Source organism: Homo sapiens, chromosome 10 (genome assembly GCF_000001405.40).
Source record: "Homo sapiens chromosome 10, GRCh38.p14 Primary Assembly".
Lineage (NCBI taxonomy): Eukaryota > Metazoa > Chordata > Mammalia > Primates > Hominidae > Homo > Homo sapiens.
In genome coordinates this window covers 42,936,829-42,989,614 of record NC_000010.11, presented here as the reverse complement: position 1 = coordinate 42,989,614, position 52,786 = coordinate 42,936,829, and the positions used below count along the sequence as shown (strand labels likewise).

The following is a 52,786-nucleotide window of genomic DNA, read 5'->3' as shown; positions in this document are numbered from 1 at the left end:
CCCCCTGGAGGAGTGAGTGTTCTCAAGGGGAGCCTTCTCCAAGTTGCCAGGCAGGGCCCAGCACCCGGACCTCCTCTTGAGACCTGGGCATGAGCCTCACCCACCCTGATCCAGGGAATGCTGGACATGAGTGGTCGTGGGGGTGGCCAGAAAGACAACCAGAACGTCAGGATTAACAGAGAAAGATCAGAAAGAGACAAAGAGAAAGGGAAAACAGGGGCCAGCAGAGAAGAAAATAGAAACAAAGAAACTGACAGAGAAGGAGGCAAAGACAAGAAGAATGAGACAGAGAGGAGGAGGTACAAGGCAGGAGCCACGGCAGAGAGAGGCATGTGGAGTGAGCTTGCATCCAGTGCAGAGGCGTGGGAGGGTGCAGGGCAGACGACATGATCAGCGGGGGCGGACGCCACCACAGCCACTTCCCAGTGTGTTGGAGGCTCTGTTCCTGTTAGGCACTGTGCATTTCTGAGGGGCTGGCCTGTGACGTGGGGTCTGTGGTTTGGACTCTCTGACCCTGTTCTGCTGCTATGCATAAAGTCAGGGCTGTAGGGGCCTTAGAGGCCAAGGCCAGAGCTCATTTCACAAAGGCAGCCATGGTGGCCAGAGAGGAAGGGGGTTCTGGACCCCCTAGATGCTAGCCCTGGACGAGGCCCAACCCAGAGACCCCAACTCCTGCCACTGCACTCACTGCCTCAGTTGTCGGCATCCCCCACCCCATCTGCAGAGCCACCCCATCTCATCCACCAGCCCATCCCTGCCCCATCTGCAAGTGGCCCCACAGAGGTCACAGGGTTCAGGCCTCTGCTCCTAGAGCTGGGCAGCCGAGGAGAACCCTGAGCAGCTGGCAGTGAGCTCAGAGTCCTGCTTCAAGATAGGACTGACTCTCCCATGGGACCCTGACACTACCCAGCAGACAGGACAGGGTCCCAGGCCAGATGCACAGCCACAGGCTCAGAGTAACTGGCAGGCTGGGCCCAGGGTGGATGGGAAGGCTCCAAGGGCAAAGCCATCTTGCTGGATGCCAGGGCTGGTGGGTGCTCTGGCAGAGCCTGCTGACTCACTGGCCTCCTCGGGTACCTGGACAAGATCCCATTAGGGAGAGCCCACGGCCTCAGTGGCAGTGGGTCCAGCTTGCTACATTGTGGGTGATGCCAGCCCCAACTCACATATCTGAGAAGGAAAGCGCTCAGCCATTGGCTGGAAGGCTGGCCCCAGCCCCCAGCATCTGGGTGACCCTGCAAGGTGAAGCAAGAATGCCCATTTGGGAGGGTGAACAAGAGGGTGCACACCGAGTACCCCAGCTTCTGCTCCATGAAAAGCAGGGTGACCAAGGGTCTCTAGGGCAGGCCTGAGCCTGGGGTGTTAGGCCCAGGGTGGCTGCAGAGCCCCAACCAAGAGCACCTCCCCAGTACTCTCTCCAGTCGATACGCTGGACTCCAGGAAAAGGGAGGATCAGCAAAACTGGGCAGCTCAGTCCCTGTGGAGAGGCAGCAGAAGCGTCCCAGGAGGAAGCGCCCAGCCATAAATGGAGAGAGGAGATTCGGTAAGACCAAGTAATGGTCCTTCAGTGGGAGAGGCAGTCAGCTGGAATTCACAGGCCAGCTTCCAGATCGATACTTCTGTGCTGATTTGCTGAAGAGGCTTTTATGAAGTTTAAGCAGAGTTCATTGTTAAATACTCTTATGTACAAAGGATGTGGGCGGCCATATTAATTCCTTTTCTTTTACAGATCAATAATTACATTGCTGATTTGCTTAAAAGGCTCAGGTCGAGGCAGGGGCGAGGACAGCCCGCCTCACTGCTCCAGGGAGCTGAAGGCTGACATGACAGAGGCTGCAGTGACAGGGGACGATGGTTGGCATGTGGCAGGCATGTGGCTAGTCCTCTGCGGCAGCCAGGTAGGGTCACCTCCAGCCCCAGGGCTTCCCTTTGAACTCAGTCCTCCCTGTCTCTGAAGCTCTTCTCTCTGAGCTGAGCAGACAGTAACGTGACTTCAGGGAGCTCTCCCAGCCTCCTCTGCTCTTCTCTACACACCCAGCCTGCAGCCCAGCTCAGAGGAGCTGGGAGAGGAGACCTCGTAGGAGCTCTGAGCAAGAGGCCTGCTAGGGGAGAAGGGAGTGGAGAGGCCCAGGTGGCCTGAGGCCAGCGCCAATACTGCTCCCAAGACAGGAACAACAGGGAGTCTGGGACTCTGTACCCCGAGAAGGTGTCACCGTCAGGCCAGTGACCAGACCCCTCACAGGGACCAAGGTGGCGGTTGTGCACAGCTCTTTTCAGCTGTGGCTGTCAGCCTTGATGCTTCCTCTTTGATATTGTGACAGGATGGAGCATGACTGGTGTGTGGGTGTGTGGTGGATCGGGCAGGGCCCCGGGTCTTCCCATGATCGCCTGTGTGCTGCTGCCTGCTAGCAATCCCTGCCTTTGTCCAGCAAGGTGCTTTCATGCCTAGGAGCTCAGGAGGCTGACACAATAGACCTCCTGTGAGGTGGGAGCTTGGCAGGTTTGGGGTGCTCATTCCTGACTGTGGAGTAGGATCATGGGCTGTGCCCACTGAAGCAGCCTGCAGGAGGCTCAGCGGGGGGATCCTGGTCACCTCATATTACCCCTGCTCAGAGGCCACCGTACACATAAAAAAAAGGAGAAACAACAGTGTGGTGAGCAGCATCAATTAATGTCTCTCATCTGGATGGTCAGGAGGTTTCCTTGCCCCGGCCAGGACATGTATCATGTGTGATGGCTGTGGAAGGAGCTACATCTGAGCTCAGTGGTGAAGAGTGCCTGTAATTGATTAATAATGTCTACCACGGACAGGGCAAGGGCAGTGGTGACTCGTGAGTCATATATTTTCAGCCTCACACAGACCATAGAGTATGTTTGGCACTAAAAGCCCCATATGGATTGAGATTTGCAGAATCTCTTGGAAAAAAAGATACATCCTGGCTGAGCAGATCCTAGGGTCTCTTGACTGACCCTGCACATGTACACAGGTGCACAGATGCTGCCAGGAGGCCATTATGAATTCTATTTTATCTAATAGCCTGGTCAGGAAATGGAAGGGTATATTACAGATCATTAAGTGGGTGAAGGAATTTGACAACCTTTGATCCGACTCAGTAAAATAGATGGCATGAATTAATTCCCTGGCTTGTGGAGAGAAGAAAAGTCATCCTTCAACAGTGGTGACAGGCAGGGAGTTCACCCCCTGTGGGACAGATTCTAGGGAAGGCATGCAGCAGCTTCCCTGGGAGTGAAGGGCTGAGATGCATGGGGTGGGGAGCAGGAACCTGAGGGCCCCAGGCTGCCCCTCCAAGCCCCTGCTCCAGCCAAGGTATCATGAGAGGCACTAGTGTGTCCCTCACTTCCCCTTGGCCAGGGGACAGCTCTCAGGGAATGTTCTCCAAGACCAGGGGACAGCCCTTGAGGGCAACATGGGCACCAGTTACCCCTGAGGGCCAGGCCTGGGTCCCTAGGACTGACCCCTGTGCTCGTGCCTCACTGACCCTGCAAGGGGGCCGGGGATGGGGGCTCAGGGCAGGAACCTCAGGTCAGGCTCACAATGTCCAGTTACAAACAAGTCCACCTGGACATCCAGTAGGTATTCAAAAGGCACTTGTCCCCATTTCCTTCCCCATAGGCCTGCCCTCGCCCCACTCCAGCTGATGATAGCCCTGCACTCCCAGTTTCTCAGGCCACAGGTCCTGGCGTCTCCCTGGGTGCTGGCTTCTCTCATTTCCTTCACCCCACGCACCAGCAGTTCCCGTGGTCCCAGAATCTGACCCCTCACCTCCTGCCCACCTGCTGCATCTCTGCAGTGGCCCATTCTGCACTTTCCTGTCCACCAGCACTGCAGCCTGTCCTCCTGTTCTCTGCCCGAGACAACAGGATTCTCCTGAGATGTAAGTCAGAACCCACTGTGCCACTGCTCCAGCCATGTGCTGCTCTCTTGGGCACCTCACTGATCCACCAGGGACCCCTAGCCAGGGCCTCGATACTGGCGTCCCCCATGCCTGGCATGATCTCCCCCAGGTGTCCACATGGCTCAGCATCACCTCGGCAAGTTCTGTCCTCAGTGGGTATGTGGGCCCTCGGGGACATAGGTTTTGTCTTTTTGTCACTGCTGTGTCCCAGTGCCCACTCTAGGCTGATTATCTGTGACCCCCATTCATATGTGAAAGCCCAAACCCCAGCGTGATGGCAGTGGGTGTGAGGGCTGTGGGAGGGAATTAGGTCATGGGCGTGGAGACTCCATGAATGGGATTAGTGCACCTATAAGGAGGGATGCAAGGGGCATGATCTCACTCCACCATGGGAAGATGTCATGAGAGGACAGCCGGCCGCAAACCAGGAAGAGAGGCCTCACCACCACTGACCCTGCTGGAACCCAGTCCAGAGGCCGGCCTCCAGAACTGTTAGAAATGACTGTTTGCTCAAGCCGGTGTAACCTATCTTGTTATGGCAGCCCACAGCAGGGCCTGACAGGCAGTGGGACCTCAATGGGTATGTGCTGAATGAATGAAGGAGAAAGCTGGGCAGGCCAGGCCCTGTGGCCCCACAGGCTGCCGGAGGCTGCACTCTCTCCAGCGTTGGAGAAGCCTCTCCCCTCCGCTCAGATGAGGAGCAGACCCAGGAGCAGGACCTTGCGTGGACGTGGCAGGTTCTGTGGCAGGCCCAGGCTCGGGGAGTGACATTGACGGGGAAGAGGTGCTCAGGCAGAATCCTCCTGAATGGGCGAGTGGCTGTCACCTAGATAGGACACGAGGGGTGGGGGGAGCCTTTCCCTCATGGGGGTGGCACTTGCCAAGGCTAAGTGTGAAGTCCCCAGGCCAGAACAGGACCCTGCAGGGGGTGCAGTATGGCTGGGCCAGGGCCGCCTGCCAGGTATGATTGGCCAGGAGATGGGTCCAAGGTAGAGGGGGCTTGTCTTGGTGGCGCGTGCCCATGCACTGGCATCCCAGAGCTCCAGCGTCTTCTGTAGGCCTTGGAAACATGGTGAAGAATTTTGTGGGAAGGTGTGGCATCATCATTTTTGCATTTACAGTTATGTTGGCAGCGGGTGCAGCACCACGAGCAGGCAGAAAGTGGGAAACTGAGTCAGCAGAGGGTGAGCAGAAGTGGGGGAGCACGGGAGCAATGTTCTGGAGGGTTTCCAGCTCCCCCTCACCAGCTGTGTGGATACGGACATCCTCCTTTTTTCTCTTATTCTCAGTGTCTTCACCTGTAAGATGGACTGATAATGGAAATGGCACCAGGGCAGGCTGATGTTATGCCAGGTGGGTGTACAGAACACCTGCCAGAGCCCGAGTTCCCCAGGCAGAACTTCTGCCCTGTCTGCCAGTGCCCAAAGGAGCCCAGTGCACAGAGCACCTCTGAGTCTGCACCTCCCCTCAAGCTCATGTCCTCAGCCTGGCTGCTAATAGCTCAGTGAGGGCAGAGCCTTGATGGGGAACAAGACCTTTCTCGAAAAACACCCTGTGCTTGGCTGAAATGCGTCCTTAGTATGCAAGGATGCTGGGTCCATTAACATCGAGTGCACCATCATACCACAGGAGTGATTGTTTCTCAAATAGAATTACTTCCTCTGATTATCCTCTAAAGAGACAGGCCAGGGGATATGGGCGTGAGGTGCTGGGAGGCCAGAGCTAAATCCAATCAGGGACCTGGCTCTTGGGAGATGGGTCTGCACTGGGGTCCGTGTGGCATGTAAGTGGGGACCCTTGGGACCCTCAACAAGGCCTCTTCTGTTGCTCCCCCAGCCCCCACTCCACAGAGAGCCTGAGCCCCAGCCAAAAAAGGCGTGGGCCAGGCAGAGCACAGGGACCATGCGTGAGGGAAGATGGCAGGCGGGCTATTTGGGGGGCCTCTGTCTCAGTGCCCTGGAGAGATTTTGCTCCAAGCAGAGCTGGGTGTCCGTGGCCTTATGACCCTGTGCCATCTGCCCTTCCTGATGGCATCATCCCAAGCAGGTTACACAGCTCTCCACGAAGGGAGTGAAGAACCATCACACCCAGCATGTCCTAAAGACCTGGGTGCATCCCTCACTGAGCCCTGGGAGTGGGCACAATGATCCCCCATCTTACAGATGAGCAGGCTGAGGCACAGAGAGCCATCCAGCTGGTGTGGCTGTGGCACTGGGTGCCTCAGAGGCCCTGCTGTGGGTGTGGCATGTGTAACGGTGGATGAGACCGAATGGAGCAGCTGGTGTGGGGCAAGGGGCACGTACACAAGCACGAGAATTGACTCAGGGTAAGTGCGTTACAGAGAGGAACTCTAGGCAGGAGTTGCTGCAGCTGGGCCAGAGGGAGGGCCCCAGGGACAAGGTCTGCATGGAGGAAGGAAGGTGACCAAAAGGAATGCAGGATAAATGCTTCTAAACAGAAGGCACAGTGCGTGCAGAGGCCCGGAGATAGGGTGAATGTAAGGAACCTGGTGAGGCGGCAAGAGCTGCATGTGGGGAGCATGTGACAGGTGAGAGAGGAGATGAGACTGTAGGGTAAGCAGGTGCCGGCCAGGGGTGTTTAGAGGAGGGAGGAGGGTGGGTTTGGCCTGGCTGCCATGGTGGATGGCAGCAAGACCAAGCTGGCAAGCAGCGGGACCCAGTGCACACTCCAGAAACTTCTGCTGCTGCGGGAAGGGGCAGGGCAGGGCTAGGAGACACGGGGGAAGTTGTCTCCAGAGAGCTGTGGAGGATGACAGCTGAGGGGATGGTGCCAGGGAGAGAGCTGGGTGAGAATGTGTCCAGGTGAGGAAGGGTCAGGTGGGGGTGCATGCAGTTGAGGAAGGAATGCAGGTGAGGGTTGCCTGCATTCTGAAGATGGGCAATAGGGCATCCTTGGGTTAGGTGGGGGATGAGGGAATGATGGTGTGGGGGTCTCGAAGGGTTTTATTTATTTATTTATTTAGAGACAAGGTCTTGCTCTGTTGCCCAGGCTGGAGTCAAGTGGCACGACCTTGGCTCACTGCAGCCTTGACCTCCTGGGCTCATGCAATCTTCCTGCCCCAGTCTCCCAAATAGCTAGGACTACCAGTGCACGCCACTATGCCTGTCTAAATTTTTTAGTTTTTATGGAGATGAGGTCTCACTTTGTTGCCTAGGCTGGCCTCAAACTCCTGAGCTCGAGTGACCCTCCCACCTCAGCCTCCTGAATAGCTGGGATTACAGGCATGAGCCACCATACCTGGCTCATTTTTTAGTTTTTTTTTTTTTTTGATAGAGATGACATCTTGCCATGTTCTCCAGAGTAGTCTCCAATTCCTGGGCTCAAGCGATCCGCCCACTTCGGTCTTCCAAAGTGCTGGGATTACAGGCATGTGCCACCATGCCCAGCTCTCAAAGGGTTTTAGACCCAAGTAGCAGGAATAAGCCAGTTTAAACAGGGAGGAGATCAGGGTTGGGTCTTGGAACAGTTCTGGCCCCCAGGGTACCAGGTGCCACAGGCCTCAAGCAGGCTTAGAGTGTGTGGTTGGCTCGTGGGTGGAGGGTGTCGCGGTCACCGGCCCATGGTGGCACTGGCCATGCAGGGGCTGGATGACAGCACATAATTGGCACGGGACAGAGTCGGGATACCCTGACTTTCCTGGTGAGGGAGAGGGGAGGCATCTGCAGAGGAGCAGGTGGGAAGGCTCCAGGCAGGGGCCATCTGCAGCAAGTGCTGGTCAGGGCCTTGCTCCCCATGGCTCAGTGGGGCCTGGGGTTTCCTCCAGGCAGCTGCACATACCCCCCTGCCCTTCCCTGCCCAGTGGATTCAAGGACATACATCCCCTTAGCCTTCTGACCCCACCAGGGCGAGGCCCTGTGCCTGCTGTCAGACCAGAACATGCTGGCCCCCTGTCTCCTTCGTCTCTGGGCTCCCCAGCACTTAGCAAATCAAGGTTGCTGGGAGCGACGGTTGCATTAAATTGAATCACCCAGGGCATGTTCTTATCTCGTTCCTGCTCAGGCTTGGCTCCTCTCGCGTCTGAACCCATAAGTCGGCATGCTGTGTTCTGTGGGGCTGAGAGGCCCAGCTCACCCGATTAGAATCACGGTCAATATCTGCTTTATTGTCCTTCCACACCAGCATGGGCCACGTGATAGATCGCCCTCCCCGCGGCTGATAAGGAGGCTCTCTGAGGTCAGACGGGCCCTTGGGCTCCCGGGCAGGAGCACCCGGCCTCCCAGCTCCAGAAGCTGCGCCTCCTCCAGCTCGCCTGCCCCCACGCTGCCCAGTGACTCTCAGGAGGAGAGGAGCTGATGTTCCTGCACCCATGGTGAGTATGGTTGGTGGAGATACTGATCTGGGGGCCTGTATGGGAATGAGGTGGCCCTGGTCACAGCACAGAATACCAGAGCATGACACTGTCTACCACCCCAGGGGGGCTTCCCAAGCAGAGCTGAGTGAATGGCACCTGGTGCCACTTGCTCTCATGTGTCACTTGTCACCTTTGGGCTCACGCCTCAGCATACCCCCCAGAATGGCCCAGCCTCCACTCACAAGTCATCCTTCCTGAGCATTGTGGGGTCAAAACCTGGATGTCCTGGGGCGCCCCCAAAGGTGTGTCCTGCCCTGGCAGGGTGAGGAAAGGTGGGTGCGCTCATGGTGGAGGGGAGAGCGGGGTGAGCCATCACGTCCCTGCTGCACGTGGTGCTGTGGCTCAGAAGACCGGGCCCCAGCACTGGCAGTTGCAGGGCCCCGCAGCCCACAAGTGCTGTAGTGTGAAGATGTACTAGTGCTGTAGTGTGAGGACGCACAACTGTTCCATGTTTTCTATTTCACTCGAGTTTGGTTTTCTGCTTCACCCCACACCCCAACCTGCTCCTGGCTGGTCAGACCTGCCCTCCTCCAGGAGCGGGGAGCCAAGTCCTCTGGCTGTTTGTCCTGCTCTTTCAGAGCCCACCCTTGCCCTGTGGCCCTGGGTGCAGACAGCAGCTGACTGGCGAGGGCCCCTGCCCCCCATGGCTCCTCAAGGCACACCCACACCACTAGCATAGCCGCAGAGGATGTTGGACCCACCATGCGGTTTCTGTCAGTCCTCAGAGTGACTCTGAGAGAAGGATGCTTTCATTCCCGTTTCACAGATGAGGAAATCAAGACTCGGAATGTCCTGGTCCCTTTCCACAAGGCCTCGCCTTATCCGCTCCCACAAAGGGCTTACCTCTTCAGGAGGATCTGGCCCCATGGTCAGAGAAGTGAGTGAATATCAGCTGTGGGGCACCCAGAGCAGTTGCCATCTTCTGCTCTGTCTAGCCTGGGAGTCCTGGAAGGAGACTGCAGCCTGAGTGCCTCCCGAGCCAGCTCCTCTCCAGGACATCACCTTGGCCCCTGGGTGTCCCAACAGACAGTCAGCACACAAAGGCAGGTGACATGCGGACGTCCCTTTACCTGGCCCCTGTGTGGGAGGGGAGGTGAGGGGCATTTATTTGACATTTACCCGGGGTCTGCCTTGGCCCGCCGCACAGCTGCCCTGTTCAGAGGCGGGGCCCCAGTACACTCCAGGGTGAATGGCTGCTGAGTCTCGCCCTCTGCTCTGTACTGGACCATTGAGCCCAGATGGCACTGGCCATGACAACCTTGGCCCAGGCACTTAGAGACACGACTCTTCCAGCCACAGGGATGGCAACAAAGAGGCAAGACCTCCCTGGAGCTCACGGAGAGGCCTGGTCTTTCCACCTCACAGCTCTGTCCTCCTGCAGAGGCCCCTCTTCCCACTCCTGTCCCCTCCTCATGCTGCTTCTCACACTGGAACAATCTTGTCCATTAGTTGTCATAGCAACTGAGGCAGGGCGAAGTCATCCTCTAGAAGGGGCCCTGTGCAAATTATGGCATTACACCAACTTATTGCCAATCTTTTTAATTAAAACATTTTGCTTTCAACTCGGCTAATGGCAGAGATCAGTAAACAGGGGGAGATTGAATTACCGATATTGAAGCTCCCCCAGCTCTTAAAAGGCTTAATTACTGGTGGGACCACAGAGAGGCAAGGAGGGGCTGCCAGCGAGCAGGTGGGCCTGACCCACCAGGGCCGCGTGAAGGTGATCAAATGGAGCTCCGGCATTAAAAAATTTTAAACTCTTGAAGGACAGAATGAGCTACTAGAATTGTGGCTACAGTTCTGTTTCCAGGAACTATGACGTCATGTTGCTGGCTGCTGAATTTCTGTTTAATTAAATTGCCTATTTGACACCTGGAGGCAGAACTGGGTGTTCATGGTGTGGCTGACTGATAAGCCAGGACTCCACTTGCCCCAGAGACCCAGCCTCTTACCCAGGAGGGGAGAAGTAGGGGGAATGCTGCCCCCACCCAGGCAGTTCACATCCTCCTGACAGGAGCCCAGGGATCCCTTCCCCTCAGGGTGTCTGGTAGCTTCACAGCAGGAGGTGCCCTCAGGTGATCCCCATTTAGGGAGGAAAACAAAGGCTCCCAAGAGATGAGTCTCGCCCAGCCAGGGTCACAAAAGGACTCGAATCCAGTCCTTGCCAAGGCTTCTTTTCGAATCATGAATTTCGCTAATTACAGTCCTCTCCTTCCTCTCTTCCAGGTTACCTGATGCCCAGGTAGGAACTGCAGCTATTTTTAAACTGAGATTTCCTACAAATTAAAATTGCTTTGAGTATGTGTGAATACATGGATGTGAGTGTATATGTAGTTGAGTGTGTTGTGTGTATAAGTGTGTATTTGTGAGTGTATATGTGTGAATGTATGTTGTATGTATAAGTGTGCATGTGTGTGATGTATGTCATGCGTATATGTGTTCATATGTGTGTATATTGTATGTGTATATGCATGAGTGTATAAGTGTGTATGTGTACATGAGTGTGCAAGTGTATGAATGTATGTTGTGTGCATAAATATGTATGTGTGTGAGTGCATGTCATGTGTATATGTGTTTTTGTGGGTTGTGGTATAAGTGTATATGTGTGAGTATATATGTGTTTGTGGGTGTGTATGTGTGAGTATGAATGTATGTCATGTGTACATGTGTGAGCGTGTAAGTGTATATGTGAGTGTGTATATGTGTGAGTGTAAGAACTGTGTGAGGTGTGTGTGGGCACGTGTGTATATTACATGGACATGAGCATAGATACTTCTAGGCTCTCTGTTCCTAAGGGTTGGGGATCAGCTAGGGTCCCTGTAACAGAGCAGAATTTGATTCCTCATGAATGAAATTGACATTACAGAAGCACCTAAACCAAATTATAGCAAAAGGCAAAGGGATAAAAGACATACCCAGAAAATACGAGACCAAAACATTAGAAAAGCTGACATGGGATTACTAACAACGGACACAGAATGAAGGCAGGAAGCACTCATGAGGATGAAGAGGGACACTACAATGCATTTACCAGTAGGACTCACTAACCATGAACTTGTGCGCACTTAATAACATAATCTTGCTGCAAAGAGAAACTGACAAATTTGCCACCTCAGTGTAAGCTTTAAAACATTTTCTTATCAGAAATGGATAGCTCAGGGCTGGGCGTAGTAGCTCACGCCTGTAATCCCAGCACTTTGGGAGGCTGAGGCAGGTTGATCACTTGAAGTCGAGACCAGCCTGACCACATGGTGAAACCCCGTCTCTACTAAAAATACAAAATTAGCTGGGAGTGGTGGCACACGCCTGTAATCCCAGCTACTCGGGAGGCTGAGGCAGGAGAATTGCTTGAACCCAGGAGACAGAGGTTGCAGTGAGCCAAGATCGCACCCATTGCACTCCAGCCTGGGCGACCAGAGCGAAATGCCATCTCAGAAAAAAAAAAAAAAAAAAAAAAAGTAATGGATGGTTCAATGAGATTAAAAAATTAGGAAAATCAGGAAGTAAAAGGAAAGGAAGTCCCACGAAATTTTAAAAAATGATATCATATAGTACACACTCTCTGACTGTGTAATAAATTGAAAATAAGCAATTAAGAAATACGTATATAAAAATATGCTTGGAAATTTACAAATATCCTCCTAAATGACTGAAATCAAGATGGAAATTTCAAATCATTCAGCATTGTAGGATAGGAAATTACAGCAAAACCTGTGGAATGTAGCTAAAGCAGTATTTACAGGAAAACATATCACCTTTCAATGTATACATTAATTAAACAACAAGAAAGACTTAAGTGTATTTAAATTGAAAAGCAAAAAGCAGGTAAAGAAGTACTAAAGAGTAGATATTAATAAAACAATTTAAAAAAACCAGGAGCATAAATAAGGCCCAAGCCTATTTCTCTTTTTTTAATGCTAACAAAATAGGTTAAGTGAAGAAAGGATTCTGCTCTGAGAATGAGAGCATCCCTGTCTCCCTTCCTCTACTAGACCTGGTCTCTGACCATGAGGCCAGGTACTCCCCTCTGGTGCTCATGGCACCTGGATGCTCTCTACGGCCCTTGCAGTTGGGCAGCCTGTGCTCTGTACAACGGCGACAGCAATCCTGCCTGCCTGTGCCCAGCATTCCTCAGCTATACGGGACAAGCAAGGAGAGTGAAGGATGACAAGTGCTTGGTCAACCACGAAGCTCTGCAAGATGTACAAGATTCAATACACAGTAGCATGTGAGAAGTTCAGTGAAGCTCAGTGCCAGTGAGCATTTGCCCAGCTCTCTATTCACTCAGCATGAATGAGCACCTACCATATGCTGTACCAGAAAATGGGAGAGGGAGGTGGAACCTGGGTTTTGCAGTCCTGCCCTCTGAAATGTGCAGAAGAGTCCTCATGGTGGGGGAGTGTTCTGCCCCACAAGATAAAGGGCTCTGTGAGTGCAGAGGCTCTTTGGACACATGGCTCAAGTGTCCCACTGTGGCCCCCAATCATATCACTTCCTTTCCTGACCCCAGAATCCACTTGGGCACTCCAGCTCTGGAGATCTGCTCAGCCACCTGCCCTCTGGGGTCTTCTGAGGAGCAGAGCCCAACACCCACAGCCACAGTACTCCTTCCCTCAGGCCACCTAATCACAAGCGCACCGTCTCTGTGCCACATGTGCAAGCTCCTCACCACGCTGTTCTCAGGCACATGGGTTTCCTCCTCACATACAATCACCCCTGTCTCATGGACGACAGAGTGAAGACTCAGAGAGGATAAATAACATGGATGGAGTCAGGGTTTTACCTGGGCATTCCAATGCCAGCATCCACCCCAGGCGCCACCCCTGCCTTCCCTGGGGGCAGCCTGGCTGTCTGCCGACCCAGATAGAAAGGCAGCCCCTGCCCCTTGGTGGGGACAGGCAGTCACCCACATGCCCCCTCAAACCTCTCCACCAGCTCTGTTTCTCGGGGCACATCCCTGCTGCCTCAATCTTACCTGCCAGGAGGAGCGGGGCTGGCAGTGATTTACAAAACAGCCCCTCCCAGAGGAGCTGGGGCTGAGGGGGGCTACATTACCCCGCATCTGTTTCTGCCTGGAGTTCTCCTGTGCTTTAGGGCCTCAGGAGGGTGGTCACAGGGACAGTCACAACCTCCATCAACCGCCCTTCAGCGGTGGCTGTCGGCAGGGAGGCTGGGCAGGCAGTCGGCGTGGGGAATCCGTCTTCCTCTCCTTGATATATGGGTAATGGAGACCCTGACCATCAAGCTGTCGGGAATTTCTCATCTGCCCGCGATGCGTCCCCAAAGGGAATGTTAATCCATAGATCCAATCCTCCACCCCATCCTTACAGGCAGCCTGGTAAAAATGGCCTCACTGCACTCCCAGGGAGGGTTGTATTCATGGAGCTGTTGTTTAAGATGGGATGGTCCTTCTTGAAAGCAGGGGTCATCAGGCTGTGGTCCACTCTGAACGAGAATCGCTACCTCTAACAGGCGAACAGGCATCCCTGGCCAGCAGGTGGCTTGCCAGCTCCCACCCACTTGGAGTCGCTGCTGTGCTCACACTGGGCCCTGCGGGTGCTGACGTGGCTTGACAGTAACTCTGCATGTGGCCCCAGGGGTGGGTGAGCCATGTGGCATCTTCCGTCCTGCCCTGCGGGTGCACCCTGGCTCAAATCCTGCTCAGGGTCCTCAGCAATGCTCCAACCTGTTTCTGCACCAGGAAAATGATGCAGAGCACCCCCTCACCCTAGGCGTGAGTCTCTCCTGCTCCTGACCCTGTAGTCTCTTCTCTGGACCTCAAAAGGACCTAGGGGCTAGCCAGTCTGTCACATGCCAGCCCTGGTGTTTCCAACCCCCTCCTAGGGTAACTGTGATGGAGCGGTAGGTTGTGTGGCTGCAGCGTGGGGCCTGGGAGGCCTGGAGAAGACTGCACCTCATCCAGGCTGAGTCGGCTCAGGCATGGTGTGGTGGCTGTCAGAGGTGCAGGGCCTCAGGGAGGAAGTGGCTCTGGAGTGCAGGGCTCCCAGGGTGATGCTGCCTGCAGGGGAGGCTGGAGGGGGTGGGCTCTCAGGGTTGGGTGACTGATGGCCCATTTGGTGGCTGAGGGCTGTGCTCAGTTCAGCTCTGGGCCTGTACTGTCAGGAAATCCCAGGGGGCTTTTCAAATTGCCTGGGGCCAGCTAGAGCAGCCTGGAGGGAGGCTGGAGCCCTGGCTGGAGAGGACACCCTCCCCTGCCACTGGGCACAGGCCTGGCCTCCTGTGGGAGGGTCCAGAGCCCTGGCAGGCAGCCCCAGCGGGGGTGCAGCATCAGCCCCTCACCCAGGCATGCAGAGCTCAGCAAGGAGGGGCTGGCACTGTGTGCAGGGCATTCTCCCCTCTCCCACTGGACCTGAGGCTCTTCTGTAACCTGGATGAGAACAGGGGTGCCTCTGGGTGAACAATCCTGACACCCTGGCCCCTTCACGAGCTCTGAGCCTCTCCCAGGTCATTCGTGGAGCCCCAGTGGACTGGCCCCAAGCTTGAGCCCCTCTGCTCCTCTCTCTCACCTCAGGCCCTCCATTTCAGCCGCAGCCTACCAGGAGCTGCTTTGGACAGCTCAGGGGTCCAGGCCTGGGGTGGGGTGAGGGCCTCCCCAACTCCACATCACTTGTGGACTCCAAAGTCGCTCTGCTGGACCCAATATCTTTCCAGGTCCCTCTGAACAGCCCAGTCTCCCTGCTGCTGCCTCCAGCCCCTTCCCCAGGGACCCAGGGGGACCTTAGCCCTCCCACTGCTGCCCTGCCTGGCTCTACCCCCTCCCTGCTGAGAAGCCCCTGCCTTTGCCAGTGACAAAGTCTCCATGAACATAGACGTGTGGTGTGTCTGTGCCAACAGAACCCCACAGACACCTAGAGTTCAGGCCACAGGGCCAGGGACTGGCCTCTCGTTAGTCAGCACCAACTTCCATGTCCCCAGCCAGCCTCCCCACCTTATCCTCAGGGCTGTAACAGGGGCATATGCCACTAGGTTTTTGGGGGAGCTGCTTCAGAGGACCCACACACTGCCTGCCAGAGTATGCTGGTCATCCCCACCCTCATGGGCCCAGGGGTCTCCAACTGCCACCCAACTCTTGTCCCCCAGGATCCAAGTGGACGGTAAGATGTTCCTCAGCACATCCCCTGCCAGGAGTACCCCCAGCTCCTTCCCCAAACTGAGGCCATTCTAGCATCCCTGCTCCTGGGGATGAAGAATGAGCCAGCACCCACCACGGCCACGGGCCCCTTCATCAGCAGAGAAACCACTGGGCTCCCAAGCCTGAATGGCACCGCGCTGGAGTCTGACAACACCAGACAGGCACAGACCCCCAGCAGCCCTCCTGGGGGACAGAGCCAGACAGGAGAGTGACTGTTGCCTTCCAACAAAGAGATGGGCACTCCTACCATGGAGTAAGAAAAGCGGAGTGGCAGTGGGGAGTGAGAGAAAAGCAGAAATGAGTAAGGAGAAAGAACCACAGAGGCAAAGAAATGGAAAAGATGCATCAGGGCCTGCTTTGCAAACTGCTGGACAGAAAATTTGGATACTTAGGTAAAAATGATGATTTTCTAGAGCTATGTAAATGACTAAAATTAACCCCTGAAGAATAAAAAACGTAAAGTTTAACAAACGTTGCAAAGGTGTTTGGCAGTTCAGTAGCCATTAACCCTGATGAGACAGAGAAGAGGGAGGTGCGTACAAGCGGACATCAGCCCAAAGGCTGCAGCCCCCACAGCCAGGGAGCATGGCAGGAGTCTGATCGTGAGCTGCTGATGTCTTGGAGACAGGGACACAGGAGAAGAGAGGAAGGGAAGATGGAGTCACACACAGGTACAGGGCTGGCCAATGAAACCCAAAGACTTGGCTGAAAATAAGAGCATTCTGCAGAGTTGCTACTAACAAAAATAACATGCAAAGATCGAGGGCTTTCCCATGCATAAACCATGACTAAATAAAGAGGTAATGGAATAAAAGATTACATTCACAAAAGCAATACATAAAATAAAAATATATAGAAGTAATCTTAACAAGTGTGTGGAATCTACATGAAGACAACTCAGAACTGCTACAGGAGGACGTTAAAAGGCTGGCACAGCGATAGTGAAATGGACTGTGTTATACAACCACAGTTAAGACGGTTTGATATTGCATAAGAAATTTACAAGGCAGAGTCCAAATATAGATGTCACAATGGAAATTTCACAGGCAATGGGGTGGCCTTAGACTAATGGGAACAATGAGGGACCATTCGATAAATAATGACGTGACTCGAGACCCCCCACAAGGAAAAAATAAGGCTACTTTTGATAAAGTTATTTGATGCCAAATCAATTCCAGACTAAAGTATTAAGCCATAAAATTACTGGAAGTAAACATGATTTTTTAAAAAAATAAAGACCTTTCTGAGCAACCCAAACCAAATGAATTTTAAAATGATCAATACGTTTGTTTACACACTGTAAGACTTTGGTATGATAAAATAAACAAACAAATAAATTGGGGGGAAATATTTGCAGCACATATGACAGCTAAGGGCCCTATTTCCTAAACGGACTAAGTGCTCTCAGGCACCAATAAGAAAAGGTACCCTAATGGAGAAATGGACAAAAATGTAAAAAAGAGTACTTGACTTCACTCATAACTAAATAAACACAAAATAGAATGACATTCTTTTTTCATTGGAAAGTGGTGATAACATCATACCCTGTTGAAAGATGTGGAAATCTTTTTGAAAACAATTTGACAAGATCCGTTTAAAAATTTCCTTGCACAGATGTTTTGGCCCAGGTTGTTTTTAGCTCATTGTTTTGGGTTGTACTACCAGAAATTTATCCTAAGAACACACTTGCAGAATTTTCCAAGTAAAATTTGAACAAGTAAAATTTCCTGGAGCGTTGTCTGCAGGGGCCAACAGCAGGGCACTGGTCAGCCATGGCCCACACACACATCCACACGTGGGCATCCATTCCATTACACCTAAAAAAAGGCGTCACAGACACAGCATGCCTCAGAAGCATGGGCAGCATCACGCTGTTTGCGCACATGCTGAATTTGCATAAGTGTTTTTCTGAGAGTATGCACAAGAAACGGTCAAGAGCAGTTATCTGGGAGAGAGGAAATATTGGGAGTAGGCTTTTACATTTCATTGTGCACATTTCATATAATTTAATACTGTTCGAGATGTATGGTGTGCAGGTATTACTTTTAATAAAAACCTAATCAACAACAGCAATAAAACAACTCGCAGGCAAAGCAAAAATAAATAAACAACACAACTTACTGCTTTAACAGAAGGTGCCAAAGGTATGGACCTATTTATCCTGAGATGTCTGTACATATTACATCATTTCGAGAGTGATGGAGTGAGTGAGCTAAGAGCAGAGAGACCGTGGCCCAGTGGTGTCCTAGTGCACTGGGGCAGACCCCTACCAGTGATGCCATGCCTTCTTTCCAGAATGTGCCTCGGAAATTCAGTGGGACTGAGTGAGTTACAGGGAAAACACCCTCACTCAAATGATCTATAAAATGGGTATTGGCCAGGCCTGGTGTCTCATGTCTATAATCCCAGCACCTTGTGAGGCTGAGACAGAAGGATTGTTTGAGGCCAGGAGTTCGAGACTAGCTTCAGCAACATAGTGAGACCCTGTCTCTACAAAAAATAAAAAAATTAGCCAGGCGTGGTGGTGCACGCCTGTGGTCCCAGCTACTGGGGAGACTGATGTGGGAGGATCACTTGAGCCCAGGAGATAGAGGCTGAAGTAAGCCTTGATCACGTGTATCAAGCAGTTAAAAAAAATTACAACGCCTTGTCCTTAATAAGTCATAATTGGCTCATGTCTCTGAGCCTCCTGTCGCAGCTGGACTTAAGCCCCTTGGCAGGGCCTCACATCCCAGCATTGGATGGGTAGGTTTGGGCTTGGTCTCTGTAATCCCTTTGAGTGAACCTGGAGGTGCCAGGCCTCTACGGGTCTAAGACTTGAGCTCAGTTAAGGAACCCATCCAGGCTGGGTGTTGAGGGACACACAGGATGTTTGGGACACAGCTGTGGGCTGGGACCCCATGAGGGAGGCCATATAGCTACTCTTTTCCATCCCTTCCCTCAACAGGCTCTGCTGAGGCCTGAGCCCAGGCATGCAGAGTCCCTCCTGCACTCTTGCCTGCAAAAGCCCCGTGGCTGATTTCCATCTGCCCCTCCACCTGCCCTGGGGCATTGTTCAGAGCAAGAGCACCCCGGGGAAGGAACGAGCTTCTACAAGACCTGGAAAGCAGCTGTGGGCCTTCCTTTGGGATGACAGGCCTGGACGGGCTGTGGCACTTCCCCTACCCCTCAATGGCCACAAGTTTCCTTCCCTCTAGGGCAGAAGCCCTGAGGAAGGGAGCTTGCTGGGGGAGGCCTGGTGCCAGCAGCACGGCTCTGGGAGCTCCTGGTGGTGGGTATGGCTGGGGCCTGACTTGGGTCTGTGCTGAGTGAGCAAAATGCCTGGGTGATGCTGGCAGCCGGGCTGCAGAGCAAGGCCTTCATTGGATTTGGGAGAGCCTCTGCCGGCCCAGGCCTGGGTGGCTGCTATTGAATTAGTCAGCTAAGCAGAGCAGGAAGGAGCTGTTCCCCTAATTGGACTTGATGGATCTCTTAGTCCTATGCAGATGCCAGACGCAAGATAGCTGCCTGACCTCTGCTATGGGGTGGACCAGGAGCTGCCCCTCCCCAGGAAGCCTCTGCAGCTGCGGGGCTGGGAGCTGAGGGCCGGACTGGGGTCGGGGCTGCAGAGGGCTGGAGGGCAGGCTCTGCCACAGCAGGATGGGGAGGAGATGTGGAGGTGGGGCGTGGGCCGAGCTGTGTCCCCGACTAACAGGGGTGAAGGCTCCTTGTCTGCGCAATTGTCCCTCGTCTAATTTCGGTGACTGAGTGCACCTTCCAATGTGCCTTCAGACCCCGATGACATCTTCAGAAGGATGGCCTCCCTCTTCACAGGCACCCAGCTCCAGAGTCTCTCTCTGCCTCCTTCCCACCCAACCCCCACCCTGCCTGCCTCGAGCACAGTTGAGGTGAAGGCCCAGGTGGGAAACAGAGGCTGGATGGAGCTCTCTGCCCCTGGGCCGGAGCCGAGGGGCTCTCCAGGGTCCTGCAGTGCCATGGAGCCACCACCCAAAGGGTGACAATTCCTTTTGTCTGGGAACCCTGCTGAGCACTAGCAGGAGGCCTCTCCAAGGGTCTCACCCACCTGCAGAGTAAGGGGTCACCCATGGTCAGCGCCTAGGTGAGGCTTATCTTCCCTTCCACAGGGAGAAAGGGGGACTTCGCAGGGTGCAAGGTGGGGGACCCCTTGGTACCTCTCCGCATCCTCCTCATCTCCTCCCCCTCAGGAGACCCTGGGCCTCCTGTGCAATCCAGCAAATGCAGAGGGCTGGAGGGACTTTCCTAGGGGTGCCGGGGGCACACCCTACCTAGTGAGAAAATGGGATCCCCCACCCCTAACCCCCAAGTGCCTTCCAGAGCAATTGAGTTCCAGTGTTAGCAAAGAAACCATAAGATGCTGAATGGGGGGGTGGAAAAGACTTTCCAATCAGGAAAGCACAGTGAAAGCAAACAAACACAGGAGGCTTCAACTCGCTTTAAAATTAAAAAGCAAAGCAATGCACAGGCACAGCTCGCAGGCAAAGTTCAAGAGCAAATAACGCCTCCCTCGGGGAACCGCTGCCACACACACTACAACTGGAGGACCACTGTCCTTCCTGTACAAAGAGCTCTTATCAATCACGAAAGAGCAGGAGAACAGGGAGACACACAGGAGGAAAAACCTGTGAACCCAGGAGACTGGCTGTGCAGCAAGGTGATTTCTGAGTTGCTGAATGTATGTTGTTTTCGTTTTGCCCTCTCTGGAAGTGAGAAGAGCCCAGAGGCAGGCCCTCCCTTAAAAGCCCAGTGCCCTGAATGGAGGATACTGGTGTCCTGGGGTGGCCAGGGAGAACATCTGAGATTCAGATGGGGCTGGGGCCTTGCAGAGCCCGGGAGGGCTGCCAGGGGCTGGGGCTGCACCTGTGACTCCAGGCGGTGGGTGCTGCAGTTAGGGGTGGGAGGGCCTTATGGCCAAGGAGGGAATGGGAACATCAAAGACTGCAAACCTGAAGGGCCCATTTTTATAGTTTCTGGTCTGCAGACCAGAGCCACAGGGTCTCAGCAGTAGCCAGGGCCAGTGGTCACTGAGCCTAGAAAGTCTCCATAAAAGATCCCAGAAAAAAGACCACAGAAAAGGTCCAAGGAAGGGATAGGGGCTTGGAATTGTCCAGAAAGAGAGAAACAAGATTGTTCTTTACATCTGTGATTGGACATTGAGAGTTACACTTGCTTTACTAGCATGGAATGCAAGTTAAAACAATAAAATATAATATTTCATTCACAATAAAGGCAAATACAATATTTAAAAAATAATTGAATACTCCACATAGAGGAAGGTTGGCCATACTTCCAGGTGGAGTAGATTTGGGGACACATTTTCTAGACAGTAATCTTAAAAATGATCATAGTCTTTGACACAAAAATTCCCCTCCTAAGAATCTGTCTTAAGGAAAAAAATCAGAGACATGCCCAAAGATGTATGAATTTGTTCACACAATTCAACTCATAATGACAAAAATTAAAGCTTAAATATATATCAGCTGTGGAATTATGACATATCCACATATGTTAAAATCATATTTTAGAAAAATATTTGATAACCCAAAGATATGATTGAGATACTGCTAAGTGAAGTGAGATACTGTTAAGTGTTTGAACACTTCAAATACACATGCACTTCATAAAAACAAAAATTTAGGACTTAAACCTAAGACCTGAAACTATGAAAATTCTAGAAGATAATATTGGAAAAACCCTTCTGGACACTGGCTTAGGCAAGGATTTCATGACAAAGAACCCAAAAGCAAATGCAATAAAAACAAAGATAAATAGCTGGGACTTAATTAACCTAAAGAGCTTTTGCATGGCAAAAGGAACAGTCAGCAGAGAAACAGACAATGCACAGAGTAGGAGAAAACCTTCACAATCTATACATCTGACAGAGGACTAATATCCAGAATCTACAGCGAACTCAAACAAATCAGTAAGAAATAAACAAACAATGCCATCAAAAAGTGGGCTAAGGACATGAATAGACAGTTCTCAAAAGAAGATACACAAATGGCCAACAAACATACGAAAAAATGCTCAACATCACTAGTGATCAGGGAAATGCAAACCAAAACCACAATGTGACACCACCTTACTCCTGCAAGAATGGCCATAACCAAAAAATCAAAAAACAGTAGATGTTGGCGTGGATGTGGTGATGAGGGAATGCTCCTACACTGCTGGTGGGAATGTAAATTAGTACAGCCACTATGGAAAACACTGTGGAAATTTCTTAAAGAACTAAAAGTAGAGCTACCATTTGATCCAGCAATCCCACTATTGGGTATCTACCAGAGGAAAATAAGTCATTATTCAAAAAAGATACTTTCACACACGTTTATAGCAGCACAGTTCACAATATCAAAATCGTGGAACCAACCCAAATGCCCATCAATCAATGAGTGCATAAGGAAACTCTGATACATATATTATATATCTATATATAAAATATATATTACATATATCTATATATTTTATATATAGATATATAATATATAACTGTATATTTATATATAAATATTTATATATATTTCATGTATATATAAATATTTATACATATTTCATATATATTTATATAGAGATATATAAATAAATATATAAATATATTTATTTATATATACATATATAAATATATTTATTTATATATACATAAATATTTATTTGTATATAGATATTTATATATCTATATATAAATATATTTCATATATAGATACATATAAATAAATATATATGAAATATATATATATTTGTATCATTCTTATGCCTTTGCATTCTCATAGCTTAGCTCCCACACATCAGTGAGAACATACGATGTTTGGTTTTCCATTCCTGAGTTACTTCACTTAGAATAATAGTCTCCAATCTCATCCAGGTCACTGCAAATGCTGTTAATTCATTCCTTTGTATGATTGAGTAGTATTCCATATATATATATGTGTATATATATATATATATATATATATATATATATACATATATATATAGAATACTACTATATGGAATACTATATATATATATATATATGCACACTACTGAGTAGTATTCCATATATATGATTATATATATATGATGGAATACTACTCAGCCATACAAAGGAATGAATTAACAGCATTTGCAGTGACCTGAATGAGATTGGAGACTATTATTCTAAGTGAAGTAACTCAGGAATGGAAAACCAAACATCGTATGTTCTCACTGATATGTGAGAGCTAAGCTATGAGAATGCAAAGGCATAAGAAGGATACAATGGACTTTGGGGACTTGAGAGGAAGAGTGGGAGGGGACGAGGGATAAAAGATTGCAAATACGGTGCAATGTATACTGCTCTGGTGATGGGTGCACCAAAATTTCACTAATCACCACTAAAGAACTTACTCATGTAACAAAATACCACCCGTACCCCAATAACTTATGGAAAAACAAATTCACGTCAAAGAAGTCAGGAGGGTGCTTGCCAAAGTGAGCAGAGGTCCAGGCGGGGTGGAGTGGCAAGGTTTGCAGATAGATTATTTTCTCGATAGCTTTTTGTGTTTTCCAAATTTTCTTCCATGAAAATATATTTATTTTGTAATCGTGTAAAATAAATGTTATTTTAAAGTTAATCACAGAATCAAACTGCTGGAGCAGGAAAGAAAGGAGCGAGAGGAAAGGCTGTTTGCTGAGGGTCGGCTCTGAGCAGGGGCCTTAGTCTTCCCAGAAACCCATAGCCTTGTGCACGGCAGCCGGGTTCTGGATTAGGAACCCCTGGGAGTTGAAATAACCAACCCAGGGAGCAGGCTGAGAGGCGGCAGAGCCCATTCTCAAGCACGCCTGTCTTCTCTATTCCGCGTGCCGATGCAAACCTTCCACTTTCAAATGAAAAAACCCTGAAAAAGCCTGAAACAGAAATGTACAGCACTGAAAGCTTACATTAGAAAAGAGGAAAAGTCTCAGATCAGTCATCGAAATTACTAACCCAAGAAACACGAGAAAGAAAAGCAAAATAAACCCAGAGCAAGGCAGAGCAAAGGAAATAATAAAGAGCAGCAGTCGATGAAACTGACAACAGGAAAACAATAGAGAAAAACAAGGAAACAAAAATCTAGTTCTTCAAAAAATAAACCTCTGGCAAGATTCACAAAGATAAAACAAGAGAAGACTCAAATCACCAATATCAGGAATAAAACAGAGATATTACAGATCTTTCAGCCATTTTAAAGACAACAAAGGAACGCTACAGTTTTACCCTCATAAATTCAACAGTGTGGAAGAAATGAACCAATTCCTCAAAAACCACAAATGGCCAAAACTCAACCAATATGAAACATGCAACTTGAATAGTCTTATAACAATTAAACACACTGAATGTGAAATTTAAAAGAAATCTTCAGGCCCAGATGGCTTCGTTGGAGAATTCTACCACACATTTATGAAGAATTAACACCTATTTTACAAAATCCGTCTTAAAAAATAGAAGAGGAAAGAACACTTTTATTAGGCTAGGCCCGATACCAAAACCAGACAAAGACAACATGTGATAATAAAAGTACAGACCAACATTTCTCATGAACTTCAGCACAAGGATTGTTGACAAAATATCAGCAAATCAAATTCAGCAACATTTAAAAGGAATTATACACCATGAGCAGTTGGGATTTATCCCAGGTATGCAGGGTTGGTTCAGAATTACAAGACCAACCAATGTAATACACCTACCAACAGGCTACAGAGGAAAAGTCATGTGATTCTATCAGTTGACGCAGGAAAAGCATTTGACAAAATCCAACACCTAGTCATGATAAAAACTCTCAGCAAACTTGGAGCAAAGGAGAATTTTCTTAACTTCATAAAGAGCATCTGTAAAAACCTATAGCTAACATACTTAATGGTAAAAGACTGAATATTTTCCTTCTACGATTTGGTACAAGGAAAAGTGTCCATTCTCACCTCTCTTATGCAGTAGACTACTGCAAGCTCTACCAACTACAATATGTCAAGAAAAAGAAATAAAAGACATGCAGATTGGAATGAAAGAAATTAACTGTCTGTATTTGCAGATGACATGACAGTCTCTGTAGAAAATCCCAAGGAATCTGCAAAAGAACTAATAAGTGAGTGTAGCAAGTTGCAGTATGTAAGATCAACACACAAAAATCAATCCATTTCTATACATTAAAAAAGAAGGTGTGAAAACAAATTAAAAATATAATATCATTTACAGTCATTTCAAAAACAATGAAATACTTCATTATAAACTTAAAAAAACATGTACAGTACTCAACATATAAGGATGTCAATTTTTCCAAAATTCTACAGGTTTAATGTAGTTACTGTCAAAATTTTAGCAAGTATTTTTGTGGATATAGACAAGCTTATTTTTCCATAAAATTTATGTGGAAACACACAGGACCTAGAACAGCAAAACCCATCTTGAGAAGGAAGAATAAGTGGAAGGAATCACTATTTGAAATTAAAGCTTACTAATCAAGACAGTAGGGTATTGGCAGATGGACAGACACACATAGATCAACGGACCCCAGAAATAGACTCACACAAATATGCCCACCTAATATTCCGCAAAAGTATGAAGCCATTCATCAGAGGAGGGACAGCTTTTCCAATAAATGATGCGGGAACAACTGGACATCACAGCAAAAATAATGAATTCACACTTTATACAAAAACTAACTCAAAATGGATTAGGTGTAAATGTAAAGCTATAAAGCTTTTTTTTCTTAATAGCAGAAAATTTTCGGGATCTAGAACTAGCCACGTTGTTAGAATTGACGTAAAAAACAATTGGACTTTCTTAAAATTAGAAGCTTTTGTTCTGTGAAAGAGCCTGTTAAGGGAATGAAAAGACAAGCTACAGACTGGGAGAAAATATTTGCAAACTATGTATCCGATGAAGGCTTTTAACATCTAGAATAAACAACTCTCAAAATGCAGTAGTAAACAAACAAGCGAATTAGGAAACTGGCAAAAGATATGAAGAGTTATTCCATATAAGAGCATACCCAGATGGCAAATAAACCCATGAAAACACGTTTGTCATCATTACTCATTAGGGAAATACAAGTTAAAATTGCATGGAGATACCATTATATACACATCAACATAGCTAAAATAAAAAACAGTGAGAACCCCACATGCTGGTAAGGATGTGGAGAAACTGCATCACCTATACATGATGCTGGTGGGAATGTAAAATGTTAAAGCCACTCCAGAAAACAGTTTCTTAGTTTCTTATAAAACTAAACATGCAACTGACATGTGACCCAGCAATTGCACTCCCAGGCATTTATCTCAGAGAAATGAAGACTTGTAGTCATACAAAAACCTGTACACAAAAGCTCATAGTAGCTTTGTTCACAGTAGCCCAAAACCGAGAGCTCTGCAAAGAGCCTTCAATGGGTGAATGGTCAAGCCATAGTGCATCCACTCCATGGAATCCTACTCAACATTAGAAAGCAATCAACTGCTGGTACATGGGACAACTTGGATGGATCTACAGGGATCTGGGCCGAGTGAAAAAAAAAGCCAATGCCGGGAGGTTACATAATGTAACGATTCCATTTATATAACAATCTTGAAATGACAAAACTGTAGAAATGGAGAAGTGGTGAGTGGCTGCCAGGGGTTATGGAGGGGCTGGGGAGGGAGGGAGGGAAGTGGGTGTGGCTGCGGATGGCCCCTGGTGGTAAGGGAATACTCTGTAACTTGACTCTACGGATGTCAGTATCCTGGCTGTGATACCGTACTGTAGTTTTGCAAGATGTTATCACTGAAGGAAATTGGGTAAAGGGTACTTCAGACCTCTCTGTATCGTTTCTTATAAGTGCATGCATGAATTGTATGCTCATTCTACAATTCTCTCAAAATAAATTTTTTTTTTTAAAAAAAGGCCCAGATAGGCGACATGACTAGGGGCCCATGGTCTGCAAACCAGGTGGCGTGGGGCTTGGAGACACCCATGGGGGTGGCGTAGCCCTCCTGGGAGTTCCACGACAACCCTGAGGCAACTTCTTCCTCATCCACCTGTGGCCAATGCATTATGGAGACCCTATGATCCCATCAGAAGGCACGTCCTGAGTCCCTCTGCCCCTTTCCAGCCCACCACCAACCAACCGCACAGCTGGCTTCTGTCCCTTCTAGTTGGATAGCCCAACCCCAGCTTCCAAGGTGCTGCCCCAGGCTGGGCGGTGGACTCCTCTTGTCTCTACAGTTCCTGTCTTCTCTCCCTCTGGTCAGCTCTGGGGGCCACTCCCTGCCTGCTTGCTTTCAGGGTGGGCAGGTGTGCCTGAGATCTTCTGGTGGGTGGAGGGGCCGGTGTCTGCCCGACACCAATGGCAAGTGCCAGCCAAGGCCCCCTCCAGGCTGTATCACCAAGGGCCCCTGGTTCTTCCTCTGCTTGCTCTGAGGCCCCACTTCCGTGCCGGGATGGGTTTTGGGGAGGTGGTCACTGTGCTGCCAGACAGGCAGGAAGGGAGCACAGAGCAGAGAGGGAGCACAGAGCAGAGAGGGAGCACAGAGCTCCCCTCCTGGCAGGGGTGAGTCCAGGCCTCCAGTGAGAGAGGGCTGGCCAGGGATGCAGCCCGGGTCGCAGTGGGCCCCTTGCCAGCAGGCTCCCTGGGCAGGAGGCCGCAGCAGCACAATGTCAGTGATCCCCAGCCTCAGAGCCTGTGAGCCAGCACACCAGCCCCTGGCCTCAGCTGCTGTCCCCAGGAAACCTCTGCTCTCCCTCCATGTGCTTTTGGACATGGAGCCTGCAGCTGGGGCAAGACAAGGACGCCACATGTGCAGAGCGTCAGCACTGGGACTCCCTGCTGCGCTCTGGACTCGACCTTGGGGACTCCTGGCCCCTCCTGATGCAGCAGCTGCGGCTGCAGTGGCCCTCCCTTCCCTCCCACCCTCTGAGGCCAAGCCTGTCCCAGGAGGAAGGACACAGAGGCCCTGACAAAGAGTGAGATCTGCCACACGGAGAGCCACGCCTGCCTGGAGCACAGGAGGCCGGGGGTGGGCAGGCTGGGACAATTCTTCAGGCTGCAGGAGACTCTCTGGTCCCAGTCACACCGCTGGGGCTGACAGGAAGCAGCCATGCTCCCACCCAAGTGGAGAGTGAGCTCTGGATTCAGGCACTCAGGCTGATCCAGTGCTGATCGGGAAATCGGGCCAGCAGAGGATGGTGCAGAGGACTCGCCTGAACTGGCCTCCTTCACCCCAGCTCCTACCAGCTGGGGTGAGAGCCTGCAGCCAGGCCCACAGTGGAGGCCGAGCCAAGGTGCAGCCTTTATGGGAGGGCCGATGGTGGTGTGTGTAACCCCTGAGGGTCCCAGGGAGCTGGAGAACTCACTCCTCTCCCAGGCACGTGGAGGTTTGGGGAAATCCTAGGAACGATGATCTGACATAAACATGATCATTATTATGAGCTGGAGGGATCATTTCCTTCCATTCCAGACAAGAAAATGGAGGCCCACAGAGAGTCAGCTGGAGCAAGCTGGACTCACGTGGGGCCCACTCCGGGCCCAGGATCCCCAGGCTATCCCATTCTCCTCGAGGTGGGGCTCCATGGGGGCTGTGTCAGGACTGCTCTGAGGTGCCCAGGCAGCAGCCATGCTAGCATCATCCTCAGAGCACAGACCATCTCTGAGTAAGTCTAGTATGGGAGAATGCTGTATTGTCAAGACGATTTTTGATTACACAATCACAAAGTGAATACTCCATGAACAGAAAGGCATGCTGGAAGGAGGCTTACGGGGCCTCAGGACAGAAGCCCTGTGCTGTGGAGCTGAGCCTGTGCGCTGTGGGCCTTGTCCCTCCTATGTGTGGGGCTGGCTGAGCCCCAAGGACAGCTGAGTGTGCTTTGGAGACAGTTAGCAACTGCTATTAGTCCTGAGAAAATTCTAGCAGTTGCTTCTCGGAGTGTCTTCTTTGGGAGAGGCCGGTGGGCAGGTGGTCAAGGGTGGCTGTTTTCCTGGCAGTGAGGCATGGCAGGAACAGGATGAGGCACTGCAGAAGCCCCACTGGCTGGTCCTGGGCTGCAGTCCCTGACCTGGTCCCGTCTGCTCCTCTGGCACCTGTGAGCACTCATGGTGCCCAAGCACATGTGGCTGCTTTCACTCCCAGTTCCCTGTCTCTATTTCTGGAGTCCCAGAGATAGAAGGCCCCCAAGTGATCTCATCAAGGCTGAGAGGGCCTCGCAGGGCAGAAAGGAGGCCCCCACTTGAACAGCTGTGGCCTGCAGTCCCCTCCGCGCCTGCTGGACTTGATGCCAGGCATGACTGCCTGCACTGGCAAGAGAGGCCCTGGCCTGAGAAGCTCCTATCCTGGCAAAAAGTGTGCCTAAGCTGGGAAGGACCCAGGTGCTGACCTGACCATCTCGCCACTGCCAAGGACAATGCTCTGGATGGCTTGCAGGTCCAGATGTCCGCCAGAGACTTCACTACTTGGCCACAGTCTCTGCTGAGGCTCAGAGGAGCCTGGGAGGAGGTAGGGGCCAGGGCTGGGCCACTTCTGACTCTGCATCAGTAGCCCTTAGTCATGCCCTTGGTATGTGACACAGGCACAGCAGGTTCGCTGCAGAACACCCACAGCTGAGCAGGCTGGCCTGTGCTAGCCCCTGCTGCCTCCTGTCCTGCCAGCAGCAAACACAGGGAAGTGCTATAGAGAGGCGTGGGGTGGGGGGTCTTAGAATTAGGGGATCCCACTGCAAGGGATCCACAGGCCCCCTGAAGGTGTATCCAACAGAAACTGTGTCTGCTGTGTGTGTTCTGTACGCCCTTGTCTAGCTTTCATCAGAATTTTTTTTGTTTTGTTTTGGAGACAGAATCTCACTCTGTAGCCTAGGCTGGAATGCAGTGGTGCAGTCATGGCTCACTGCAGCCTCAACCTCCTGGGCTCAAGTGATCCTCCTACCTCAGCATCCTGAATAGCTGGGATCATAGGCCCATGCCACCATACCTGGCTAATTTTAAAAAAAAGTTTTTGTAGAGACAGGGTCTCCCTATGTTGCCCAGGCTGGTCTCAAACTCCTAGGCTCAAGTGATCCTCCCACCTCAGCCTCCCAAAGTGCTGGAGTTATAGGTGTGAGCCACTGCAGCCGGCCTCATCAGATTCTTAAAGAGGCTCTTGACTCAAATAAAGTCAGAACTGGGGTCTGGGACACGGAGGGCTCCAGGACTCCCTGCCCCTGCAGAGGCCACTGTGGAAGTGAAGTGAACCCCACTCCAGCACCAGCAGGTCACACGTTATGTATGTTAAAGTACCTGCTACAGGTGGACTCAGGTAACAGGGGCAAGAGTTGGAAGGAAGGGACATTAGTTACCTCTCAGGATAAGACAGAACTCTCAGATCTTTCAAAATCCTAAAGACAAAACACACTTCATAATTTTAAAATTATACAATTTAAAAACTTAAAAATTGGGTTGTACTGGACACTTGGATAACATGGTGAGCTAGGTACCTGGATCAGCTCTTGCACTGAAAACCTGGACAAAATTTTATAAATAGTCTTTTAAAAACGTATTAAAGATTTAGCCAAAAGCAAGAACTTCTCAAGTCAAAACATTTGTAGAATACAGACACCCAAAAGGCAAGCCAAATTCCTGAGGGAATTTGCCAGCAACGGGAAGTTGAACTTCCAGTTTCGTGACTTCCTGGTGGGCAGAGGGCAGAAGTCAAAGCCCATGGCAGGCCCAGATTTCTGTGGGAAATCCCCACAGAGCTGAGACCCCAATCAGCTGTCTGCTCAAAGTGAGGGTCAACTGGAAATAAATCTGCCTTTCTCAAGGGTATAACAAAGAAAACCAGCCATTTTGAACCTCAGTGCCGAGAGGAAAGAGGTGAAAATCCCTGCTGAGAATTTATCAACAGAAGCCAGTGGTCTTCATGTAGATTTTTCAGCCTGAATTCATAAGATTTAGGTGGTCTGAAAACCTCAAGCTGGCAGTTCAATTTTCAACGAGACAGAGTGGTGGTGTCCCAGGTACTGGAAAGATGGAAGACAAATCGTCCCTGGAGGAACCCACAAATAATACTCCAAGGTAAAATGAAATGCTTGCAGACAAAAATAACTAACTACACATGTAAGCCAAGGAATAGAATTCAGAGCCCAGAAACAAACCCCACAATCTGTATACTTCACGTGTGCGTGATCAGTGAGGAACAGGCTGATTTTTCAATCAACGGTCCTTAGGAGACTGCAAATCCATGTGGAAAAAACTAAAACTATATCCCTACTTCATACCATTTACAAAAATCAATTCTAAGGATGAAATATCTACATGTAAAAGAAATATAAAGTTTTTAGAAGAGAATATGTACAATTATCTTCAGGACCTACAAGTGCCTCAGAAACAAAACCATAAACCATTTTGATAATGTCCTGGGGCATGCATTTTTCTAGTCTGATAAAATTAATTTTAGACAGAGATAATATTTGGATTCTTTTCTGGTCCCAGCAGGGCTCTTTTCTTGGTTCTTCCTGGTAAACTCACTGGCCTACAGTTGGCTTGTTGCCCACAGAGTGATCAGCCTGCTCTTTGCCTGCTAATAAAATCTCCACTGTTTTTGAGATAGCCCTTAGACTTGAATTTACCCACACTATTTCAAATAACCTCAGTCTTCAAGAGACACCTTTGGAGTTTGGAGCTTTGTGTTCTCCTGAGTAGCCTCTACCCCTGAGAAAAATGTCTACAACACTCCTCTTGTCACTGGGTGGGGGTGGAAGCCTCTGATCTTTTTCACTTGACTTGACTGGTGTGGAACCTATACCCTGTGAGTGAGCTGGGTGAGAGTAGTCAGCGCCTCCATGTTCTCAGCCCCCCGAACCTGGAGTAGAGCCTCCACTCATGATTCAGGAGGCAGAAGAAAGGAGCCCTAACTTCTCAGCAGCACTGTCTGGACTTTATGACACAGAGTTGGAGGGGATGATGAGACTTGGTGGCCTGCCCCTCCCAGGGTGATACAATGCATTCATTTCTGTGGCTAGTGTAAGAAAAATCACACACTTGGTGTCTTAAAACAACAGAAATTTATCTTGCCATAGTTCTGGGGGCCAGAAGTCTGCAATCAGCATCATGGGGCTGAAATTGGGGTGCTGGCAGGGCCACAGTCCCCCTGGGTGCTCTGGGGCAGGATCCATTGCTTGCCTCTTCTGCCTTCTGGTGGCTGCTCACCTCTGGTTTTCATGTTCTTTTTCCTCTTTTTCTGTCTTCCTTTTGCATTAATCAAGTATTCGTGATTACATTTTAGCTCTCTTTTTTTTTGACTCGTTAGCTATAACTCTTTGTTTGTTATTTTAGTGTTTGCTTTAAGCTTTATAGTGTGAGTCTTTAACTGATCACAATCCCTTCAAGCGATCTTGGCATCACAGGACTTTAGCATAGTCTGAGATTTTTATAGTGAGATACTTCTCCCCACCCTTATTCTATTGTTGTCAATGCTATTGGTGTCACGCTTCACTTTTACCTATCACAGACCCCACTATATATTATTTTTTGAAAGAATCAATTTTCTTTTAAAGAGACCTAAATAATAAATGTACCTGTGTAGTTCTCACCTGTAGTGATTTTCATTCCTGTTTGTAAGTGCAGATCTTCATCCAGTATCACTTTGCCTGATGGACTTCTTTTAACATTTCTTGCAGACAAGATCTGCTGATGATTTCAGCTTCTGTATGTCTGAAGAAGCCTCAACTTCACCTTCATGTTTGAAAGGCATTTTTGCTGGGTATGCAATCCTCCAATGACAGTTTTGTACAGACAGTGCTTTAATGATGTCTCTCCACTGACTTCTTGCCTGCATTGTTTCTGGTGAAAAATCTCTTATCTTCATGCTCTTTGGTCCTCTTGATGAAACGTGTCCTTGTTTTCCCGGCTGCTTTGATGATGTTTTCTTTGTTACTGGTTTTAAGCAATTTGATCATGATTGCACCTTGGTTAGTTTTCTCCTTGCTTCTTGTTCTTGCGCTTGTGGTTGGCTATGCTTGCACTAGAGTTTAAAGTGTTCATCCAGTTTGGACACTCTTCAACCACTATTTCTTCAAATATTTTTTTTCTGTTCCCACACTTCTTTGGTCACTACAATTCCAACATATATTAGGCTACTTGCGGATTTCTCCCTAGTTTGCTGATGCCCTTTACATTCATTTGTATTCCTAATTTTTTGTGTGGCTCATTTTGGGTAGTCTTTATGGCAATGTCTCTAGTCCACTAAGCTACTTTGTAATGTCTAATCTGCCGCTCATGCCATCGAGTGTACTATTTATCTCAGACATTGTAATGTTCATCTCTAGAAGTACAATTCAGGCACTTCTTAGACTTTTTGTGTCTCTCCTTAACTTATTTTTAATTTTGTGTTTTGAAATAATAGATTCACAGAAAGTTGCTGAAAAAAAATGTGGGAAAGTAGGACTAGGGTTAATGACTAGAAGCCAAGGGAAGCCCATTTTAGCTCAAAATAAGGATGTGGTTCCTGTCAGAGAAGCCTCCAGAAGGAATGGGCTGCCTGACATGTGATGAGTTTCCTTTCAACAGGGATCTAGCAGGGCCTGGATGCCTGATTGTCAGAAAGGCTGTGGTAAGATTTGTGTATTTAACACAGAACCAGCTTGGAAGGTCCCCTCAGTGAGTTACAGATCTGCTCCAGGGAACGACACCTACCAATTATTTATCAGAGATGGAAATGTGGGCCCCTGGTTGGGGGGAAGGCAGAGCCTCTCCTCGCAGACTTTGCCCCTCCCCAGATCACAAGGATGAAGTTTTCTCCTGTGGAAAACATTCTCCCAACCTCTTCTTGCCTTCAGCACCTGCTTTAGTTTGGGGTTGCAATGTGCTCAGCTTCAGAGGCTGCAATTCTGTTTGTTCCAGTCCAGTTATAGCAGCTGGGCTCTCCCTTGTCAGGCACTGGCTTCACTGGACACTCTAGCAGTTAGTAGTGGCCATGTGACCACCGTGGGCACAGTTCAGTCAAGACAAGGAGAAGCTATTGGCAAGAGGGCTTTGGCTTTCTGAAAAACGAGGGAGGAGGAAGAAGATATTTTGCTGGTGCCATCTCTTCCCTTTGTGATACGTGTGATGCTTGGGGCTGCAGCAGCCATCTTTGAAGCATGAAGGAAGGTGAGGGGACTGTAGAGACAGGAGCCAGGCTTCATGGGGTTTAACTGCAACAGGCACCTGGAGCCGCCCACCTCCTCATTCTCTGGAGGTTAGATTGTTAGTGCCTTTATTGTTTAAACCTGGGGTTAACAGATTTTGTCCCCAGGCAGGTGTGCCCTCTGCAAGCCACACTCAGTCCAAATCCCTGCCACACCACCCTGGGCCTGAGACTCAGGGCTGGATGGGGCTGCAGGGAGCCCCCACTTGCTCCATCCATGCACCTGGGCTTGCTTAGGAGAAGGCAGTGCCCATCCTGGCTGTGCCCCCACCTTTCTGTGTCCATCCAGAGGGGCCAAGCTCTCTGGGCCTGAGCCACCCACCTGGGACCAGAGAGAAGGGCCCGGAAATGTGCTCCAGGGCTCCACTGGGCCAGGAGGGAGTGGAGGCACTAAGGGTTCATCATCTACCCCAGAGATGGGATAGAAGGTGCACAGACAGGCCAGGTGGACGGGGTCCTCTCCTGAGACCAAGGCAGAGCCTCCGAAGCAGGAGATGGTGGCCCCCATTTAAGGACACCAAAAGGGAAGAGGAGAAGGGCAAGATGGTAAGTTCTTGACCCCTGTGACTAACCCACCCAGGGAGAACTGTGTGCCAGAGCAGGGTGGTTGCTTCTGTGTGCTAAAGCCTGGAAGATACAGGTGCTCCATGTCCCTGCTCATGTCTGTCCCCACCAGCCACAGGACATGTAGCCAGTCAGCCAAGCCCTATGCAGGGATGGGACCAGGTGCACGGGCCTCAGCCGCAGCAATGCTCAGTTTAGGGGCTCTAGGGCAGGGCCAGTGTCTTCTTCCAGCATCCCTTACTCCCCTGCACAGGTCAGCAGGGAGTTCTGCCTGTGCAGGGTCCCACCCAGCTCAGCACTGGTCCTTTGCAGGCCTTCCCTGATGGCTCACCAGGGTGAGGAAGCCCTTTCCAGGACCTCACCCCACGAGGTCTGTGCCTCCTCTGTGGCACTGCCCCAGCCCCCGTGAAGTCAGGCTGGCATGCATCCTGTATGCACACAGGAGCCTCCCAGGCAGCCCCAGCAGCCTCTGACCTACTGTAGGCATTGGGAGCCTGTGGGAACTGGCAATGCCAGGGACAGTCTTGATACCCCAGCTCACCTTGCCCTGGTGGGAAGCAGTGCCTGGCCAGCCCTCTGCCTCTGCATTCCAGACTCTCCAAGAAACTGAGTTGCAGCTAGGGATGGCTGGGGGTGGCCCAAGCAGGAGGCTTCCCTGGGCAACTGTGGAGGAGATATTTTTAGGTTCTGCTGTGTTTTTCATAAGAAAATATTTTTAGACCAAATTCAACCTGAGCAACATGTGGCTTCTAGCTAATTATACAATTAATCATCAGGGCTGGAATGGTGTGGGCGAGCAGGTGAGGAGCGTGCCAATGCCACTCCACCGATGGGGACACACGCAGGAAGGCCACAGCCACCGAGAGCATGGAGCACACTGCATCTGGGGCACCTGCCACCTTCCGCACTCAGGCTAGCTTGGCCCGGAGCCTCCAGGAAACCCGAGCAGTCTAGTGAGGGCTGGGGGTCTGCCCCACAGCTGCAGATCCTCCCACAGAAAAAGAAAGGTGCCCTCTCCTGGGAGGTGGGGTGCCCAGCAAAAGTCTGGGCCCTCCCGCCCCTTTTCTCTGAGGCCACCTGCACAGTGCTCCTGGCCATGTTGAAGTCACAAGGCTGGGAGCCAGTGCTTGCTTGGTAACCCCATGGGACCCAAAGGTTCAGGGGCACAGCACGCAGGTATGGGGGTCATGCCCTGTGAGAGGGGGGCTGTGATCCCTCCAGGGACCACCCCCAGTCCTGGACCCCGGTGTACCCTGATTCAGTGTCACCGTCTGTTTCCAGTTCATACAAAGGCTCATTGAGGGTGCTGACAGTTCAAGATCGTTCCTGACCAGCCCTGCTGAGCCTGTGCGTGTTGGGCGAAGCTGCACCTGGGACAAATGGTGTAGGCTCCTCACCCAGAATTCTCCCCCAAGACCCCTGCACACCTGAAATCAACCGGGTTTCCCTCCTGCATTAATCCCTACAAGGCACTCCAGAAAAGGCAGTGAGGAGACAAAACTCCTGGCCTAGCTTCAGGCTGCTTTGGCCACAGCAGAGAAATCCCCCTGAAATTGAGACGGACCCTAATCTCAGGCCTTCATAGCCCCTATAGGAACTGGATGCTGGAGCCCGGCCCAGGTCAGTACCCCTTGGGGCCCTTCTCTCCAATTTCTCTTTCTTTCATTAGACTCAGAAAGCTCAAGTCTCCGCCACCAGAGCCCCTCACGGCACCCTCTACAGCTTGCCCCATCCCTGATGGCCTCACCATCCTCTATTTTGTGCCCCTGGAAAGCCTCAAGTCATCTTTGACTCTTCCTCACCCTTAGGCCCATGGGTCCCACCAACCTTCCTCGCTGACCTGCCCACACACAGCATCCTCTCTCCATCCCTGTGCCTACAGTCTGTGGCCATTCAGGCCCTCAGGAGGCCTCCTGCCTTGGATCCCTCCTCCAGTCTTTTGAATCAGTCGGCACTCTCAGTATGTCCCCAGCATGGAGGGCCCTTCCCAGGGAAGTGACAGCCCTCCCTGGGCCTGGCAGTAAGTGAGGTCAGGGTTTCCAGGCATGACAGCTGGGGGCTGACTCCCAGGCCTAGTCCTGGTGATTGGCTGCGGGGCCGTGCCATGGGACCCTCAGTACCTCGTTTTCCCTTGATTGTGACAGAGGGACAGCAGAACCTTGCTGGAAGGGGTGCTTGAGCTTTAGGGGAGGGAACAGGAGTATTCGCCCACCCACTGCCCTCAGCCTGGCCGAGCACAGCAGGTGCTGAACAGAGCTGCAGACTAGCACCGCGACGGGTCCAGAGGGGTCTGCGGAAATGGTAGAGCAGGCCTCAGCCTGAGTGTGTGCTGTGGGCCTAGTGTGTATCTGAAATCCACAGGTTGAAGCCCTCCCCCACATGGTGATGGCATTAAGACATGGGACATTTGGGAGGTGATGAGGCCACAGGGGCGGTGCCCTGGTGAATGGGATTGGTGCCCCTACACAAGGACCTCAGAGAGCTGCTTTGCCCACCACGTGAGGACACAGGAGAAGGCACCAGGGATGAGCCAGAAGGAGAGGCCTCACCGCACAGTGGATCTGCCAGCGCCTTGCCTGGCCCTCCAGCTTTCAGAACTGTTAGACGTGTTTGTTGTTTAAGTCCCCAGTCTATGGTACTTTTTAATAGCAGCCTGGGGACTAGGACAGTTGGGGACTTCCTGCCTATAGATATTCTTCCTCCTTGTTCAAAAGAAAAACAAACAAGCAACAACAACAAAAACAAAAAAAACCGCGAGTAAACAAGACCAGACTCTCTTCTGAGTTTTAAGGGATACACATGTTAGAGCAAAACGACCCATGAGTCAAAAAGTACCTGGCAGTGCTCAACAGACGGCAGTTCCTCGCGACTGAGCTTCGGGCTGGGCGGGGCTTTCCCTCCACAGGGGTTCCCGCTGGGAGGCGCATCCCTAGCCTGGGGACAGCAGCAGGCTCTGAGAGCAAGCCCGGCTCAGGACAGGGAGGAGGGTGGTGCCTGCAGCTGGGCCTGCCCCGCCTGTGGGCCCATGTGGCTCTGCTGGTTTCTGCAGTCGGGAGGGGAGACTGGAATAGGTCATTGGTGTCGATTCTATTTTTCCCTTTTGCTTCCCTCACCTAAGAAGGGGACATTTAGACTTTTTTCAAAAGGTCTCTGTTCAGAGTGCTTCATTCAGTCGCAAGGGTGGGGGTTGCTGAGACAGAGAAGGTAGAACTGGCCGGGAGAGGGGGTGGGCCTCCTGGGATGGGGCGCAAGGCCCCAGAGTAGCTGTTAGGGTTCCACGGAGCAGGGGAAATCTCCGGCTTGCAAGGCGCGGGCCAGTGGGAGCTGGGGAAATCCGATCTCCCTGACCTGCTGCCCCGCCCCTGGCTGGTGGCCACCTCCCAGCCTGGCCTCTGTGTCCTCGGTGAGCCTCCCTCCTCCCTAAATAGTCCCAGAGCCTCCTGCCTTTGGTCGTGCCTCTGCCCAGCGCCACTCAGCCTGGAAGGCCTGGGCCACTGACCCCTCCTGGCGAATCCCTCCCCAGATCCCAGCCCGCCCTGAGACGCTGCCCTCTGATGTGCGCGGTTCCTCCGCCCGCAGTCCGAGACACCTGTCCCCTCCCCAGCCTGAGCCCGCTGAAGCCCGTGTTACCTGGGACCTGATTTCCTGCTCAGGCCACTCTCCCTGGTTCCAGGGGTCCCCCTGCCGCCCAGAGGCTGGCGGCCCCTGGCGCAGCCTGGGTGGGCCTGGCCTGGCACTGTGCCCGGCCCAACTGGGGGAGGTAGGCGCCGCCACTCACGCCCACTCGCTGACGCAGCGGTCCTCGCAGCCTGACCCAAAATAGCCTGGGCTGAGAAACCAGAGCGGTGACAAGGACGAGGCGGCCCAGCTGTTGGGAAAGCAGCATCCTCACCTCCTCCCCGCGTGTTCAAATCCAGCTGGAGCCTCATTTCCCTGGGGAGGTCTCTGTGCCGCCTCCACCCTCCACGTGTGCTCCCGAGTGTTTGCGCCCATGAGGCGGAGGGTGGGGGGAGGACGAGGGCAACGCTGCGGGTAGAACGGAACAGATGAGAGGTGCTGGCTTCAGAGTGGAAAAAGCTGAAACTTAGCTGAAGCCAAGGGGTGGTGACGGCATTAATAAGAGAAGCGAGTGACGCCCCGTGGCAGTGGGGCCCCGGGTGGCAAGAAGGGACTCAGCTGGACTCCCCCCAACCATATCAGCCCCTTCACCTGGGCCTCGGGACAGCGAGCTCACTCCCAGGACTTTGGGCTTCTGCCGTCCTGCTTGGATGAGCTCTTCCTCTAGGAGCCCGCAAGTCCCCTCTTCTCCCCTCAGCCCCTGGCAGGGTCTTCTCCTCAGGCCTCCCTAGGGCACCCCTGCTCATGGCACCCCGTCCGGGGCTCCTCCTTGGTGCTTATCTCCGGAAAAAATATGCCTGAACTTGTTTCTTATTGGTCTCCCAATCCTCAAAAATGGAAGCTTCTCCAGGACAGGACCCTGTTTGCTTTTCCAGTGCTGTGTCCCCAGCACCTGCAACAGTGCCCGGCAAACATTGGGTGCCAATAACCATTTATTGCATGAATATACGATACGGATGGCTAGAAAACGGTCGGACTCAGCTGTGAAGGGTATTTACTTAGCCAAGTGTTAAAAATAAAACATTAATTTGACCCAATATCATGATCTAACTCCATTGGAAGGAAGTGGAGAGGGAAGGATGTGTGTGTGGGGTGGGGGCGGTTGGAGGGGATGTGTAAGGGAACAGGACTGTTATTTACCCTGGGAAGAAGTCCATCATTCGGTTAACACTAAAATGGAAAAACCAAGAACCGGCAGCCTAAGCATTTTACTTAGAATCATAAAAGTAAACGTGAGAAGGAACAGCCAACAGACTCACATGGAATGCTTCTAGGGATGGGGATTAGGGCAGGGGACTGCCACTTTTCTTTATAAACCTTGTAATATGTTGAAATATTTTAGGCAATGTCTACATATTGCTTGGATGAAGTTTAACAATTAAGCAATAAAGTTGGATGCTTTATGTCATTAAATTCACAGATTGGTTTAATTTTGTTAAATCTTCTAGGCAACTTTTTTTAGTGATTTTTTTATTTAATTAAACTTTTTATTTTGAATAATTGTAAATTCACATACGGTTCTACGAAATAAAACAGAGAGATCTTGTGTACTTTTTACCTAATTTCCTCCAGAGGTAACATCTTATAAAACTATACTACAGTGTTGGCCAGGCATGGTGGCTCATGCCTGTAATCCCAGCACTTTGGGAGGTCAAGGCGGGTGGATCACCTGAGGTAGGGAGTTTGAGACCAGCCTGACCAACACGGAGAAACGCTCTTTCTACTAAAAATACAAAATTAGCTGAGCATGGTGGCGCGCGCCTGTAATCCCAGCTACTCGGGAGGCTGAGGCAGGAGAATCGCTTGAACCTGAGAGGCGGAGGTTGTGGTGAGCCGAGATCGTGCCACTGCACTCCAGCCTGGGCAACAAGTGTGAGAGTCCATTTTAAAAAAAAAAAACCACACACACACACACACACACACACACACACACACACAAACTATACTACAATGTCACAATCAGGATGCTGACATTGATACTGTGGAGAGACAGAACATCCCCTCCCCACCAGGATCCCTCACGTTTCTCTTTTATAGCCACACCCACTTCCCTCCCAGCTCCCTCAAGGAGAGGAATTCCCTGCCCCTAACCCCATCCTGCCCTTAACCCCTGGGAGCCATTAAGCTAACCTAGTCTGCATTTCTATTAAACCTTAGTTACTTTTGCACCATTTTAATGTAATGTTGTCATTTCAAGAATGTTATATAAATGGAATCATACAGTGTGTAACAATTTGGCACTGGCGATTTCACAGAGCATGATTCTCTGCAGGCTCACCCAGGTTGATGCGTGTAACAAGAGTTTGGTCCTTTTTTCCACTGAGCAGTATTCCATGGTATGGATGTACCATAGTGTGTTTAAACCATTCACCCAATAAAGGACATCTGGGGTGTTCCCAGTTTTCAACTACTATCTAAAAAAGCTGCTGTGAACTTTTATGTACAGATTTTTGAGTAAGCATAAGTCTTCATTTCTCTGATATAAATTGCCAGGAATGCAGTTACTGGGTCATATGGTAGTGGCATACTTAGTTTTTAAAGAAACTGACAAACTGTTTTCTGGAGTGCCTTTATCATTTTACATTCTTACCAGCAATGCATGAATGATCCAGTTTCTCTGTATCCTTGCCAGCATTTGCTGGTGTCACTATTTTTTTATTTTTATTTTAGCCATTCTGATAAGGGTGTAGTGGTTTTAGTTTACACATTGCTGACAGTCAGTTTTATGTGCTTATTTGCCATTTCTTTGGTAAAAGATCGCTTTACGTCTGCCTGTTTGCTAATTGGATTTTTTGTTGTTTTGTTCTGAGAATTCTTTGCATATTTTAGACTATTTCTTTGTCAGATATGTGGTTTGCAAATATTTTCTCCCAGTCTGTAGATTGTCTTTTCATCCTCTTAATAGGATCTTTTGCAGAGCAAAAGGTTTTCATTCTGATGAATCCAACTTATCAATTTTTCTTTTTATGGATTTTGCTTCTGGCATCAAATCTAAGAACACTGCCTAGTTCTAAATCCTGAAAAGTTTCTATTATTTTTTGCTAAAAGTTTTATAGTTTTACATTTTATGTTTAAATCCATTATCCTTTTTAAGTTAATTTTAAAAAATCAGATGTGAGATTTAGGTGAAGGTTCAGGTTTCTGTTTGGTTGGTTTTGGCCTACAACTGTCTGATTTCTCCAGCATCATCTTTGCTCCATTGAATTATTTTTGCACCTTTGTCTAAAATCAGCTGGACCTATTGCTGTGGGTTTATTTCTGGGTTCTCTACTCTGTTCCATTAATCTATGTAACTAACTCTCCACCAATGCTACACAGTCTTGATAAATGTAGCTAAATAATATATTAAAATCACATAGATTGATTCCTCCCACTTTATCCTTTTTCAAAATTGTTTTAGCTATTCCAGTTCCTTTGCATTTCCATGTAAATTTTAGAATGACGTCTATATCTTCAAAAAATCTTGCTGAGATTTTGATAGAAATTGTGTTAAACCTGAAAACCAACTTAGAGAGAGTTGATATCTTCCTATGTTGAGACTTCCAATCCATGAACACAGTAAGTCTCTCCATTTATCTAGATTTTTAAAAAATTTCTCTAAATTTGTTTCATCAGCATTTTGTAGTTTTTGGCATATAAGTCTTGAACATGTTTTGTTAGAATTATACCTAAGTATTTCATCAATTTTAGTTACTGTAATTTTTAATTCCAGTGTCCCTGTGTTCATGCTAGTGTATAGAAATTCACCGGTTTCTTTGTATGTTTACCTCATATCCCAAGACTTTGCTGAACTTATTTATTAGTGATGGTTTTGTTTTGGTTTTGGTTTTTTGCTTTTTTGGCTTTTTTTTTTTTTTTTGGTAAATTTCTTAGAATTTCCTATATAGACAATCATGTCATTAGCAAACAGGGGAAGTTTTATTTCTTCCTCCCCAGCCTGAATGCCTTTTATTTCTTTTTCTTGCTTTATTGCACTGTCTAGAAAGTCTAGGATGCTGCTGAACAGAAGTGGCAAGAGAAGCACCCTTGCCTTTCTCCTGATCTTTGAGGAAATTATCCAGTCTTTCACCAGTAGGTATAATGTTAAATGTTAGGTTTTTGTCAATGTTCTTTATTGAGTTGAGGACATTCCCCTCAGTTCTTATTTTTCTGAGTTTCTTTATGAATAGGTATTGAATTTAATTTTTTGTTTTCATAAAATACACGTAACTTAAAATTTACCATTCTAAGCAGTATAAACTGTACATTCAGTAACATTTAGGACATTTACAATGTTGTGCAACTATCACCGCTGTCTAGCTCCAGAATATTTTTACCACCCCAGAGGGAAGCCCAGACTGTTAAACAGCCAGTCATTCCCCATACCCCCATCCCTCAAGGGTGCTGAATTTTGTCAAATACATTTTCTTCCTCAATTAATATGATTATGTGATTTTTCTTCTTTAGCCTGTTTATCAAGTGGATTACACTTATTGATTTTCACATATTGGAACTGCTTTTGCATCCCTGGAATAAACCCTACTTGATCATGGCATATAATTATTTTTATATATTGCTGAGTTTTATTTGCCAATATTTTGTTAGGAATATTTATATCTATATTTATGAGGAATATTGGCCTATGGTTTTCTTTTTTAACACTCTCTTAGTCTGTTACAGATGAATCATGTCATTAGCAAACAGGGGCAGCTATTACTTCCTTCCCAGTCTGAATTCCTTTTATTTCTTAGTCGGTTACAGACTAAGACAGAATTAGTTTTGTGTCAGGGTAATACTACCAATAGTATTGGGAAGCATTTGCTCCTGTTCTATTTTCTGGAAAAGACTGTGTAGAATTGGTGTTAATTCTTCTTTAAACATTTGGTACAATTTTCCAGTGATACTATCTCGACCTGAAGATTTCTTTTTGAGGAGGTTTTAAATTATGAATTCAATTTTACTAATGGCTATAGGCTATTTATTTCACATTCAGTGAATTGTAGTTGGTTTTGGAGGGACTCATCCATTTTATGTAAGTTGTCAAATTTATGTGTGCAGAGTTGTTCATAGTATTCTCTTGATTTCCTTCAGTCTTCAGGGTCTGCAGTCATATCCTGTTTCATTCACGATATTAATGATTTGTGTTTTCTCTTTTTTCTTTGTCAGTCTTGCTAAAGGTTTATCAATTTTATTGATCTTTTAAAAGAATCTGCTTTTTTGTTTCATTTATTTTATCTATAGTTTCTCTGTTTAAAATTTCATAAATTTCATTCTGCCTTTATTTTTATTATTCCCTCCTGCTTGCTTTGGGTTTATTTTGCTCTTCTTTTCTAGATTTTTGAGGTGTAAAAATAGATTAATGACTTAAGATGTTCCCTCTTCTGTGATGTAGGCATTTAGTGCTATCCACCATCTTCTCAGCACTATTTTAGCTGTATCCTACTAATTTTGGTATATTGCATTTTCATTTTTCTTTTCATTTAGTCTAACGTTGTTTATATATCCCTTGAGATTTCCTATGAGTCATGGATTATTTAGAAATGTGTTGTTTTGTTTTCAATTGTTTAGAGATTTTCTTATTATCCTTCCACTGTTGGTTTCTAGTTGAATTCCATTACAGTCAGAGAACATGCTCTACAAAATTTCAATTGTTTTAAAAATTTTGAGGTTTATTTTAAGGCCTACATACAGTCTATTTTGGAATATGTTCCACGGGCATTTGAAAAGAATGTGTATTTGGCCAGGCACAGTGGCTCACGCCTGTAATCCCAGCACTTTGGGAGGCCGAAGTGGGCAGATCACGAAGTCAGGAGATGGAGACCATCCTGGCTAACACAGTGAAACCCCATCTCTACTAAAAATACAAAAAAATTAGCCAGATGTGGCGGTGTGCGCCTGTAGTCCCAGCTGCTGGGGAGGCTGAGGCAGGAGAATGGCATGAACCCGGGAGGCAGAGCTTGCAGTGAGCCAAGATCATGCCACTGCACTCCAGCCTGAGCGACACAGCAAGTCTCTATCTCAAAAAAAAAAAAAAAAGAAAAGAAAAGAAAAGAAAAGAATATGTATTCTTCTTTTGCTGCATGGAGTTTTCTCCATCTGTTGAATAGATAACGTTCTTTGATGGTGTTGCTGAGTTCTATATCCTTACTAATTTTCTGTTAGTAGTTCTGTGAATTATTGAAAGTAGTTCTATGTTGGAATAGTAGTTCTATGAATTGTTGAAAGAAGTGTAGATTTATATATTTCTCATTTTAGTTTGATCAGATTTTGCTTCACATATTTTTTGGCTCTTTTGTTAGGTACATACATGTTTAGAATTGCTATGACTTCTTGGTGGGTGACCCATTCATCCTTATATAATGACCCTTTCTGTCTCCAGCAATTTTCTTTGCTCTAAAATATACTTTATCTGGTATTAATATACTTATTCCTGCTTTCTTTTTTTTGATTGATGTTTGTGTAAGGTATCTTTTCCCGTCATTTTACTTCCAGCCTACACATATCATTATATTTGAAGTGAGTTTCTTATAGACAGCATATAGGTGGGTCATATTTTTAGTGTATTCTGTCCATCTCTGTCTTTTAATTGGTATATTTAGACCATTTGCATTTTCACATAATTATTGACATGTTAGGGCTTAAGTTGTCCATTTTATGTTTTGTTTTGGTTTTCTGTTTGTTCTCACTATTTTTAGTATATCTGAGCTTTTTTCCCTTTCCTATGGGTTATTTAAAGTTTTTTAGAATTCCAGCTTGATTTGTCTATAGTGTTTTTTTTTTTATTTTTCTCACTCTGTCACCCAGGCTGGAGTGCAGTGGTGCGATCTCCGCTCACTGCAAGCTCTGCCTCCCAGGTTCACGCTATTCTCCTGCCTCAGTCTCCCGAGTAGCTGGGACTACAGGTGCCCGACACCACGCCCAGCTAATTTTTTTTCTATTTTTAGTAGAGACAGGGTTTCACCATGTTAGCCAGGATGGTCTCGATCTCCTGACCTCGTGATCCGCCCACCTCGGCCTCCCAAAGGGCTGGGATTACAGGTATGAGCCACCATGCCCAGCCTATAGTGTGTTTTGAGTGTGTCTTTTTGTATAGCTTTTAAAACGGCTATTTGATGTATTACATTATATATACATAATTTAGTGTACTGATGTTAATATTTTACCAGTTTAAGTAGAGTACAGAAAACTCATGCCCCTTCAAGCTACTTTACCCTCCTATATTTGTAATACAATTGTCTTAAATATTTTCTCGACATGCATTCAGAAATACATCAGACAATATAATTTTTGTGAAAACGGTCAAATATAATTTAGAAAACCAAAAATGAGAAGGAAATGTTTACCAATATTTTTTACTCCTACTGTTTTTCTCTTCCTTTCTGATGCTTCAAGATTCCTTATTTTTAATATTTTCTTTCTGTTTAGAGAACTTCCTTTAATCATTCTAGGGTAGGTCAGCTATTGTCAAATTCTGTTACTTTTCTTTCATTTGAGAATATCTTAATTTCCTTTGTTCCTGAAGAATATTTTACTGGAAATAGAATTCTGAGTTGATAGTTATTTTCTTTCAGCACTTGAAAAATGTGCCACTTTTGACCTCTGTGCTTTCTAATGAGAAATCTGTCGTCGTTCTTATTTTTTTTCCCTATAGGTAGGAAGGGGTCTTTTCTCTCCCAACTACTTTTAAGATTTTTTCTTTGTTTTTATTTTTCAGGAGTTTAACCGTGATGTGTCGTGGTGTGGATTTTTTTGGTTTATCCTATTTGAGTAACTCAGCTTCTTGAATTCGTAAGTGTGTGTCTTTTGCCAGATTTAGGGAGTTTCAACCATTGTATCTTTGAGTCCTTTTTAAGGCCCACCTCTTTCTCCTCTCCTTCTGAGACTCAATAACATGAATTAGATGTTTTGTTACAGTCTCACAGGTTCCTGAGGGATTGTTCTTTTTGTTTTCATTTTCAATCTATTGTAGCTTTGTTGTTCAGATTAAATAATTTCTATAGTTTCTCTTGGAGTTCATGGATGTGTTCCTTTGTCCCCCCATGCTGCTGCTGAGCTCCTGTATTGTGTTATTTGTGCAGTATGTTATGAAATTCTGAATGTGAGTTGAAACCTTCTGGTTTAGCTGGCGGCTTCTGACACCACTCTGGCAGGCACAGTGTGGAAGGTGGGAGTAGGAGTCCAGGTTCCCCCGAAGGCTCCTGCTCCCTGTGCAGCCTCCACTGACACCACGGGGTGGAAGGGGCTGGTTACTGCCTGGTGGGGATGAAGGTCCTGGCCCCTCACTGAGCCCTCTCTGATACCACTCATCAGGGAGACAGGGAGATTGGGCAACTCATTACAGCCTGGCCAGGGTGGAAGTCCAGGCTCCCCACTCGGCCTTTGATGGTGTGAGTGGGAACAAGCCACCATTTTTTATATGGTGTTTGGCTGGAGTAGCTGGTTATTGTCTAAAATTTTATGTCTATTTTGCAGAGAACAAAACAGAATTTGAGAGGGTGACTCTGTCCCAAGTCTCACGGCTGGGAGGAGCGGAGCTGTCTTGATGGCGCCCAGCACCCGCACAGCTCCCGGAGAAGGGGCTGGCTCCCACAGCTGGAGAGTGACCTGCCAGCTCCCTGCTGAAAAGCCTCTTTGGTCCTCCTTTCTCCTCCAGAAGGAAGTCCCACCTCCTCAGCCTGGCATCCAGGGCCCCTCTCAGACTGACTCTTCTGAAAGTATCAACCATGCCAACCCTTGCTTCAAATCCCAGTTTCCTGCACTGGGAATGGAACCCATGCCCCAGGCTGCAGGCTTCTCTGGCCTTTTCACTTTGCTGGCTCACTTGGCTCCATCATGCTGGCCTTTCTCCTGCCTGGAACACAGCAAATCCATTCCTGCCACAGGGCCTTTGCTCTGCTGCTCTCCGCCCTAGACAGCTGTCAGCACATCTGGCTTCTCCTTGTTGGCTACCTTGGCAGACAGACTTCTCCAGCACCCCACTACATTTGCATGATGTCCCCATCCCACCAGCCCTGCTTTATATTCTTCATATATATGCATCCAGAATGGATCATCTTGTCTCCGCCCAGGCCCAGTAAGTAGCTGCTGCAAGAATAAATGGACATGTGCTGAGGGCTGGCTGGCTCCAGCTGCTTGGATATCTCTGCTGGGCTATCTGGAGCAGCTCAGGCTGGTTAGCCATGGCCTCTGCCCTGGGAGAGTGTCCACACGGGGCCAGGGGCCATGCTTGTTGGCAGAAGGACCCAGTGAAGCCCAAGAACTAAGGAAGCTGCTAAAACCCCCTGCTGAATAGATGACATCTGTCCCTCCCTGATGCAGTGTTGACTAGAGCCTTGTCCCTCCTGAGAAAAAACAGCCTGGGCCCTCCGTGCACAGATGAGTCCCACCCCTGGCCCACGGACTCCTTGTCTGTAGTAGGTGGACCTGGGCCTCCGAGTGCAGGGTGGGAGCAAGGCCCGGTTCCTCATCCTGCTCCTGTGCATCCCTGGCCATGTATCTTGCCCTCTCTGGCCTCCATTTGCTGCCCTGTAAAGTGAGGCACGAAGTCTCAATGTTCTTACAGTTCTCCATGCATGTGCCTCACCTGGTGGCTGGATTCAGGCTGCCCAGAGGCTGCAGCCTGGACAGAGTGGGCCCATAGCAGCTGAAAAAGGACAGCAGCTGCTCATTAAAATGGAGCTGCATGTTTTGGGTGCCCCATACTGGGAAAGAAGTGAGGACATCTGGGCTCTTCTGCCTGGGGCCTTTGCACCCAGGCCAGGCCGGCCTCTTCTAGGCCTCCAGGTTCATCTCTGTGTAGCTGAGTGAGCTCTGTTGGTCAGTACCCTCAGAGTCTGGGCAGTCGCAGAGTCAGGAACTGGCTAGGGAGGTTCTTCATGAGTGTCCCTCCCTCACTGTCATCTCCCCAGGAGACAGGAGCCCCAGAGTGACGTCCTGCCTGCATCCTCCAAAGCTGGAGTGGAGCCTGCGGGTGACACGTGTGTGAACACTTGTCAGTCATGCATTGGGATGGATGGAGCAACAAATGGGTACAGATATGCTGGTGAGGGGCTCCTGGTCATTACTTAAGGGTTTATTGAGGATCATTTAAGAGTTGATTGATTATTGGAAGTTGCATATCTGCAGCCATCTTGCTGTCACACATATGCTTGGGAGATGCAGAGAGTACAGGAATGCAGCACCCTCAAGGAGCGGGTGCGGTTTGAAGCCCCTGCATTATGGAGGGACCCAGAGGGTGATCGATAATGCAGACGGCGTTTATGAGAGCAAATGAGGGAGCGAGAGTGCCGGGCACGGCCAGAGCACAGCAAAGGCTGCACGCCCCACCACTGCCCCTGGGCCCAGCCCTGGATGTGCACAGCCTGAGGCTGCCCACATCCCGCGCCTCCAGCTTGGAGTTTCCCGGGCCAAGGGGAACGTGGGGGTGGGAAAATGTCACTTCTCATTTCCTTTGACCAGCTCTAGACGAAACAGAGCTTGCTTTTCTGAGAGGCTCCTAATTAAATGATAAAAATGTTTACCTTCACGGTGACTTTGCCAACTCCCATCCACCTCTCCCTGGCCCGGCTCCTGGCTCTCTGCAGAGCCTGGAGGACGCAGAATGACAAGTCGTCTCCAGGGGCAAGCAGCGCACCTCCAGAGCAATGAGATTGTGCACCCTCATTTTGGGGAGATTTATGGCTGGCTCCTGGGGCATTCCAGCTCAGAACTCTGTGGCCCAGATTCGTCTGCTGGGGAAGTTCCTGTAAGCGGAGCCTCCATACGAATTCCAGTTACAGTCAGATGAGATCCCATTCATAAGGGCTGCCTTCGACAGGCTGCTCTTCTTCTGCCCTGGCCTGTCCTTGAGCTGCCAAAGCTGCCGCCAGCCTTTGAGAGAAAGGAAATCACGTCGGGCTGGGCCACGGTTTCCTGGCAAGCGGGGGAGGCGAGGACAGGGGCTGTGCCTGGAGCTGAGGGGCGCTGGGGCCCGCGTGGAGCAGGAATGTGCAGGCTGTGACAGTCCTGCAGCTCTAGTCTGGGACCATCCTCTGTACCCCCCGCAGACTCTTCTGAAAGGGTGGGGATGTGTGGGGTGGGGACGTGCGGACACTGCCATGGTCTGAGGTCTGAGGTCTGGGGTCTCCTGACCTTGTTTCTGAAATAACCCCTAGTGTTCTGGAACCAGAGCCCAAGGCCTTGATGGACCAGGAGGCTTCGCAACCGCAGCCTGCAGAGATCCCTGGATGCACCAGGGCCTGGGTCTCCGGTGCTGTGGCAGCACCTGCTCTGACCACAGGCCACAGCTCCTGGGGGTCCTGGGTGAGCGGTCCGTGGGCGACCTCCACACAGCCATTAGTGCATCTGCAGATGGATGTTCCCCCCAGCCCAAGACCCCAAGGACTAAATATAAACCCAAGGAAGCAATTATCCAAGTATTGATTATGGATTAGGCTAACGACATTACCAATCACATCTAAAGATGCGCCAGCCTGTTAATGGTGTGCATGAGGGATTAAGGCTGCTAATTAGGAAATACAGTAGGTTATCCCCAGCTTTAATTACAGAGTCCAAGGAGAAGGGAGATGGCTTCCTGAAGACCCCGTGGCAGGGGCCTGGTGGGCTGCATCCATCACCCGCAGCCTGGAATTAGGAAATTCTTATTGTCTCCAGACCCACTGAAGTCTGGAGGGGGCCCAGAAGGGGAGAAGGGGCTGAAAGGCCGCAGAGCACCGGGAAGGAGGCTGAGGCCTGTGCCAAGTGGGGCCATGGCAGTCATGAGAAAGGGATGCTCTGGGGATTGTAGACAACCTAGGAAGCCCCAAGTCCCTTCCTGAGAGGAACAGGGGTTCCTGTAAAGGTCCTGCTCCAGATTCCATCCCTCACAGATGCACAGGGGTGGAAGTTCTGGCCGCACGCGCTGGGCCAGGCCTTTGTTGCCTTGGTGGTCAGGGCCTGGGCCTCTCCATCCAGGGCAGGAGGCAGGGCACGTTGGTTTCCTCCATCTCTGGGGTTTTCCTGCGCTCCCCCTCGGCTGGGACCACCTCTCTCCTTCCCGTGCCACCCCTGCCTGTGTCTTGCCTGCCTATTGGTTTCTGCTCAGCGTCACCCGGGAAGTCTCCCCTGCCTTTCCCGATGAGAAGCCCCTCTCTATGCTCAAGGAGGGCCCTCTGGGTGGCCGTGGTGGAGGGCTGAAGCCCAGTTTCCCGCCCCAGATCATACCTCAGTAAACAGCGACTGAGCAGGAGAATCTTTTCCTCATTATATTTTCATTTACTGTACAGGTGCTCCTCAACTTTGAGGGGGTTACATCCTGATAAACTCATCATATGTTGAAAATAAGGTGAGTTGAGAGTGCATTTAATCCACCCAATCTAGCAAGCATCACAGCTGAGCCCAGCCCGCTTAAGCGCGCTTGGAGCACTCACTTTCACCTACAGTTGGGCAGAATCAGCCAGCGCCACAGCGTCCTGGAGTAGCAGCTGTTTGGCCTGCAGTCATATGTTGGCCGAGAGCTGTGCTCACGCCACTGCCCAGCATCTGAAGGGATCATTGTATTGCATATCACCAAATCTGAAGTTCGTGTTCTACCGAGTGCATATTGCGGTCACACCAGTGTAAAGGTGAAAAATCACAAGTCCTAAGAATCCGAAGTCATTAATACATTTTTTGTTAAAAATACAGACCTTGATTAAAATTGTTTCCACTTTGCCACCGTCCATGAGGCCAGAGGAGGCATGGGCGGAGATGAGTGTCAGTGCCTCTAGAGCCTCCTGAGCGCATGAGCCCACAGGTCGTGCCCACAGAAACACAGAGTGCTGCTTTCTTTTTCTTTCATTTTCTTTTTTTGAGGAGTCTCACTCTGTCACCAGGCTGGAGTGCAGTAGCGCGATCTCGGCTCACTGCAACCTCCGCCTCCCAGATTCAAGCGATTCTCCTGCCTCAGCCTCCCGAGTGGCTGGGATTACAGGCACGTGCCACCATGCCCAGCTAATTTTTGTATTTTTAGTGGGTTTCACCATGTTGACCAAGATGGACTTGATCTCTTGACTTTGTGATCTGACTGCCTCGGCCTCCCAAAGTGCTGAGATTACAGGCGTGAGCCACCCCCTGCCCCCAGCCCAGAGCACCGCTTTCTGTGCCTCTCATTTACACGACACCGAATCTATGTGCCACCACTTAGCCGTCTAGCTGATGTTCATGCAGGTTCACCACCTCCCAGGTGCCAGCTAGGAGAGCATGCTGTGCGAGCAGCATGTGATCAGACAGGGCCCCTGGGCACCTGTCTCACCTCAGCGAGGAGCATGGTGCACATTGAGGGGCAGTGGTTAGCAAAGGCTGCTTTGGGAAGCGGCCTCAGGGCCGGCTCCAGTGGGGAGAACAGAGTGAAGGATGCGTGGCAGCCTTGAGGTGGATGAGAGGTCAGAGAAAGGCCATAGGAGAGCAGAGGGCCCAGGAGCTGGGCTGGGGGCAAGGGCAGGCAGTGAAGGAGGGGCCAGGGAGGGCCTGGAAGGCAGGGAGTGGGTTTATCTTGATTCCAAGAGCAGTGGGTCTGGTGTGCACGGAACATTTTCACTGACCTTGGAGATCATCCTGTGTCTACCTCATTGTAGACGTTGTCTACCTCATTGTAGACGTTGTCCACCTCATTGCAGCATTGTATTCCATGGCATGGGCGTACACACATGGATGCACACACACAAACGCACACATGCACGTGCGCAAACATAGGCACATAGTTTCCTTTTACCATTTTCTTACAAATGGTATTTTCATTTGCTTCTAGACCTTTCAGTTTTCACGCAGGGTCCCAGGCAGTGCTGCTGGGCATCTGTGTACCTGCTCTCATGTATACTGGGGGAGCCTTGGGGGAGTCTGAGGATGGAAGTGCCAGCTCCTGGGTGCATGAGTGGCACATCAGTAAGCACTGCCTGGAAGCCCCAGGGCAGCTCCACCCCTTTACAATCCCTGGCAATGAAGAAAACACCTGCTCCCCACTCCTGCACCCTTCCCAGGTGTTATGAACTCAAAACATTTGCCAGCTGATGGAAACTTAGTGCTGACCTGGGCGTGGCTCAGGATCCCTCAGTGGCCATGGCCATGGCCGTGGTGAGCTTGCCCACCTCCCACCTTGTGTTTGCGCTTGCCCTTGTTCTTCTTGGCCTGTGCCTCACGCTGCATTGTTAGTCTTTTCCTACTGGTTGGTAGGACTTGTTTGTATTTTCTGGCCACTTGTACGCATGGCAAATTATTTCTCCATTTGGTAGAAAGACTTCAAGCTTGTTTGTGGAATCTTTTATCATACGGAAAATTTTCATTTTGGTGAAGTCAAGTTTATCACTATTTTCATTTATTGATTTTTGTGTGCTAATTAAGAAGATTCTTAACCTAAGTTTATAAACTTATCCTCTTGTTTTTGACTCTAAGACTTAGATAAAGGCAACTGTGGATGTTGCATGTGAGAATTAGTCCACCCAAAATGTATTTTGTGAAGGGTATAAGATAGAGATGCAACTGAATGTTTTCCGGGGCGGGGGGATGGACATTTGGCGATGCTTGTGGGTTAGGAAGCCAGTGTGGAGCTGGTGGTTCCTGCAGGGGTGGGCTGATGGGGTTCTCCAAGCCTGGCAGGAGGAAGTCCAGGCTCAGGACAGGGGTCCGAGTAACAGCCCTAATAGCACCACTTACTAGGTACAGTCAATTATGTCCTCTCCGCAGGACACAGATTTCCATCTATAAAATGGGAACGATTGCTGTCCCTATTCCTGAGTACAGACAAGGCTGGTGTAAGCAGCAGGGGGTGATATGAGTGTGCTCTGCCAATGGGGCCAACGGCTGTGATGGTGCACCCTGCCCTCACCACGGGCCTGGGGGGCAGCAACAGTAGCCTCACTAGCACCCACTTCCCTATGGTCTCCCAGGTGTCCCAGGGTACAGGTCGGGTGGAATTGTGGAAAACCCAGCACCTCCCCCAGGTTTGTATAGTCCTTGAGGGGCACGTATTCTCCTGGTCACCTGTGATCTGAAGCTCCTATTGCTGCCAGCTGAGTTCATGGAGTCGTT

The 52,786-nt window shown here is 49.4% G+C and overlaps 1 long non-coding RNA gene across 1 annotated transcript, besides 10 other annotated features; it reads left to right on the top strand.

The window, feature by feature from the left end:
- Window positions 1,305-1,950: an enhancer, noted in NCBI's record as "H3K4me1 hESC enhancer chr10:43483113-43483758 (GRCh37/hg19 assembly coordinates)". NCBI's record gives its function as "activates a minimal SCP1, AML or CMV promoter by ChIP-STARR-seq in naive H9 embryonic stem cells {active_cell/tissue: H9 hESC(naive)}" and the evidence as "EXISTENCE:reporter gene assay evidence [ECO:0000049][PMID:30033119]".
- Window positions 7,378-8,978: an enhancer, noted in NCBI's record as "VISTA enhancer hs2497". NCBI's record gives its function as "enhancer in: midbrain (mesencephalon)[3/4]" and the evidence as "EXISTENCE:transgenic organism evidence [ECO:0001131][PMID:17130149]".
- LINC01264 (long intergenic non-protein coding RNA 1264) lies at window positions 8,108-10,598 on the top strand. Its single transcript, NR_126352.1, has 3 exons — window positions 8,108-8,247; window positions 9,056-9,332; window positions 10,516-10,598. It is a non-coding gene; the product is annotated as a long intergenic non-protein coding RNA 1264 (long non-coding RNA).
- Window positions 13,700-13,994: an enhancer, noted in NCBI's record as "tiled region #9590; HepG2 Activating non-DNase unmatched - State 13:Ctcf, and K562 Activating non-DNase unmatched - State 12:CtcfO". NCBI's record gives its function as "activates a minimal TATA promoter and a strong SV40 promoter by Sharpr-MPRA in HepG2 and K562 cells {active_cell/tissue: HepG2 | K562}" and the evidence as "EXISTENCE:reporter gene assay evidence [ECO:0000049][PMID:27701403]".
- Window positions 14,690-15,660: an enhancer, noted in NCBI's record as "H3K4me1 hESC enhancer chr10:43469403-43470373 (GRCh37/hg19 assembly coordinates)". NCBI's record gives its function as "activates a minimal SCP1, AML or CMV promoter by ChIP-STARR-seq in naive H9 embryonic stem cells {active_cell/tissue: H9 hESC(naive)}" and the evidence as "EXISTENCE:reporter gene assay evidence [ECO:0000049][PMID:30033119]".
- Window positions 18,819-19,525: an enhancer, noted in NCBI's record as "H3K4me1 hESC enhancer chr10:43465538-43466244 (GRCh37/hg19 assembly coordinates)". NCBI's record gives its function as "activates a minimal SCP1, AML or CMV promoter by ChIP-STARR-seq in naive H9 embryonic stem cells {active_cell/tissue: H9 hESC(naive)}" and the evidence as "EXISTENCE:reporter gene assay evidence [ECO:0000049][PMID:30033119]".
- Window positions 28,645-29,145: an enhancer, noted in NCBI's record as "H3K4me1 hESC enhancer chr10:43455918-43456418 (GRCh37/hg19 assembly coordinates)". NCBI's record gives its function as "activates a minimal SCP1, AML or CMV promoter by ChIP-STARR-seq in naive H9 embryonic stem cells {active_cell/tissue: H9 hESC(naive)}" and the evidence as "EXISTENCE:reporter gene assay evidence [ECO:0000049][PMID:30033119]".
- Window positions 35,892-36,608: an enhancer, noted in NCBI's record as "H3K4me1 hESC enhancer chr10:43448455-43449171 (GRCh37/hg19 assembly coordinates)". NCBI's record gives its function as "activates a minimal SCP1, AML or CMV promoter by ChIP-STARR-seq in primed H9 embryonic stem cells {active_cell/tissue: H9 hESC(primed)}" and the evidence as "EXISTENCE:reporter gene assay evidence [ECO:0000049][PMID:30033119]".
- Window positions 35,892-37,789: a biological region, named in NCBI's record as "VISTA enhancer hs2327".
- Window positions 36,436-37,789: an enhancer, noted in NCBI's record as "VISTA enhancer hs2327". NCBI's record gives its function as "enhancer in: midbrain (mesencephalon)[4/6] | dorsal root ganglion[3/6] | other[3/6]" and the evidence as "EXISTENCE:transgenic organism evidence [ECO:0001131][PMID:17130149]".
- Window positions 50,352-50,852: an enhancer, noted in NCBI's record as "H3K4me1 hESC enhancer chr10:43434211-43434711 (GRCh37/hg19 assembly coordinates)". NCBI's record gives its function as "activates a minimal SCP1, AML or CMV promoter by ChIP-STARR-seq in naive H9 embryonic stem cells {active_cell/tissue: H9 hESC(naive)}" and the evidence as "EXISTENCE:reporter gene assay evidence [ECO:0000049][PMID:30033119]".